Source organism: Garra rufa, chromosome 18 (assembly GCF_049309525.1).
Source record: "Garra rufa chromosome 18, GarRuf1.0, whole genome shotgun sequence".
NCBI lineage: Eukaryota > Metazoa > Chordata > Actinopteri > Cypriniformes > Cyprinidae > Garra > Garra rufa.
The window spans coordinates 3,938,608-4,010,696 of record NC_133378.1 but is presented as its reverse complement, the minus strand read 5'-3'; the positions used below and the strand labels follow the sequence as shown (position 1 = coordinate 4,010,696).

Below are 72,089 nucleotides of genomic sequence, written 5' to 3'. Positions count from 1 at the left end.
GTTATGTAAAATGTTATAGGATTAAATAGAATTTCATGCTGTAGGGCTAATACAATATGTCCCCTATGAACTGCATATGTGAATATTACGTAGACCTGTTGTTTAAATCAATCATAAGCTTTAAAAGTAGGGTAAGGCAGGACGTTTCTTCCATAGTCTGTCTGTTTTAATGTTTGCATTTAAAAAAAAAAATGACTTGCATTCCATTTTTGACATCTAAAGGCACAACAATACATTTTTTCTCTTATTCCATGGATTTTACCCATTTCCCTCCACTTATTACCAGTGTTTTTCTGCCACCACAATGAGCACACAGCTGCAAGTAACCTAACTGTAATATCCACTCCAAATTGGTTTATAAGAGAAACATAAAAGCTCACATGTGCTGTATGCCGCTATTGTACTGTAAAAGACAGAAACTGTTTAAGTTGCAAATGTGAGCGAGATCAAACACGCTGTAACAGGCTGCAAATCAAGCGATCTCTATAATACTGTAATCCTGGGAGATTGTGCAGGTATAAAGCCTCTTCCCCTCATTTCACCTCATGCTTTAAACAACAGCATGTCTGCACAGGATTACCAGGTAGGATCAATACCAGGCTTTTCATCACTGTTCGGAAAGGCTGCTAATAGATAGTAAATTTCACCCTTTCCTGGCTATTTATCCCATACAGACATTAACAACGCCATCACTCAGGAGTCAATAGGAGCTATAAGTCTAAGATATGTTACTGCTGGACTGCTCCTCACATCTATCTTCCTCTGTGCGCATTCGCTTGGAAGATCAAACAACGTGCTGAAAACACACAGGCTGTTCGATACAGGCTTGTACCTCGGAGACAGACCTAATGACTGGAACTTCTGAGGCGTTTCTGGGAAATCATGGTGTGGCCAATTCAGCTGAGAGAGTGTCTTCACTACTGGGACTGATTAATTGATGCTATTTTGAGAACCCAAACGATCCTTTTTATGATTTATCATACAGTAAATCTCGTCACAGTCTCTTCACAAATTACACATTTATGCATTTATTCTTGATTAGTGCTTATGGTCAGTGAAATTGACCTTTAGGTACCTTCATAAGAAAAAAAATAGTGGTACCTGCCTAAGCTTAAACAGTAATATCACTGCAGTTTCCAACAGTAATGTCTTCTAGAGGCAGTAAAACAGTACTTGTAATCATTTTCCTACACAGTTATGATTACAGCTTCATATGTTTCACTTTCCAGACATAACAAGCTTGCTCGGTAGCTCAGCTGGCATGGAATTGGACTTGAGATGTGAAATCCTTGGGTACGAATCCCGTGAAAAACATGACTCACAATGAAAGAGCTGAAAGATGAGAAATAAAAAAACAAGTTAAAACGGCATGCTTGCGATTGTGTTTTTACATCACATTCACTTTTGTTCATACTATAGGGTAGGTTTAAGTGTAGGGCAGACTAAAGTGGTATGTTACTTTAAAACCTCACAGAGCATATGTGACCTTGGACCACAAAACCAGTCTTAAGTCGCTGGGGTATGTTTGTAGCAATAGCCAAAAACACATTGCATGGTTCAAAATTTTGGATTTTTCTTTTATGCCAAAAATCATTAGGAAATTAAGTAAAGTTCATGTTCCATGAAGATTTTTTGTAAAATTCCTACTGTAAATATATCAAAATGTAATTTTTTATTAGTAAAATGCATTGTTAAGAACTTAATTTGGACAACTTTAAAGGTGATTTTCTCAGTATTTTGATTTTTTTGCACCCTTAGATTCCAGATTTTCAAATAGATGTATCTCGGCCAAATATTGTCCTATCCTAACAAACCATACATCAATAGAAAGCTTATTTATTGAGCTTTCATATGATGTATACATCTCAGTTTTGTAAAATTTAACCTTATGACTGGTTTTGTGGTCCAGGGTCACATATAGTTATATCATCACTCAACGGACATTTCAAGTCAGAACTGCAGTGACACATACAAAACCAACAATACATAAAAGGTACCATATGTACGTTCATCTGTTCCAGGGGAAAAAAACGAACACTCTTTTAGCACCAAAACTGCAGTTAAATGTACTTATTGGTACGTATTTCGCATCTCACGCAAACGTTCCCATTTCGTGTTTCGCAGCGACACCAGCAGATAAAGTTACAGTGGGAGTCTGACTCTCTCTTGCCTCCCCTGAGCCCATTGAGTTTTAACAGACACCCTACACTGCAAAAAAGGGTTATCTTACTTAGTGTTTTGTCTTGTTTCTAGTTAAAATATCTAAAAATTCTTAAATTAAGATACATTTACTAGACAAATATTGCATTTTATTCACTTCATCTGTGATAGAGTACCGCGTACTGAGAGCAGAAAGTGTCTGACTTGACCTGTCCATTTTCAACTCCGCCCTGACCGCAACCGGCTGATCTCGTTGACTGCCGCCTGTAGCTGTGGTTCAAGTCGAACACACCTAATGGCAACATGAGAGCTACTTATACCAAACAATGAGGGTAACATGACACAAACCAACCAATGGGAAACAAGACACATGACTAAGACAAACAATAAGAACATGACACATTGAACTAAGGAACCAATGACAGGAATACAAGAGGGCAAGGGAAGCAAGACTAGACAAGGACCATGGCTAAACTTCAAAATAAAAGATATGAAAACATGAACCTGAAACAAAACCCAAAACAAATCCCAAAACCCCACATTACAATTTTTTGTATTTCGCTATAAAACTGACTGATTTTGAACGCTAGGACTTTGTTTTATAATAAAAGTACCAAAAGCACAAAGCTTATTGCTATTATTGGGTGGCTGGCGCACTACAAATAAGCCTAATAAATGCAATCGAAGACGGAAATATTATTTCCAAGCATAGTGTCCCTATGAATACAACACATGGTATGACTTCTGCTAATAATTCCACATACAGTATATTCAAATAAATTTCAGTGGCCTAGCAAATTCTCCATTTGCTTCCAATCCGGGCCATTTGCATGTGCAGGCCATCTCAAAATATTATAACTTTAATTGCTTTGATTTAATTCTCGTAATTTTGACTTTATCTTCGAAACATTTCGACTTTATCCTCAAAACATTTCAACTTTATCCTCAAAAGATTTCAACTTCATCCTCAAAAGGTTTCAACTTCATCCTTGAAAGATTTCGACTTTATTATTTAAAGTAATAAATAATGTTTAGAGAATGTTTAGAGAATAAATCGGAAAACGTTATTCTTAAAACATTTCGACTTTATTCTCAAAACTTTTTGACTTTATTCTCAACATTTTGACTTTATTCTCGAAACATTTCGACTTTATTCTCGAAACATTTTGGCTTTATTCTCAAAACATTTCAAATTTATTCTCAAAACATTCAGACTTTATTTTCGAAACATTCCGATTTTATCCTCAAAACATTTAGTTTTTATCCTCGAAACATTGAGAATAAAGTCAAAATGTTTAGAGAATAAACTTGAAATGTTTAGAGAATAAAGCGGAAAACTTTATTCTTGAAACATTTTGACTTTATTCTCGAAACATTTCGACTTTATTCTTAAAACATTTCGACTTTATTCTCAATGTTTTGGGAACAAAGTCGAAATGTTTCGAGAATAAAGTTGAAAATAAAGCGAAACAAAAATTTCAACTTTATTCTCAAAATTTCAACTTTATTCTTGAAACATTTTAACTTTATTCTTGTAATTTCACCTTAATTCTTTTATATATTTATAGAAATATTTAGAGCAACGTAAGTAATGTTTATATAACCAATAATTTTTTTTATTTGATTAAAAAACTTCAACTTCTAATATAATTAAACTGAAAAATAGTAAACTGAAAAAATAATATACATAAATTTACTGTATGTGTATCATATGTGGTATGTAGAATGAAATTAATTGTTAAAATGGCAGATCAATAAAGCTAAATATAACTATAACTAATAATGTAGCAGCAGTGGTTTTGTGAGAGGCACTGATGGCACTTTAAAAATCACTGGTGAAATGCTCAGATTCGTTCAGTGTCAAGCTGCTCATTCAGATTTCCCTCTGACACACAGAACAGCTCCTCTGTTGCAATGACTCAGCTTCAGATTGGTCCTCAAAGCCTTCTTTAGTGAGCCAGTGAAACATCTGAAATAAAAAATGAAAGGAATAAGAGAACCGAAAGTTGGAAAAAATACCTAAGAGACGAGAGAGAAGACTTAAATTACACATTAAGACTCAAACTGTATTCTCTTTAAATTATTATTATTTTTTTTTTGGTGGAGTGGGAAGCAGATATAAATAAAGGAGATAAATGAGCCTGAAGACAAAAAAAGTCACGCAAATTTGTAGTTAAACCAGAAAAAGATATTAAAAATCTTTTCTGATTCATCCCAAACTAGAATCTTATAAACATGATTATCATCTGCCCTTCTGCTCACGAGCGGCAGGTGTGTCAACACAGATTAGCATATCCAACCGTCACAAGTATTTGTAAATAATGTCTTCTGATTGGATGCTGGAATAGCGGAAGCCAAACACAAACAGCCCAAACTGACACGCCATGACATCTAGCAGAGCACAGCGTGAAGAAACTCAGGGGAGGCATGGAGAGTGCCTGGACGGTAGGCTGACAGGTGAAGAGTCGTGGATCAAAGCCAGGCTTCAGTTTCAATCAGAACTGGTCAGATGGTAGAGCTTCACAATGAGGCCAGTTATAGCAGCAGACTGCTCTCTGATCAGCCAGAACACTATTAAATATTAAAAGCTCAGAGGGAAAGGCCAGAGACACGGATTGAGCTACACCCATCCCACTCTAAAATACATCCCGGTCTTTTAACCTTCATTCAACAACAGGTGTGGCCTCGCTTAGCTTTGTTTACATATTTGATTTTGATCAGTCAATTCAGATTGACTGCACTGACAATTTTCAGCTGTAAGAGGATAAAACTGACAAATATATTATAGATATACACTGAAAGACACAAGTCATATCTAAAAGCCTAATTTACAGTGTTTCTACTAGGTTTACAGCTTTTTTTCAGGTCTTTTTGCATTCTTTCTGTTTAATAACGAAAACGTCTAGGTTACGAAGGTAACCCTTGTTCCCTGAAGGAGGGAACGGAGATGTTACATAAGGGAACTCGCTTAAGAGTCCAATCATCTCTGAGCCTTATTCAAAAGGCCAATGAAAATTTGCGAGTGGCATTTGCATGCCAAGCCACGCCCCGTACGGGTATATAAGATGGCGGCATGCAGCCAGTCATTCAGGTTTTTGCTGAGGAGCAGGACGAGCCGGCGTCAGCGCGACACTAGGGTCGTGGCAGGGGATGTAACGTCTCCGTTCCCTCCTTCAGGGAACGAGGGTTACCTTCGTAACCTAGACGTTCCCCTTCAGTCATTTCACTAGGACGTTACATATGGGAACAGACCCTATGGAACAGGCCACGACCCTGACGCCGTGTTACGCACAACCCCACGTGCTGACAGGCGGACGTGTCAGCAGATGGAAATCGTAACGTAACCTTCCCAACGCCCTGAGGGCCAGTTAAAGGGGGCCCTACAGGGATGCCAGATGTACTAAAACATGTGTTGGGGGGTTGGGGGGGGGAGCACATGCTACTAACTCTACATGTGGAAATGAGAATAATTCAATATATCCATAAGCTTTTAGGGATAAACAAGGGAAACAGCGGTCTTCTCCGCTGGAAATATTGAAAAAATATAACCACAACCTGCGGGGCGAAGGAGACCCAGGCAGGATCACAGTCAGGGACTACTCCGCGTCTAGGCCTGACTGCGGGTCTGTGGGAAGACCCAGGGTTCGCCGGAGGGAACATTCTGGGAAAATGGCGCACGGATCCACGTGGGAATGGTGCAGCAAGCCGACACCAGGCGTTCTCCCGCTCACCTGAAGTCTTTATGTTAAGACACGGGAGGATACGGCCTCTATGCGGAGGTTGTAGAACCTAGCGAAGGTATTAGGTGTCTCCCAGCCCGCAGCTCTACAGATGTCTGCTAGTGAGGCGCCATGAGCCAACGCATAGGATGAGGCAACACTCCTAGTGGAGTGGGCATGAACACCTAAGGGGCATGGCTCTCCCTGATATAAGTAGGACAGGGAGATGGCTTCTATCACCCAATGGGCCAACCTCTGTTTGGAGAGAGCATTCGCTTTCTGCTGACCTCCAAAGCAGACAAAGAGCTGCTCGGTGCGTCTGAAGTGCCAAGTGCGGTCTACGTATATACGCAGAGCACGAACAGGGCATAGCAGCACAGAAGCTGGGTCTGCCTCCTCCGGGGGCAGAGCTTGCAGGTTCACCACCTGATCGCGGAAGGGCGTGGTGGGAACCTTGGGCACATAACCGGGCCGGGGTCTCAGGATAACGTGAGAATCTCCGGGGCCGAACTCAAGGCACGTTTCGTTGATAGAGAAGGCTTGTAGGTCCCCTACCCTCTTGATGGAGGCCAGTGCAGTCAGGAGCGCTGTCTTAAGTGACAAATTTCAGCTCAACTGACGCAAGTGGCTCAAATGGGGCCTCCCATAGGCCACGGAGGGCGACGGAGAGATCCAAAGAGGGTACGAGGTGCGGTCTGGTAGGGTTAATCCTCCTTGCACCTCGCAGGAACCTACGCTGCAATGGCAGCAACGTACACTTTGAGAGTCGAAGAGGACAGCCTGCGCTCCAACTTCTCTTGCAGGAAGGAAAGCACTACTGCAATCGTGCATCTCTGTGGATCCTCTCCTCGAGAGGAACACCAGTCAACGAACAGACCCCACCTCAGTGTGTAAGCCTGCCTCGTAGAGGGGGCTCAGGACTGAGTGATGGGGAAGGCCAGCAAGGTTCCATAGGTCTGTTTAGAGAATAAAGCGGAAAACTTTATTCTTGAAACATTTTGACTTTATTCTCAAAACATTTCGACTCTATTCTCGAAACATTTAGACTTTATTCTTGTCATTTCGCCTTTATTCTCGAAATATTTCGACTTTGATCTCTTTAATTGTTTTATTTAAATTTACCAGAAATAGGAATATATAAACCCCTACATTGTACTGTACAAAAGTAATACAAGATTAATATAGTTCTGTTTTGACATGTTGCAAGGTTGCAGTACTTTTGTTGACATACTTTTGCTGAGAAGTTTCTGTGTGTATACAGTAGTCTATGATATGATGCTAGTTTTCTCAAATGAAACAGTAAAATTCACATGAAGTGACAATCTCAGCAGCTCTGGAGATTGAATTTATCTGTTCATGTGAGATGCAAAGGCTGAAAATTCCCGGGACCGTCACGTGTGCTTCAGTATGTGTGTAGTAAACAAAACCGCGTCTCCGCCAGCATTCATACATACAGAGGCAAACGAACATGCAGGATTCATATTTAAATCATATTTTTGCATTTAGTCCATATTGCAATTCGAAATAAGTGACAGACCAACTTTTGATTTATTCATCCAAAAATTTACGAATTATATTGCATCCCAAGCTATAAAATAAATTCTGTTTTAATGAATGGACACGCGACCATGTAAAGACAGAAATTACATGCCATCATGTAAATAAGATAAATAACATGAGGCTATTTCATTTGTTTAATAAAAGAACAAGGTATAGAGCTGTTCAATAGGAAAGGTCATCTTAAATGATTTCTATTGTGATCTGGCGCTATATAGAAAATATACAGTCAAGCCCGAAATTATTCATACCCCTGGCAAATTCTGACTTAAAGTTACTTTTATTCAACCAGCAAGTTTTTTTTTTTATTAGAAATGATGTAGATGTCTCCCAGTAGATAATAAGATGATGTACAAGAGGCCTTTATTGGCTATTACAGCAATCAAACACATCCTATAATTGCTGACCAGCTTTTTGCATGTCTCCACTGGTATTTTTACCCATTCATTTTTATTTTCATCCATAATCCATTTAATCTTTTCAGTCCGTTGGACTGTCTGCCTCGAGAAGTTGCCACCAGCAGAGTCCAGATTCATCAGGATGGCCTTGGTGGTGATACTTGGATTTATTTTACCTCTCTCACTATCCTCCTGGCCAGCACAGGTGTCACTTTTGGCTTCCGACCACGTCCTCTGAGATTTTTCACAGTGCAGAACATCTTGTATTTTTTAATAATACTTTGAACTGTAGCCACTGGAACTTCAAAATATTTAGATATGGTCTTATAGCCCTTTCCTGACTTGTGAGCAGCCACAATGCACAGCCGCAGGTCCTCAGTGAGCTCCTTTGTCTTAGCCATGACTGTCCACAAACCAACAGCAGAGAGCTTCTGTTTTTCACCTGTTGAGTTGATTAAAACAGCTGTTCCCAATGAATCAGGGTAATTAGGATGCTTTAGAACAGCTTGGACTATTTGGAATGGTATAGAACTTTGGATTTTCCCATAGACTGTGACAGTTTGCAAAGGGTATGAATAAATTTGGACATGCCACTTTTTGTTGTAAATAAAAGTTGGGAAATATATTTTTCCACAATGATGCCTCTTGTACATCGTCTTATTATCTTTTGGGAGAATACTGTGTCATTTCCAGTCCAAAAAAAAAACCTTGCTGGTTGAATAAAGTAACTTTAAGTCAGGATTTGCCAGGGCTATGAATAATTTCAGGCTTGACTGTAATTAACTTGACCTTCAAGGGGGGCGGGGGGTGCCATTGGCAGGTGAAACACTGATGTTTACCATTGCCTATAGTGTCTGTTTTAGTGCCTTCCAATGCGGTATTAAACTGAGACAGTTGAAGAGAAAGACTGATGAGGAGAGAGAAAAGCTCACATTTTAATTGATAAATTAGCACAGTCAAACTGTTTATGTGGTTTTGCATAAACAGGGAAATGTGCTTGTTCATACACACATCAAACAAGCCATTAGCAAAACTACAAAGCAAACATCAAAGCGGGACAGAGAGATGGTGATTTTAGCAGTAATGTGAGCTTTCATCAGCCCCATTCATTTAAATGCCAGTTACCCAAACCCCAAACAAGCAATTCTGAGGCTTTGTGATGGTGGTTTTATGCGTGACTGATGCTGGAATCCTTAATGTATCATCACATCTGCTGTATGAGCAGAAACTACTCTTAAAATACACAAAAGGACTATGCAAGTCTTATTCATTCCTTCACTCCACTCCACTACAAAACACTTAATGCTGCTTGCTGTTTTGTTTCATGCTTTGTTTGGTTTGTTTTTGGTTTATTGTTCTAGTATAGATCTCTCAGCCTTCACGTATTTGTTTTGTTTTGCATAAGTAACTTTATTTAATAGTATCTTAAGGGTACATATTACTACTCTAATGTACAAATATGCAGCTTTTAGAAAAAAAAAGATATGGTACAAAGATGTGTGCTGTTTTAGTGTTTTGTTTGTTTTTGCTGTTGTGTTTTCTTTTTGGTTTGTTTTTGTTTTATTTGTCTGGCTCTTTTTTATTTATTTATTTTTTTTAGTTTTCTCTCTTGTTTTGTTATGGTGTTTTGCTTTGATCTTCTTTTTTGTTTTGTACCAAAAGGAAACTTGAAAGTTTCTAATAATAAATCTAGACTGAAATTAAACCCATTATACCCTATTGATCAGGTCCATATGAAGTTTTCTAGTTGAAGTACACATCTCTCAGCTTTGTTTAAAGGGGTCATCGGATGCCCATTTTCCACAAGTTCATATGATTCTTTAGGATCTTAATGAAAAGTCTATATTCTCCTTTGGTTAAAAATTCTCAATAGTAGTGTAAAACCTTTAACCTTGTCAAAATCAGCTCTGCAAAATATCAGCTCATTTTATTGCATGGGCCCTTTAAATGCAAATGAGCTCTGCTCGCCCCGCCCCTCTCTGCTGTGGGATTATGAGCTGTAATGTTTACTTTAGCTGCATTTAGCTGTTTATCGTCAAAACTTGCCAACAAGCACACTATTAAGAAAGGCCATTTGCAAAGATGCATAAAAACCCTTATACTCACTTCTGCTGTGGGTGAAGCTGCATCACGAATATTCACACGAACATAGATGCATGTGTAGATCGGGATCAGCGCTTTCCTTTTAAAAACGAAAGTAACGTTGTCCTCTGCATCTTCAGCGGCTCAGATGTCGGGGGTAAATAATGACTGCTGTGTTCATTATTACATCCAACAACAGAACACCTCAACCGCACAATTAGAGTCTTCCCCTGCACTTGAGTCGACACAATGGCGATCGGAGTCAGACTGTTTCAGCTCGGTGAGGGCGGGTCTAAGGTAAGGTTAAACGCTCATGTCAATCAACTGTGTTTCATCACACCGACAAGAAGCTGAGAATGACCTGATATTAAAAAAAACCACTGGGTGGATTTTTATCATTGTAGGGTGATTGTGTACACAAACTACCAACACTCATTAATTAATTTAGTTCAAACAACATGTAAAAGTTAGTTTTGCATCCGATGACCCCTTTAACATTTTACACACACTATGTTTAAATTTATTCTACAGAACTGTCAGAATTGTGAGATTTAAACTAGCATTTGCGAGAAAAAAGTACAAATTGCAAGATCTAAACTTGTAATTGCAAGAAAAAAAGTCAGAATTGCAAAAGGTAAACTCGTAATTGCGAGAGAAAAAAGTCAGAAATTCAGAATTACAAGATGTTTACTTGTAATTGCGAGAAAAAAAGTCTAAAGTGCAAGATATAAACTTGTAACTGAAAGAAAAGAAGTAAGAATTGTGGGATATTACCTCATAATTGCGAGAAAAAAAATACAAATTTTGAGATGTAAACTTGCAATTGCAAGAAAAAAATCTGAATTGCGAGATATAAACTCGCAACTGTGAGAAAAAAGTCTGAATTACAAGATATAAACTCAAAATTGTAAGGAAAAAGTCTGAATTGCAAGATGTAAACTCACAATTGCTAAAAATAAGTCCGATTACAAAATACAAACTTGCAATTTCGAGAAAAAAGTCAGAATTACAAAATATCAACTTGCAATTGCGAGAAAAAGTCTGTATTACAAGATATAAACTTGCAATTGCTAGAAATAAGAATTGCAAGATATAAACTCGCAATTGCAATAAAAAAGCCAGAACTGCAAGAATCGCAAGATGTAAACTGAGGAAAAAAGTCTGAACTGCAAGATGTAAACTTGCAATTGCTAGAAATAAGTAAGAATTGCAAGATATAAACTCAAAATTGCAAGAAAAAAGTCTGAATTGCAAGATGTAGATTTACAATTGCAAGAAAAGAGCCAGAATTGCACAATGTAAATGCAATTCTGAGAAAGAAAGTGAAAACTACAATATATAAACTTGCAATTGCGAGAAAAAGTCTGTATTACAAGATATAAACTCGCAATTGCAATAAAAAAAGCCAGAACTGCAAGAATCGCAAGATGTAAACTGAGAAAAAAAAGTCTGAATTGCAAGATGTAAATTCACAAGTGCGAGTAAAAAGCCCAAATTGCAAGATAAAAAACTCGTAATTAAAAGAAAAAAGTCTGAATTGCAAGATGTAAACTCGTAATTGCAAGAAAAAAAGTCTGAACAAGAAAATAGTCAGCATTGCAAGATACATACAGTTGGTGAGAAATAAAGATATAAACAATTCTGGTGTTTTTTTTTGAAGAATTGCATGATATAAACACACAATTGCTAGTTTTAAAGTTTTTTAAAGCTAGTTTTAAAGAAATTGTGAGATATAAACTCGCAATTGTAAGAAAATGGTCTTTTCTTTCCCTCAGAATTGGACCAACTCGCAACTGTGAGTTTATTACAAAAGAGGTCAATATTGCAGAAAAAAAATCTATGCATAGTAGCATTACTATGATCGGATGCCTTCTTAAGGGCTGTTTTGTCACTGCTGTTGTTGTGTGTTTATTTAAAAGCATGTCACATATTGCAGCATGGGTGGTGTCAAGATGTTCGCTCACAGTATACCGCTGCAAAACTATTTACATTTACCACTAAGTGAAGTATTTTATGTTGATTATATCAGGCCCTTCAAGGTACAGTGTACAGTACAAAAATAAAAGTGAAGTCTGCAGCTTCTATCTGGCTCTGCTGGTGGGCAATGCCATCCTAAGTTTACAGGCCAATGCCTGTGTCTTTATTTGCAGTCTTTCAGATAACATTGTGTCCTGTCCTATGTGTGCTGAGCACTGACCTCAACAGCCTGCAATAGACAACAGAGCTGCTGTGCTCGGTTATGTAACAGAGAGTGTGGCAAAACCATGTCTATTCATCAGCAGAAAGCATCAGTGTGTCCTTGATGCCCCTCAAAATTCACACACAGCTGCACTCAAGACGAAAACAAAACAAACGTGCTGCTGTGTTTTCATGTTCACTTGAGGAGGAGTTCAAACTGTGTTTCTCCAAACAATACAAAGCTACTAGTGGTTGGAAGGCACCCAAGAACTTACTTTCATGATGAATTGTTTTTGCAGGCATTCATATTTATAGCTGCTCCAGGTTTAAAGGACAGTTTGTGTGGATCCTACATTCCTGGAGAGATGGATGATGATGTTGTCAGCAATGGACACTGCGTTTACATATCTAGGCCAGAGGCTACAGAGGATTCCTTAAATGGAAGTATATAGAGGTAAACTTCTCTACTATTGTGTTAAGAAGCAAAAAAGAGCACCTCAGTGCCAGGCAGGGCTTGTGTGATGAATTAAACCACTGACTGTCTCTGCACCTGGCCAGTATCACCCAACAGAATCCAAAGGTGTTTAAAGAGACATCATACAGGTACAAGCTGCGGCACAACAGGATAGATGCACAATGCATCTGAAGGCTTATACAGTTCACTTGATCCAGAATGCATTGAACATAGTCACTTTATTAATATTATCCACACATGAATGTATGTTTGTGGGCGTTTGATCAAGCAGGGGTCACTACAGGTCATTAAAGAATGACATTGTTGGTCACGTGGGGGTAGTTAACTTCAATGTATCCAGAATTAAAGCAGAAGGAGTAATAATTGGCTTACAATGGTGGTAAATTATCGTTGGACAGTATATAAAGTACTGCCTTTAGTTGTAAAGCTAATTTAATATGCATCCACTTTAACCTTTTGACACTTGTTTAATGGCAGGTGGCAGACCACTTCAACTTGAAAAAAGAATTAGTGATCAAATAAAAATAAAGTGATGGGCCTTAGTTTATTCTCTACATTTTTATATAGTCTTTTACGGATTATAAATTCGTCATGCTGGTTTATTTTTATTTAAATTAAATGAACTATTTTTCAACCTAATGAACCTAAATGAGACGACTGCTAGCTTAACGAGTTATTGATTAAACAGAAACACTTTAATGCAAATTATTTTAGTACTATTTATATACTATTATAGAATTTATTAATATTTTGAATTATCTTATGTTCAAGTTTTGTCATTTTGTTGTTTTTATTTATAATATTATTTAGCTATATTTTTTATTTGTAGTAATTGTAGTACTTTAACCCAGTTGTTTTATTCCAACATCTCTTATTTTATTTTTAAGCTTTTCCATAATATTTATATTTTATTTTACTTTAACTTCAATTTGGTTAAGAAAAATGATTTTTAAGCTTTGATGTAGCCTTCATTTGTTGTAAAAAAAAGGAGAAGCCTTCAACCCTAAGAACACCATCCCTTACTGTCAAACATGGTGGTGGGAACCTAATGTTTTGGGGGTGTTTTTCAGCCGGTGGACCAGGGAAACTAATCACAGTAAACGGCACCATGAAAAAGGAGCAATTCATCAAAATTCTCAACAACAACATCAGGCAGTCTGTAGAGAAACTTGGCCTTGGGCACCAGTGGACATTTCAACACGACAACAACCCAAAACACACAGCAAAAGTGGTGAAGAAATGGTTAGCAGACAAAAACATTAACGTTTTGCAGTGGCCCAACCAGAGTCCTGACTTAAATTCAATTGAGAATCTGTGGAGGAGCTAAAGATCAGGGTGATGGCAAGGAGACCCTCCAACCTGAAAGAGTTAGAGCTCATCGCTAAAGATGAATGGGCAAAAATACCAGTGGAGACATGCAAAAACTGGTCAGCAATTATAGGAAGCGTTTGATTGCTGTAATAGCCAATAAAGGCTTTTCTATTGATTATTGAGAAGGGTATGAATATTTTTGGACATGACACTTTTTGTTCAAATGTAAATAAAAGATGAGTAATATTTTTTTCCACAATGATGCCTCTTGTACATCGTCTTATTATCTTCTGGGAGACGTCTGTGTCATTTCTAATAAAAAAAAAACTTGCTGGTTGAATAAAAGTAACTTTAAGTCAAGAATTTGCCAGTGGTATGAATAATTTCAGGCTTGACTGTAGCCCAGGGCTGTCGCTGGATGTTTTTTAGGACTTTCCCATGGTTCTGTGCAAAACACCTTCCAGTATAACTAAACGCTAAAACCTACAGCATCCTGAATGCTTCACAGCCAAGAGTCAAAGCCAGGGGTTCCCAAAAAATTTTCTGAGCGGGCCACATAATTTTCTTTTCTTTAATGGGGGGCCGGGTCAGTTTATAAAATAAAATTCCATGGGCTGGACTGACTACTATTATTATTATTATTTTATTATGATTTTACCTGTATTTATTATACCTTTTAATGCTAGAATAGTTTATTATTTTTTATGCACCAGACAGACAAATGATTATTTCTTTTCAAAAGATATACAGGTGCTTCTCAGTAAATTAGAATGTCATGGAAAAGTTCATTTGTTTCAGTAATTCAACTCAAATTGTGAAACTTGTGTATTAAATAAATTGAATGCACACAGAGTGAAGTAGTTTAAGACTTTGGTTCTTTTAATTGTGAGGATTTGGCTCACATTTCACAAAAACCCACCAATTCGCTATCTCAACAAATTAGAATATGGGGTCATGCCAATCAGCTAATCAACTCAAAACACCTGCAAAGGTTTCCTGAACCTTCAAAATGGTCTCTCAGTTTGGTTCACTAGGCTACACAATCATGGGGAAGACTGCTGATCTGACAGTTGTCCAGAAGACAATCATTGACACCCTTCACAAGGAGGGTAAGCCACAAACATTGATTGCCGAAGAAGCATGTTAACAGTAAGTTGAGTTGAAGAAAAAAGTGTGGAAGAAAAAGATGCACAACCAACAGAGAAAAACTTTGGGTAACTGGGAGACGAGTGAAGTTTTGCTTTTGCACTTGTCCCTCAAATGCTACTGAGTCATTTTGTCATCGCTCTTTCTAGCTGGCTCGTGTATCACCTGTTCGATCGCGATGACACATTACGTTGAATGTACCATTCTGTTAGTGAATTTAACAAATAATTATACCTATGTTAATAACTAAGGGAAATTTTTGTTTGAAAGCCAACCTTTATTATCAAATACCGACATGATATAAGTAAAACATATTTAAAATTACATTTTCAAAATATGTCTCTGGCATTGTTCAAATGGGCCGGTCCAAATGTGGGGGCGGGCCGCATTCGGCCCCCGGGCCTTAGTTTGGGGACCCCTGGTCAAAGCTGTCCGAAAAAGCAGAGAAGGAAGAGATGGTGGGTGAGGGCAAAACATTCAGCTGTATTTTTGCTGACCTTGCACTGTATCACTCCAGGGAAGCTCGACTAAAGAGAAAACAAAAGAACAGAAAGAGGGAGGAGAAGACAGCCTGACGGGCCCGTAAGGCTCATGAAACCCATTGTGTCTATAATTAACCCTTCAAGAACCCTTGACGAATCCAGTTCCACCAGCAGGACACTGAGACAATTATGCATCTCATGACAACTCGCTTTAGGCTGTGAGACTGCAGTGATTTCAACGACATCCCATGAAACTTCAAGCAAACGTCTCAACAAAACAAATGGCAATTCATACGGCAATAATCATTAGGTGACATGCTGAAAATGACAGACTGGGATCCGCCTCCTCTTCTCAAACAAGCGGCATCTGAATAGCACACAGACATGGTGACAAGTGACTTGAATAGGAAATCAGATGAGACGAGATTGTTTGCACAGCCATATGGCTCAGCTGACGGCTGCAGACTGTTGTGATAAACAGAGGGTTTAAAAGCCCATATTCAGATCAAATCCATAATGCAGCTTCACAAATGCAGTGTGGGTTGTTGTAAAATGGTTGATGGTGTTGATCTACCAGGCTTTGGTTCTGTCAAGTCATAAATCTCTGAGACAGGTAGTGGTGTACAGGTAGACATTAGTGATGTTCAGTGATGCCGTGAGATAGCTCTCATCTCTGAGTTTTGCCTGTGGCTATTACGTGGCTCATTTGCACAGTCAGAGCTGACATGTTTTACCAAACACTCTCGCAGCACTGAGCTGACAGAGGATGAAATTGCATCAGCGTTTATTAAGCGTTATGACTTTCCCCAGGCTATAACCTAAAGACTAAATGTCACTCCAGTAATGGCACAGTGGCAGATCAAAAAATTGGTTTGTATGTTTTAGAGATGAAAGCTTGTTTTGTTAGTTTGACTAGCATACAAATATACATTTCATATCTTGAAATGTAGCTATGTTCATGCACCGTAATAATTACATTTCTCTAAGGTAGACTACCAGTCAAAAGTTTTTGAACTGTAAGATTTTAATGTTTTTTAAACTCTTCTCCCCACCAAGCGTGCATTAAATGCATTTAAGTGCATTTATTCCTGTGATCATAGCTACATTTTAGCATCATTACTCCAGTCTTCAGTGTCACTTGATCCTTCAAATCATTCTAATATGCTGGTTTGCTGTTCAAGAAACATTTTATTATTATTATTATTATTATTAATATTTAAAACAGTTGAGTACTTTTTTTTCAGGATCTTTGATGAATAGAAAGATCCAAATGGTTAGCATTTATCTAAAATAAAAAGCTTTTGTAACATTCAAAAGCATTGAGTCTTCATTGAGTATTTCAGGAAAGAAACTATTGAAATGAATACTTTTATTTAGCAATACAAAAGATTTCTATGTCAGATAAGTGCTGTTCTTCTAAACTTTCTATTCCTCAAAGAAACCTGAAAAAAACTACTCTGCTCCACGTTGTGGTGGCGGAAAAACACTAACAAGTGGAGGAAAATGGGTCAAATCCATTTAAAAAGAGAAAACATGTATTGTGGTTTTGGATGTCAGAATAGAAATGCAAATCACTTTTATAGAATACTGTCACCAAAGACGTCATTTAAAGCTAAATGGAGATGTTTAAACTGACAGACTATGGATAAAACCTGCTATGATTACTCTACTTTTAAAGCATACATTTGATTTAAACAATAGTTATACATAATATTCACATATGCAGTTTATAGAGGACATGTTGTTGTAGTCCTACAGTTATAGCATTAAAATACTATTTAAACCTGGTTTAAAGGTACTTTTTTTCAATATTTTGATTTTGGCACCCTCAGATTCCAGATTTTAAAGTTGTATCTTGGCCAAATTTTGTTCTATCCAAATAAACCATACATTAATGGAAAGCTTATAATTCTTATTTATACATCTTATACATTTACCCTTACTGGTTTTGTGGTCCAGAGTCACATATTACAAAATTTGAAATGTCATTTATGGCTCCAACAAAATCCATAAGTGTATATAAAATGCCTATTTTAATAATAATAATAATAATAATAATAATAATAATAATAATAATATTAATAATAAAATTAAAATTATTATTTTTATGGAACATATACAGCATTTACTTTAAGGTTCTTTAAGTAACATTACTAGCAACAGTACCCCCCAAAAAAAAATATTTATAAATAAATAAATAATAAATATATAAATAACTCTCAGAATCTCTCTTAATATAAAGAAAAATATGTGACCCTGGACCACAAAACTTTAAGTAGCACGGATATATTGGTAGCAATAGCCAACAGTACATTCAAAATGATCGATTTTTCTTTTGAGTGCCAAAAATACTTGGGATATTAAGTAAAGATCAAGTCCCATGAAGATATGTTGTAAATTTCCTACCATAAATATATCAAAACTTAATTTCTGATTAGTAATATGCATTGCTAAGAACTTCATTTGGACAACTTTAAAGGCAATTTTTTTTCAATATTTAGATTTTTTTGCACCCTCAGATTTCAGATTTTCATATAGTTGTATCTCGGCCAAATTTGGTTCTATCCTAACAAACCAAACATCACTGGAAAGCTAATTATTCTTATTTATAAATCTTATAAATTGACCCTTATGACTGGTTTTGTGGTCCAGGGTCACACATTACAAAATGTGTAATGTTGTTTATGGCTCCAACAAAATCCATAAATGTATTATTATTGGCAAAAGTAAATAAAATGAATAACAAACAAATAAATAAATAATGGTAATTGCTATTATATGCAACATTTACTGCCCAACTGCAGTCAGCCCAAAAGTGAAACATTCTCTGAAGGTCTCCTATGACACTGCATGGGTCTTTCTCTCAGTTTTTCCGCCGGTGTTGTGCTATACCGTCTTGCTCTTTTTCTGTACTGCTGGGCTCAGCAGGGATGGAGGAGCTCGCAGCACAAACGTGTCCTGGTTACCACGGCAACAGCCTGGCATTCTCTAGACAGGCAGGGCAAGAGATCTGATGCATTCGTGAGTGTGCATGTGTGTGTGTGGGTAAGGCAGACAGCGAGTGAGAGAGAGATAGTGAGACAAAGATTTACATTGTTCCTGGCCAAAACAGAGTTCACATCACCTCCAGAATAACAAAACACCAACACAACAGCACAAAGCCCACTCGCTCTAGCTGAGAGTCTGTGAGTGAGCAGAACAACAGAGCTGCGTCCATAAAAGCCATGTAAGGACATGCTGCCACGGGTGAGCTGCTCTAACTATAATCCATCACCAGCCCTGCCGTTTGTTTGACTGAGATAAATGCCGCAGTTTCTAAGAGACTCACGTGTGATATCAAGGATTACCCATAACACAATATCTGCCGACGGCACCTCTGATGGGAATATCTGGTGCGAATGTGTTTTATGCAGACGCTGGAGGGGCCAATAGATGAAAGGTTGATCTGACCTGTGCAAAATGCTCTCGCTTCACACAGGAGGAGAAAAAGAGAGACAGGAAATGGAAATGTAGCATCTGTCATCAAGCATTTCTTCACAGTGTCAGCCCATAATTTTAAACATTGTTATTTCATCCAGTTGGCAGCATTTAAGTTCCATTTCCCTCCCTCTGTCTTCTACCCTGAACCAAACACAAAAGAAAATTCACTTAAGATTAACTTAACTCCAGAGCTGCAGCACCCCCTATCTGTGCCACATGATATGACAGCTCTTCTTTTGTGCTAATTATTGTTCTTTGAAACAAAGCTAAGTGCTTCAGGGAGTTAGTAGTAAGATGTTCACGTCTTTCTTTCTTTAGTCGTAAAGAGACTATGTTTTTTGAGGAAAACATTTCAGGTTTTTTCTCCATATAGTGGACTTCTATAGTGCCCTGAGTTTGAACTTAAAAAATGCAGTTTAAAGGATTAGTTCACTTCCAGAACAAAAAATTACAGACAATTTACTCAGCCCTTTGTCATCCAAGATGCTCATGTCTTTCTTTCTTCAGTCGTAAAGTTATGCTTTTTGAGAAAAACATTTCAGGATTTCTCTCCATATAGTGGACTTCAATGGTGCCCCCAAGTTTGAGTTCCAAAATGCAGTTTAAATCCAACTTCAAATGGCTCTAAACGATCCTACACAAGGAAGAAGGGTCTTATCTAGCGAGGGTCCTATCTAGAGACTGAGATGGGAGTTATTCAACATACCCTTTCTTTAACCGGAAAAAAACAGAGTTCACCCAGACATAGACAAGCGTTTGAGGTTAAAAAGTATATAAATTGTCAGTTTGTTTCGAAAATAAACAATCGTTTTGCTAGATAAGACCCTTCTTCCTCTGCTGGGATCGTTTAGAGCCATTTGAAGCTGCATTTAAACTGCATTTTGGAAGTTCAAACTCACGGGCACCATAGATATCCATTATATGAAGATAAATCCTAAAATGTTTTCCTCAAAAAACATAATTCATTTACGACTGAAGAAAGAAAGACATGGACATCTTGGATGACAAGGGGGTGAGTAAATGATCTGTAAATTTTTGTTCTGGAAGTGAACTTCTCCTTTAAATGCCAATCCCAAATGCGGTTGTAAATGATCCCAGCCAAGGAAGAAGGGTCTTATCTAGCGAAACAATTTATTATTATTTTTTTTTACTTTATATACTTTTTAATAGGGCTGCACGATAAATCGTACGCGATAGTCATTCGCATCTCGTCAGTAAAGTCGGTTCTGAAATTAGTAGTAAATTTCCATCACATGCATTCAGATGGAGCAGCGCTTAATACACAGAGCCGTAGATCACTGTCAAGCTATGCAAAATCGCATTCATAATTGCAGATGAATCGCATTCGATTATGAATGTGATATTGTGTAGCTTGTCAGTGGACTTTTTTCCAGTTAGGGTAGGTCGGAAAACTCCCATCTGATTTTCCCCCTCAACTTCAAAAATCATTTCAAAATCATCCTACATTGCTGCAGAAGTACCGACCAAGTGTTTGCAAAGTGAACAAGCAAAGAAGATAAAACACCCTTAACAAAAAAGGTAAAACAGCGATGTAGGACGATTTCAGAGAAAGACAGGTTCAGGCAGAGTAAGACAAGCATTTGAGGTTAAAAAGTATCTAAATTGTAATTAAAAAAAAATAAACTATCGTTTTGCGTGTATAAGACCCTTCTTCCTCGGCTGGAATCGTTTACAACTGCATTTGGGATCGTTTGAAGCCGCATTTGAACTGCATTTTGAAAGTTCAAACTCTGGGCTACATAGAACTCCATTATATGGACAAAAATCCTCAAATGTTTTACTCAAAAACTTTGCGACTGAAGAAAGAAAGACATGAACACCTTGGATGGCAAGGGGGTGAGTACATTATCTGTACATTTTTATTCTGGAAGCGAACTTCTCCTTTAACCAAACCCAGCACACATGCCTGTTTGTGCGTAACTGGAAAGCCGTTACCTCAGGACTTACATCTGTGCTGCAGACTCTCATACAATTAGCTAATTGCCCAGAAACCCTCGTTTTGCATCCCATAGTGTCAGAAAAACCTTTCAGCTGCAGAATAATTCAGTGTTTCAGAGTGAGAACGGCGATTAAAGGAATACAGATAGGAGACGTGGCAGATCTCATCAACATCTGAGTGCTGTTGGTATGTAAATGAACTTGATTTCATCAAGAACAACTACATGAAGAACAATAAAGAAGTGTAATTACTATTTAACATGTTCTTGTGAGTATTTTCAGTTTTTCCGGCCTACTCACACAGTAAAAATAGCAATACTATGAAATATGATTACAGTTATTACAAATAACAGTTTTCTACTGAAATATTTTTAAATTTTTATTTATTCCTGTGACACAAAGCTGAATTTTCAGCATCATTACTCCAGTCTCCAGTGTCACATAATCCTTCAAAAATCATTCAAATATGCTGTTTCGCTGCTTAAGAAAAAGGCCTTAGTATTATCAATGTTTTGCTGCTTAATGGTTTTGTGAAACCTGTAATACATTTCGTATTTACAAGATTCTTTGATGAAAAGGAAGTTTTAAAGAATATCTGGCTTTACCTTTTCACCTGGCATCAACATGAATGAGAGATGAAGCAGTCTAACCGTTTAAACTACACCCCTTAGAGATCCATTGATCTCCCAGAAATGTAAAGGGATACATTTTAATATTTTATCAATATCTTTGGAACATACTGAGAATTCAGAATCTGTGCAAAACTATGAACACTACAGCTAAGACTTCAGCCAAGTGCTTATTAAATAGGGACCATTTCAAATCCAAGATTCAATCATTCTAGAAACAACAAAACATTAAAGCAAAAGATACAGTGGCATGCAACATGAAAACAGAAATATATGAAAGCAACACAGATTTGCAATTGTGTGAACACATCAAATTCAGGTTTCTTGTCTCAGCACTATTATCAGAATCTGGCAGCCTGACAAACTCAGACCGCAGGCAGATTTCCAAGTGAAGCTAGTTAATGACAGGAGAAATGAGTTGATGGGCATGAAATTGGTGTTTAAAAAGAAACTGATAGAGATATATAAAAGAGATATAAAAATGGACACTGCGGGAACAAAAATTAAATCAGTGTTGATGGCACAGAGAGTGAAAAGGCACCTGGCACAGACACCCTAGCAAAATGTATCTAATAAAATAGGAAAAAGTTAAACTTGACTTTTTAAAGACAAGTTGAACAAACTGCATCTACAGTTGAAGTCAATAGTTTAAATACACCTTGCAGAATCTGCAAAATGTTAATTATTTTACCAAAATAAGTGGGATCATACAAAATGTATGTTATTGTTTATTTAGTGCTGACCTGAATAAGATATTTCACATTAAAGACGTTTATATATTGTCCACGTAAGAAAAAAATAGTTGAATTTATAAAAATGACTCAAAAGTTTACATTCCCTTGATTTCAATAACTGTGTTGTTACTTAAATGATCCACAGCTGTGTTGAAAACTTTTTGAATTTGAAGATCAGGGTAAATTTTACTTATTTTGACTTCCGGGAAACATGCAAGTATCTTCTGTAGCTTCAGAAGGGCAGTACTAAATAAAAATATGATATTTAAGCAAAATAAGAAAAATGTACACATACTCATTCTGTTCAAAAGTTTTCACCCCTGGCTCTTAATGCATAGTTTTTCCTTCTGGAGCATCAGTGAGCGTTTGAACCTTCTGTTATAGTTGCATATCAGTCCCTCAGCTGTCCTCAGTGTGAAAAGATGGATTTTTCTGAAGAACAGCGGTCAGTTTAACTGTTCAGGACAAACAAGGGACTTGTAACTATCACTAAACAAAACAAAACAAAACAAACAACAACAACAACAACAACAACAACAACAAAAAAACAGCTGTGGATCATTCAGGTAACAACACAGTATTAAAAATCAAGGGAATGTAAACTTTTGAGCATGGTCATTTTTATAAATTATTATTTTCTCTTGTGGGCTGTAGGTCTTGCTAAGTGGGTTTTGTTAGTATTTCCAGAGTTTTCAAATATATTTATAATGATATATAATATACATATGGCAATGTATTTGATTTGTCATGTAGAACATTTTTGGAAAAGTAGTTGGGCTGAGAATGGCAACAAGAGTAGGGAAAGAAATTATATGTATAACTGATATATGTGACCCTGGACCACAAAACCAGTCTTAAGTCGCTGGGGTATATTTGTAGCAATAGCCAAAAATACATTTGTATGGGTCAAAATTATTGAGTTTTCTTCTATGCCAAAAATTAATTGGGAATTAAGTAAAGATCATGTTCCATGAAGATTTTTTGTAAAATTCCTACTGTAAACATTTCAAAATGTAATTTTTGATTAGTAATATGCAATGTTAAGAGCTTAATTTGGACAACTTTAAAGGTGATTTTCTCATTATTTAGATTTTTGTGCATCCTCAGATTCCAGATTTTCAAATAGATGTCTCTCGGCCAAATATTGTCGTATCCTAACAAACCATACATCAATAGAAAGCTTATTTATTGAGCTGTCATATGATGTATACATCTCAGTTTTGTAAAATTTAACCTTATGACTGGTTTTGTGGTCCATGGTCACATATATCAAAGCAAAAATAATGATTATTCATCCCATACCGGTTTTGAGACTATGCACATTGATTTTTGACGTGTTTAGTTGTTGATATGCAGACAGTCTACTTCACGCCAGATAAAATTCTGCACTCTTAGTTCTTCTCTTTCAGCAAGAACACCATCCATTATTCATAAACGCTTTTGAGATGCTTGGCTCACCTGAGCCTCAAAGACATCTTTAGTCTTGAACACTCTTTCCAGTCCATTGTCCAATCAAGTCATCCTCTAGAGGTAAATATATGCAAATGTAGATGGCTACAGGCATAACATGCACAAAGACAGTTGTGTAGGTGACATAAAGGCCATGTAATAATCTTCTCTTAATTACTTCTGTCTCACAGGCCCTCTAAAGGGAGCAAACCCAAAGCCTCATACTGCCTCCAGCCAACGTCAACTCCCATTCCTAAAGCACAATGACCTTCACGGTTGGTCACACTTGAGGCCGTGTGGAATTACTGGGACTATCTTGAATATTTAAGATTATTGAAGCATAAGTACAGTACAAATAAACAAAACAAATATGCATGATTGCATAGTATGACTTAGCACAGCAACATTTCAGATTAAGAAATTGTGTCCTGGTTAGTGCACCAGTCATAATTACTCATTTTAATTGGGCGACTGGCTGCAGAGATGATTACACAAACAGGAAGTCAATGTCCAGATAAGAAATATTTCTTGAACAGCAAATCAGCATATTGGAATGATTTCTGAAGGATCATGTGACACTGAAGACTGGAGGAATGGCTTCAAAAAATGATTTTACTAAAGAAATAATAATGAAAATTCAAGTCGCACTAAATCCACTTTAGATGTATTCAATGTTTGCATGTAACAATAATTAAATGCATTTTAATTATCTTTATTTTGCAGGTTTCTCATCAAATACCGATATATATTGCAATTCAATTGCTTTTTAAAATGAATAATTCATTTAATTAGTTTTTATCAGCTGACAATGCTACACTAACAGTTCAGAGGAAAGCGCACTAAAGGCACTATCTCTCTTTCACAGCCTTCAAGCTTTCTGAAACAATTGCCTTGAAACACCAGAGTCTACTAGCCAGGGAATGTCTCTCACAAGCATGGACAACTTCATGGCTGACAGCCGGAGATGTTTCCCATGAGGTAATGAGCCAGGAAGTCAGAATGAAAGGAGATGGATAGGATAAGACAGACCAATGAGAGTAAACAAGAAAGAGATGAAAATAATAGATGTATGGTCCAATAAAATACATTCTTGGAACTGTTTGTAAGAAATCTCTGATGGATATAAATATAGGACTACTCCTGACGGCATTGGGTTTCCATGTCTGTGTCAGTCAGTAGTTCACTTCCAGAGCAAAAATTTGCAGATAATGTACTCACCCCCTTGTCATCCAATACGTTCATGTCTTTCTTTCTTCAGTTGTAAGGGAATTATGTTTTTTGAGGAACATTTCAGGATTTCTCTCCATATAATAGACTTCTATGGTGCCCCCGAGTTTGAACTTCTAAAACGCAGTTTAAATGCAGCTTCAAAGGGCTCTAAATGAGCCCAGCTGAGGAAGAAGGGTAATATCTAGTGAAACCATTTTTTTCTTTAAAAAATGACAATTTTATATACTGTTTAACCACAAATGCCCATCTTGGTCTAGCTCTCCGGGAACTGTGTGTATTCCTGTTTATGACGGGTAAGGTTAGCCGAAAAACTCCCATCCCATTTTGTCCTCCAACTTCAAAATCGTCCGACATTGCTGCAGAAGTCCCGACCCAGTGTTTACAAAGTAGACATGCAAAAAATGTCAAACGTCCTTTAAAAAAAAGATGGCAGATTTTCAACATACCCCAACTGTCATAAACAGAACACACAGTTCACGGAGAGCTAGACCAAGACAAGCGTCTGCGGTTAAAAAGTACATAAATTGTCATTTGTTTTAGAATGAGACTTTTCTTTTTCGACTGGAATTGTTTAGAGCCCTTTGAAGCTGTATTTAAACTGCATTTTGAAAGTTCAAACTCGGAGGCACCATAGAAGTCAATTATATGGAGAGAAATCATGAAATGTTTTTCTCAAAAAACAATTTCTTTACGACTAAAAAAAGAAAGACATTAACATCTTGGATAACAAAGGGGGGGGGGGGGGAGTACATTATCTGTAATTTTTTGTTCTGGAAGTGAACTACTCTAAGGCCCGTTCACACCAAGAAAAATAACTATGAAGATAACTATATTAGCGTTCACACCAGTGGACATGGACAGTGGATATTGTGTTTATTCTAAGTGCAAACGCATCTGCCGCTTCCCATTCTCGAGCTTGTTATAGCAGGATCGACTCTGATTGGCTGTCAATATTTTTATCGTTCATCAGCTGGAAAAAAAAATCATTCTGAGAGTGATTACAATGATATTGTTTCTCTGTGCCTTTATCGTTATAGCTGTGGTGTGGACACTGCTATTCTTTAAAAGGGATAGTTCATCCACAAATTTAAATTCTGTCATTAATTACTTACCCTCATGTCGTTCCAAACCTCTAAGAAATTTTTAATAAAATCCAAGAGCTTTCTGACCCTGCATAGACAGTAGGGGTCCAAACTCGTTTAACGTCCAGAATGGTACCAAGAACATCGACAAAATAGTCATCAGTGGTTCAACCATAGTTTTCAACCAAAAGTGGCATGAAGGAGAAGAATCATTGAATAAAGTTTATTGTTTTGCACACAGAAAGTATTCTCGCAGCTTCATAAAATTACGGTTGAACCACTGATGTCACATGAACTATTTTGTTGATGTTCTTGGTACCTTTCTGGACCTTGAACGTGGTAGGACCCTTGCTGTCTATGGAGGGTCAGAAAACTCTTGGATTTCATTAAAAATATATTAATTTGTGTTCTGAAGACGAACAAAGGTCTTACAATTTTGGAACGATATGAGGGTGAGTAATTCATGACAGAATTTTCATTTTTGGATGAACAAACCCTTTAATATTAGAACTATATCTTTATCGTTGTCTTTATAGTTATCATCCTTGTGTGAACATGCCTTTCGTCTGGGTCTGTAACACTGTATACAGTCACTATAGGTTTAACTAATTGGAAGTCATTCACATCAGCAGAGTTCAATACAGTAAATCAATAATCTGTTTCTATTGATCATCAGTAATGGTGCTTTTACTGTAAATGGTATTGGATACAGATACTGTAATCCTCTTCAATATAGGCACATTCCTGCTTTCTGTCATTACAGATATTTCATGCAAAGAAATAAATAGTAGGTCTACTTTAAAAAAAAGTTTGAATGTTAAACCTCAAGACATTAAACAGCGGAACAAAATAACAGTGTGTTAAACATCATTACTGAGTGCATCTTCAAAAGAAGGTCTTAGAGAAACTAAACTATTACAATTGCAATAACATTATATAAGAACAAGCGGAAATCCTCTGCCTAGCAGGAGATTAAAAAAAATCTTTTTTTTTTCTTTCAGAAAACATACAGAGATTTGCATTTTGCAGGGATGGACTGATGCACATGAGAAGAGAAACAAGTTCAGGCATTCTGTGATCTATTGTCACTGATGCCCAGGCAAGAAAAAGACTATAGAAGAAATTACAGACTATTAAATAGAAGAAAAGCTATGGCTTTGTTTTTTCAACTGACTGTAGCATCTGACTAAAGCCTAGAAGACACCAAACGAGTTTTAAAATCTAGAATAAAAGAGAAACAGAGAAAAAACTGTGCATTAAACACTACACGGCTGAGGATCATTCATACGCTACTTGACTTTCAAAGTGTTCTGAACACAAACTCACGCAGAAACACATTCCTTGTTGCTGGGAGATGCGTGACAAATGAAAGCAATTCACATATCAAAATACCAAAAATGTTTGATATCCTCTGACTGGATAGAAACATAATCTGAAGCCTAAAAAAATTAAAGTCTGTGATCATACCCTACGTGCAAAATACCAAAACTGTTTGATATCCTCTGGCTGGATAGAATCAGAGTCTGTAGATAAAAAAAAAAAAAAATCAAAGTCTTAGATCATCATACGCTACATGCATTATCTATGAAATCTGTCAACTCATATCTGCAGACTGGCTCTCATTTTCAGCAACTAGCCTCAACTTGTCCAGATTATAAATTGGGGCAAAACTCTGCCAAGTTGTGTAATGTATTTCATCCTTAATTGGTTGGTTCCTTTGCAGACACAACAGTTGGGACAACAAATTTTATTCAGCCTTTGCGATTAGTACCTTGATACTCAGCCGTTGTGAGTTCTACACAGCGACTGTGAGATCTTCACAATGGCAGTGAGTTCTACACTTTGTACAAAGAGCTTTCTGACAAGAATCATCTGGGTCATTCCAGCTGGAATCATCAAATGGTCCCCACCTGACCCCCTCAGATTTGTCTGAAAAAAATCTGTGATGAGTAATATGCCCAATAGATCATATACAAAATTTCAGATCTCTACTGTGCATACTTTTTATTTTTTTTTATTTTTTACAAAAAATCTGTAAAAAGTTTGTTTTTTACCCCGTTTTGGCATCACAGTCTGAGTGACCATGTTCAGACTGAAATATATCCAGAACTAGTTGTGCCAGGTCCATGAAATTTTCTGGGCTAAGAGTCCTAGTCCAGAACTGCATGAATTACAACTCACTTTGATAAAATATCAAAAAATTAGGATGGGGTTTTGCCTCATTTTTCTGTAATGGTTTTCTTTAAAAATTATTACAGAAAAATAAGGGCAAAACCCTATCCCAATTTTTTTTATATTTTATCAATAAGAACATTCTCTTTCAAAAAAAAAAGTTTCATGTTCACACCTGGTGTCATTCATGGGAAATATTGCTCTGTACATTGGTGTAAATGAGGTTTTTCAATTTTTGGACCTTAATATCTCAACATCCATAAGACTCTATTGTCTGATATCAAAGGATGTGAAAGACATGGTACATATCAGGCCATTTACCAAGTTTGATGCTTATACATTGAAAATTGAGGTTTCTATGAACATCTGAAAACCCTTAAAGTAATAGTTTTGAAGAAAAGTAGAGGGCCAGCATTCAGGTGTAAATTCAGTAACAATGCTGTGAGTTGTAATTCATGCAGTTCTGGACTAGGACTCTTAGCCCAGAAAATTTCATGGACCTGGCACAACTAGTTCTGGAGATATTTCAGTCTGAACATGGTCACTCAGACTGTGAAGCCGGGGTAAAAAACAAACTTTTTTACAGATTTTTTGTGGAAAAAGTACGCACAGTAGAGATCTGAAATTTGGTATATGATCTATTGGGCATATTACCCATCACATGGATTTTTTCAGACAAATTTGAGGAGGTCAGGTGGGGAACTTTTCCAAAATTTGATGATTCCAGCTGGAATGACCCATCTCTGAAAGACAGTCAAAACTACCACATCTTATAGTTCAGGTGAGGACCCTTCATTTGTGAGTAATTTGCACCCACATGTTAACGAGCAAGTATTGCTTGCCACTTTCCTCCCATTTGGATCAATTGGCTTTGTGCAAGTGTGCAGACACAGAAGAACCAGCTTCTCTCGTGGGTTTTGTTTTGTTATTTTGGCAACCACCAAAATGCAAAAAATGCCCTAAATGCTCTGATGTTTTCTAAACTCACGGGCAAACCAATACGCATCTAAGGGGGAAAGGGGAAGACTACAGTCTTCATATGTCAAACCTGCCGTATGGCCTTTCTCTCTCTCAGATGTGTTTTCAGTGCAAAGGTGATGAAGAACAGCTGGAGACTTTAGACTTTTTTTGTTATCATCTTGATGATGCCTTTATATATCACTGAAGGTCACTTTCTCCCAAGGAAAAAGAAACTCAGAGAACATGCCACTTGCAGCCACAAAATCAAGACCAGGCCATTTCCCTTGTGCAAAAAACCCCTAATACTATCCTATCCCTGGTGTGAAGAAACCCACCCCCAAATATATCAAATAATAACTATAAATTATATCTACATGTATCAATTAAAGGGCCAAGCACTAAGGAAGCAAGCAACCTATCAAGCATCAGACCGACTGCAGCAAAGAGTAATTAAAGCCATTTTAAGATGATTTTAGTCAAAATGGCTGAAAAATATATAGACACCCTGACAAAAGTCTTGTCGCCTACCCAAGTTGTAGGAGCAACAAATAATAACTTGACTTCTAGCTGATCATTACCTTTCTGTCCTAATTAAATAATAAAAATCAAGGCATGCTAAGATTTTATTTTGGTCAAATAAGCATAATCTAGAGGCCTTTGCCTTTCATATAAGCCACTTCTGATCCCAAATGATCAACTAGAAGTCAAGTTATTATTTGTTGCTCCTACAAGTTGGATAGGCGACAAGACTTTTGTCAGGGTGTGTATAAATTAGGGGTGGGCATAGATTAATTTTTTTAATCTAGATTAAAATGGCTAATTTGAATTCTGCTGAAGGCATTCAGAATATGTGTGCTACCCAAATAATGACTAAACATGTTACACCGTACTTTTATTTTGACAGGTTGCCGTGAAGTTTCTGTGTATACAGTATGACATGATGCGAGTTTTCTCAAATGAAACGGTATAAGTGACACTCACAGCAGTTTTGGAGATTGAGTTTATCTGTTCATGTGAGATGCAAATGCCAAAAATTACCGGGAGCGTCACGTGTGTTTCAGTATGCGTGTAGTAAAAGCGCGTCTCCACCATTCATAGTATGAATTTCATACATACAGCTAGGCAAACGGAACATACCGGATTCATATTAAAACGGTCTTTTTGCATTTCAGTTTTCACAGACACTAGTCCATATCGCGATTTGAATTAAGTGACAGACCATATTTGATTTATGAATCCAAAAAACGACGAATTTACGTGGCATTTCGCTATAGTAGATTCGGTTTTTATGAATGGAGGACGACGTGATCCCGTCTGTGTTTTGGCGGAGGAGACATAAACGCGCGACCATATTCTATAGTCTTTGGTATACATCCGCGTTAAAGTATCAAGGTGAAAGTCATCATAGCTTGCGTAGTTTAGACCCAGCTCCCAACCCAATTTTGAGAATAGATTAACGGCGATATTTTTTTTATCGCCCGATAAAAGTCTCACGTTAACGCAGCACGTTAACGCCGATAACGGCCCACCACTAGTATATATATATATATATATAACCACTGGTAATATGATTTAATGGCTTATTACTTTTGACCAGTAGGTGGCGCTGTTATCAAATCGATGTGGTGTGTTCTGTGTGAGGTGGCAATCACAATATATTCTTTTGGTCATGTTGGTTTGATTTTTACCAAAACTGAATCAGATCATCTTCAGACTCAAAATCCATAACTTTTTGTCAGCACAGTCTGATGATGATCTGATTCAATTTTGGTAAAATTCAGACCAACAGTCTGGGAGGAGTTTGAAGGTGGCCTCAGATGCAGTTTGACTCCATGACTCCAACAAATTCATTGATGCATTAAATGATAACCGTGTTGTACATCAACACAAAATCCATAACTTTTTGTCAGCTTAGTCTGAAGATGATCTGATTCAAATTTGGTGGAAAATTGGACCAATAGTCTAGGAGGAGTAAAAAAAAAAAAAAGGTTTTCAACATAAATCAAATTGACGGACAGGAAGTTTGGCTGACTTTTTGTCAGCACAGTCTAAAGATGATCTGATTCAATTTTGGTAAAAATCAGACCAACAGTCTGGGAGGAGTTTGAAGGTGGCGCTGTTACCAAACTGATGTGGCGTGGTCAGTGTAAAATGACAATGGCACATACAACGTTTAGTTGTCAATATATCAACGTTTAGCAGAGATACAGCCCATGATGCAGTTTGGCATGACTCCAACAAATTAATTGATGCGTTAAACAATAACCGTTTTGCACATCGACACAAAATCCATAACTTTTTGTCAGCATGGTCTAAACATGATCCAAGTCAAATTTGGTGAAAATTGGACCAACGGTCGTAGGAGGAGTTCAAAAAAGTAGGTTTTCAACATAAATCAAAATGACGGACAGGAAGATTGGCTGACTTTTTGTCAGCACAGTCTGAAGATGATCTGGGTTAATTTAGGTAAAAATCAGACCAACAGTCTGGGAGGAGTTAGAAGGTGGCGCTGTTACCAAACTGATGTGGCGTGGTCAGTGTAAAGTAACAATGGCAAATACAATGTTTAGTTGTCAATATATCAACGTTTAGCAGAGATACCGCCCATGATGCAGTTTGGCATGACTCCAACAAATTCATTGATGCGTTAAACAATAACCGTGTTGTATATCGACACAAAATCCATAACTTTTTCCTAGCATGGTCTGAAGATGAGTCAAATTTTGTGAAAATTGGACCGATATTCTAGGAGGAGTTCGAAAAAGTAGGTTTTCAACATAAATCAAAATGACGGACAGAACGTTTGGTAAAATTGGTATCTATGTTCTCAGAATGACCCAAGGAATATATTGAGACCAGTTTCAATACAATAGGCTAATAAACTATTAGTTATTAGCATTTTTTCAGTGATTAGCATTTTTGGAAATTTCATTATAAGTTTTGACGGTGATGCTGCCACAAAAATTTTCGAAAACTATCAGGGCATGGTGCTGAAGGGTTAAGGCTAGAAGGGAGACAACTGTAGCTACTGGGAATGTGCACATCAATCTAACATTATTTTTGTCACTCTGTACAACAATAATACTATTTTTGTATTATAGTAAGGGCTGAGTTTTAGGTTGGGGAAGGTGTAGTCGTTAATAATAATAGGTAGAATTTTTTTTTTAATTGTTAGTTTCTGGTCAAAGCTGTATCCCTTCTAGCCACAACCTGGATACACCAATGTGTTAATAAAATACAGCATTTTATGACAAAATTCAAAACGACCGACACCCAAAATGACTGATATGATATAAGTTTGGTCTCAATACGCTGAAGTGTTGCAAAGATATAGCCACAAATTTGTACTTGCTTTCGTCAAATTTGTTCACGCATTATTCATGAACCGTTTGACTAATCAACTTGAATTCCATAACATTTTACCAGCATAGTCTGAAGATGATCTGAGCCAATTTTGCTGAAAAATCAGACAAACAGTCTAGGATGAGTTTGAAAAAAAAAAATTTAGCTACAATTTGACCTTGTGATTTTTTTTAATTTTGGTGTGAATCTGACTAGGCATGAGCCAAGGATTTAGAGCAAGAAAGAATTTTCCTTCTAGACCTTTGTTCTTAAATGTGAATACATAAAAGTTAAGTTGCTGATTCAGGCGATTCAGAGGTAGAGGAACCAGCATGATTTACTGCAGGTAAGTTTGCACAGATGCTGTGTGCTCCTACCCTACTGGATACTCAGCTACAATAAGAGAGGGAGTCCAAAAGACAGTGGGATATTCAGATGCGGGAATAAGCTAACTTTAAAGTCATTATCAAGTTCCTTTTAAGATTTGACAATTTAAGTAATGTAAATCCACAAGTTTAATCATTCTGTGGGATAGTTAAAGGGATAGCTCACCCAAAAGTGAAAATTCTGTCATTAATTACTCACCTTCATGTCGTTTTAAACCCGTAAGATCTTTGTTCGTCTTCAGAACACAAATTAGGATATTTCTGATGAAATCCGAGAGCTTTCCCACCCTGCATAGTGGAAAATGTACATTTTAATGTTTATTCAGGTGCAATGTTTTTGTTCTATTGTATATTCATTACTGTAAATGTGATTTTTGCTTATTTTTATTACGAATGAAGCTCAACCCATTATCATAATCAACAAAACAGTCTACACTGACACTAGAGTTATAGATAATTAATTTAACACGAGGGCTACAGGAGTGAAGTAAATTATCTCTGTTTACATGTCTAAAAGCAGCCATTAAACACCTGCGGTATCAGTTGAGATTAGTGAGCTGGAAGGCCGTCAGTGATGGCAGACATTGAAGTGAACAGTCTGTGCTGTGATTGGGGTTGCAGATATCCAGCTGAGATCACCAGCTGCTCTCATGTGCCGCAGCATACGCACCCCTCTCTCTCCTCTTCTCCCTTTCAACCTTATTTCTCTCTATCAGCCTAATTTTCAGTTTCGCATCCCCTCAGAATCCAACAGAGGGAGAGAAGCAGAGGGGAAACTGAAAGACGTGATGGGTAATGGGGCTTTTCTCTTCATCTTTGAAACTGGGTTTTAAGGTGAATATCATTACTCTTGTTGTCACCCTGTATTGGGAAATTAATGGGAAAGTCCATTGGAGACTTTCTGGGGATTACCTGGATACTGGAAAACAAATGAGATCATTTTAATATCTCCAGTGATTCCAGGCAGTAACAAAACCAAATCGAGAGCAAACTGAAGTTTTTCTCATGAGAAAACGGCTCACATATGTCTACACACAGTCATTTTTTATTCAATTTTTCCATGACAAATTTGTAATAGTTACAATATCCTATTCGAAATGAGTCAACAAGGCCTAGCCATTTTATTTTAAATAATATTATTTTTAATGTATTAATAATATAAACAAATTATTATTTTAATTTATCCTATTCAAAATTAATTTTTTTAAAGCCAGGGTCATTTTACTTTTTTTTTTTTTTTAAATATTATACTATATAAACAAATTATTCTAATTTTTTTTTCTCTGAAAAGCTCATATTTTATAATCATTCTGCTCTTAATCCATCTCTTTTATTCTTAGGATTTTATTCTCACTCTGGCTCTCGCATCCCTCTTGACTCCTTTTGTTCCCTGCCCTGTATCTTTTCGGTCTTTCCATTCTCCCACCTGTCCCAGGCCTGTCTGTATCCTGGAGTGTGACAAGTGTGTGTATAATGAAGGCCCATTAGGAGAAACAACGGCAGCAGCTCTATGCCGCATATGTTCAGTGGTCAAATGCTGATGACAGCTGGGCCAACACACACACACACAGACACACACTCACCCTAGAGACCGCCCTGGGTGTCCCACAGTCTGCCAGACGAAACGATGCAGACAGTTTCAACAGGAGGCTCAACCTGAGGATATAAACGGGGTGTGGGGGGGCGTCCATGAAGCTGACAATGGAATTCACTGTGTGGATACTGAACTAAAAGTAAATCATTAGTCTCAGACTATAAATATTTATATCAGCGCCAGTTATCCAGATCGATCCTTATGCAAGAATTGTGATGGATAGTTGAATTCTTTGAAATGCAGAAATCTATGTTACTATGAAATCTATGTGCCGTATCCTTTATATTACTGAAGGAGGTAGGAAAGTTGATTATTGATTATCATATGTGACCCTGGACCACAAAACCAGTCATAAGGTTAAATTTTACAAAACAGAGATGTTTACATCATACGAAAGCTCAATAAATAAGCTTTCTATTGATATATGGTTTGTTAGAATGGGCCAATATTTGGCCAAGATACATCTATTTGAAAATCTGGAATCTGAGGATGCAAAAAAATCAAAATACTGAGAAAATCACCTTTAAATTTCTCGAAATTAAGTTCTTAACAATGCATATTTCTAATCAAAAATTACATTTTGAAACATTTATATTAGGAATTTTACAAAAAACCTTCTTGGAACATGATCTTTACTTAATTTCCTAATGATTTTTGGCATAAAAGAAAAATCAATAATTTTGACCCATTCTATGTATTTTTGGCTATTGCTAGAAATATACCCCAGCGACTTAAGACTGGTTTTGTGCTCCAGGGTCACATATATGAATCTTATATATTACTATATGACAAATGTTATAATATAAAGACAAATTCTGCTTTCTTTTTTATCTCACAATTGCGGGTTTACATCTTGCAATTCTGAGAAATAAATTCGCAATTCTGACTTTATTTCTCAGAATTGCAACTTCTGACTTTATAAAACACAATTGGAAATTATAAAGTCTAATTTTGAGGAAAAAATTACTATGTTCTCAGAATTGCGAGTTTATATCTCACAATTCTGACTCAACTCAGAAATCAGAAGTTGCAATTCTGAGAAATGAAGTCAGAATTGTGACTTTATTTCTCAGAATTGCAACTTCTGACTTTATAACTCAAAATTGCATGTTTATATCTCACAATTCCGAGAAAAAAAGAATTGTGAGATGTAAACCTGCAACTGCGAAAAATAGAGTACAAATTGTGAGATAAAACCTCACAATTCTGAGTTATAAAGCCCAATTTTGAGGGAAAAAAGACCATGTTCTCAGAATTGCGAGTTTATATCTCACAATTCTGACTTAATAACTCGCAATTCTGTGTTATAAAATCAGAAGTTGCAATTCTGAGAAAAAGTCAGAATTGTGACTTTATTTCTCAGAACTGCAACTTCTGACTTTATAACTCACAATTGCATATTATATCTCACAATTCTGAGAAAATAAGTCAGAATTGTGAGATGTAAACCTGCAATTGCGAAAAATAAAGTAACAATTGTGAGATAAAACCTCACAATTGTGAGTTATAAAGTCCAATTTTGAGGGAAAAAAAACATGTTCTCAGAATTGTGACTTAAAGGTCCCATATTGTCAAAATCGAAATTTCCTGAGGTCTAGGGGCTATGTAACTACCATATGAGTTTCAAAACAGTCAATCCACAGTAAACTGCACACAGCTGACCTTTTTCACGAGCCGCTGTGACTTCAGCAAAGATGTGACGTCCGATCTACTCAGTCACCGCCTTCAGTCACCACCTCGAGCACCAATCACGTCCCACCCTCCTTTTGTCAAACCCAGACAATATCGTGTCCATAACATAGCTAAGCAACAACAACATGAAAACAAGTCGAGAAACCCCTGTTCAGTCGATAGATGTCGAAACTACATCATTGCACAGGCTTCAGAACAACGTGAATATAAGAGACCAGTGGCACGTCAACTTCAGCCTCTTTCACACAGCGATTCCGGTAAATACACGGATAATGTGTCCCACGATTTGTTCCGGAATTGTTTGATTTGGTTCATTCACAGTTGTTTTCCGGAATCTGTGCGTGCTTTACACACAACCCATAAAGACATGTGACATTTGGATGTGAGATGTAATGCGACGCGTACGATTCACTAAACTGAAACTAACCTGAACAAACTGTGCTTCAGCGCTGATAGTGAGGAGCTGGCTCTGTCTGATCGCCGCTTCATTCCACTTTGCATGTAGTTTTTCATCGTGAAGAGTCGCATGATAACGTGCATCATCACGACAACACTGCCTTTATGGTTCTGGCTTTTGTTCACACAGCGCTCGTTCCTGTAATTTTCCAGAATCAGCGCGCATTGTGAAAGGGGCTTTACTAAAGCAACAGTTACGTAGCTTACTGCATTCGGTGTTTGAAAAAGAAAAAAACATTAATGATCATTCTGAAATATCCTGTTGAGTATCAGCAGGCTAGGTTCTCTCTATGGCTCTGGGTTCGGCTAAAGCATACATGACCGTAGTTAACTGTGGTTGGCCTGGCTGTGCGTCACTCAGAAAACAACAGGCCAATCAGAAGAGATGCTCATGAATATTAATTAGATGGGCCAAAATCGACCTGTTTTTGACAGAGCTCCTAAAAAAGGAGCTGTAAAAATATATTGAGATGGATTTTGGCACTTATACCGCAAATATATATTCTTAAGGACATCAACAACTAAAATAAACCTCCAGAAATGTGTACAATATGGGACCTTTAATAACTCGCAATTGTGTGTTATAAAATCAGAAGTTGCAATTCTGAGAAATAAAGACTTCTGACTTTATAACTTGCAGTTGCATGTTAATATCTCACAAAAAAAGTCAGAATTGCGAGATGTAAACCTGCAGTTGCGAGAAAAAAAGTCAGAATTGGGAGATAAAACATTGCAATTACCTTTATTCAGTGGTGGAAATGGACTTTCATACTTACAGCTAAAAGGATGATTTACATATTCATATGTTTATGGTTTTTAAAGCTTAAATCGTTTTATGGACGAATTAGGCATTTAAAATATATATGAATTTGGTACACACATAAACACAAACACTTATGCTCACCAAAGCTGCATTAACTTGATAAAAATACAGTAAAAATAGTAATATTGTAAAATGTTAGCTGTGCTACTAAATACTTTTGTGGAAATCATGATGCATTTTTTGTACCACTTAAAGTTTTTACTGTAACTAACTTTTGATCAATTTAATGCATCCTTGCTGAACGAAAGTATTAATTTCCCCCCCCCCAAAAAATCACAGTAAATATAACTTACTGACCCAAATTTTATATAAATAAAGTAATTAATAAATAAACAACAGGGTTTGCACTTACGTCACGATTTGGTCAGTTATCTAGATGTGCGGCCATATTGGCGATACTCGGATGTAAACAAAAGCATGGATTGCAAGGTGAATGTACTACTGAATACGTTGTTCTGCTAATTTATGCTGTCTAAACCACGGGGAAAAAAGTGTAAAAGCTGCTAAATCATATAGAGAAGGACTTAGTAAGCAGGAAAGGGCACAATATTTTGACAAACTAAAGTTAATAGGTGGTAAAGATACATACCAACAGTATTAATTAAGATATAAGCCTAATATTTCCCCTACCTGACCAGAAATGATAAGAACAAACATGAATGTTGTCAAGATTCTTGCCTTGGAAATCCTGGTTCAATCTGGCCAACCACAAACGCCTTTTGTTTCTCAGACAGTTTTTTGCACTCTTGATTCTTGATTTGTTCTATCTTTTGGCGGTCTATAGTACTTTAAATGTTGTTCCCAGTCTGACGATTAGTACAGCCCAAAACATAACAATAACTGACCATTTTCAGCAAAATATGTGAGTTTTGTTCGGTTCAGTGGCATTGTTTGCATTTATTGCCAATATGGCCGATTGATGACGCCTTGTGAAAACACATACTTAATATATTTACACAATATACACGTGGAATATCTAACTGAACGTGTTTTTAGTCGCTTATGACTGTCAATGAAGTAACATAAGAGGCTTTCTTTTTTATTAAACGCCACCAACAACAAAGAAATAGCCTCAGGTCAAACAGACTGCATGGTGAGCAGTGAACTGTATATTTTCACCTGCCTCTCGTTGCGGTGCAACCCATTACGCACAAACACGAGACCTAACGCCCTTTAGCCATACTGATGCCGTAGAGCTTTCAGACGTACCACAAAGCTCCTGGAGAATATTGAGCTATTATCTGACACAGGGCTTGTTGCCTCCCTTAAGTACCACAGAACAAACATCAATACTGCCTAAAGATGAAAGAACGAGGAGACATGAAGGAAGTAGAAATGAAGTGGTAATAAAAAAAAAAAGAGAAAATAAAATCTGTTGAAGAGGGCAAAAGTGTAAGTGTGTGTAAAAGACTGTTATTATACTGTTGAAATGGTCTGAAATGAAGACAGGGCAGAATTACACACAGCCTGGTGTTATGAAAATCAATAAAATCAACATGGGGTTCATGAAGAGAGTAAAGTCACCTGATGCAGACAAATGTTGTATATTAAATATACTCTAGCTGAATGTAGGAAGAGATACATTAGCTCAGTATCACTCAATCTTATTGTGGCCAAATGTATGGATTCACCTGTAAACTTCAAATAACTACAATGATTATCAAACCATACATTGCTCTATGAATATCACTTCATCATCTCTTATTAAAAATGCATATGTGAGGACAGTAATAATGGTAACTAACATTAATCCACTCCCTACCTTCATATCCACACACATACACAAAGAAAAATGAGTGGACCGCCCTCTGATCCTCACAATCCCCAGACAGCAAAGTGAGCAGTCTGGCATGAATTATTCAATCACTTTCACACGGCTTGAATAACAGATGGTCAGTGGGTTTTTCACCCAGCAAAAGAGAACCAAACATGAACTTAGGGGTTAATTAACTGGACATGTGTGTAGTTCATGCAGAAAAGGGGTTTTATGTAATGGTAAATGAAATTAAACCTACTTGGATGCTTAGTAAAAAGAGAGGACCGTCTCTTTGTCTTCCTGAGGTGAACAGTTTGGAATCACCGCCATCTTGTGGAGGTTTGTTGACTTTACGTGTAGTTGAAACATGGACAAAAGTACGTATTTACATATAGTAATTTGCATATTAAAGTGCAAATCCTTATTTACTCTTACCTTACGTTGTTTCAACCCTGTATGGGATTCTTTCGTCTGTGGAACACAAGTGTGTGAAGATATTTACAGGTAACGTTATTTTTCGTATTACCATTTTTGTGGTCACAGTTGTTAATCTTCAAAAAATGACAAAGAAACATTGGAAATGTACCATAAAGGTTGCCCAGACCTGACGCTGTATTACGATAGTTTTGTGTGAGGAACAGAAAGAAATTTAAGTCATTGTTAACTGATAATCTTTCAGTTACAGACAGTACACGAGGCGTTCATTCGAACACTGCTGTAAACTGATTCAGTGAGTCGAATTTTGTGAATGAATCATTTCGTAGAAGAATGATTCATTAACTGATTCAGTTCAACTCATTCAACGTGCAGTTACAGTTGAGGTAAAAGTTTACATCTATGGCAAGCCGTTTTAGCTTAAAATAGTCTAAGTGTAACTCGTAATTGCATTTTTACTAGTAAGAATTAAATAAGAGAGCTCTCTATTCGGAATTGTTACTAGTAAAAATGTAATTGAAGAGCTCTCTAACTGAAATTATTACTAGTAAAAACTGATTTAAAGAGCTCTTTAATTGGAATTGTTACTAGTAAAAAATTATTTAGAGAGCTCTCTAATTGTAATTCTTACTAGTAAAAATTCAGTTGTAGAGCTCTGTAATTAAAAATGAATGGAAGTCAATGGAGACATATGATTAGTAAAAATTCATTTGTAGAGCTCTCTAATTGGAATTGTTACTAGTAAAAATGCAATTATGACGAGTAACACTTAGACTATTTTAAGCTAAAACGGCTTGCCATATACATCCCCCTTTCAGTCTTCTGGGAAACATGTAAGTATTGTAGCCTCTGAAGGGCAGTACTAAATGAAAAAATATCATATTTAGGCAAAATAATAAAAATATAAACATCTCCATTCTGTTCAAAAGTTTTCGCCCCCCGGCTCTTAATACATCTTGTTTCCTTCTGAAGCATCAGTGAGTGTTTTAACTTTCTGTAATAGTTGCATATGAGTCTCCCCATATGTTTTGCTCAGTGTGAAAAGATGGATCTCTAATTCATACACTGATTGTTGGAAAAGGTTCAAATACACAAGAATTTGTGGCACCTGAAGGATTTTTTTGAAGAAGTACATGACAAAAACTGTTCATGACAAACAAGGGACTCATGAACAACTATAACTAAACAAAAAAATAAAAATAAAAATAATAAAAACTCACAATTCTGAGTTATAAAGTCCAATTTTGAGGAAAAAGAGACTATGCTCTCAAAATTGCAAGTTTATATCACAATTCTGAGTTGATAACTCACAACTGTGTTATAAAGTCGGAAGTTTTAATTCTGGCACTTCTGAGAAAGTCAGATTTGTGACTTCATTTCTCAGAACTGCAACTTCTGACTTTATAACTCGCGATTGCATGTTTATATCTCACAATTCTGAGAAAAAAAGTAAGAATTGCGAGATGCAAACCTGCAATTTGCGAGAAAAAAAGTCTGAATTGTGAGATAACGATTACCTTTTTTTATTTATTTTTTTATTCAGTGGCGGAAACGGACTTACATATTCATATTTTTATGTTTTGTAAAGCTCAAATAATTTTATGGATGAATTATGTGTTTAAAATACATATAGCCTACATATTTTACATACATAAATACATATATGTATATGTTAAATTTATATGTATAAGTTTAACTGTTCAGGACAAACAAGGGACTCATGAACAACTTTAACTAAACAAAAAAAACAAAAAAAAAAAAAACAGCTGTGGATCATTCAGGTAACAACACAGTTTTGAGAATCAAGTGTATATGTAAACTTTTGAACGGGGTCATTTTTATCAATTCAGCTATTATTTTGTCTTTGGATGTGAAATATCTTATTTAGGTCAGTACTAAATAAAAAATAACATGCATTTTGTATGATCCCTCTTATTTTGGTAAAATAATTGACTTCTTGCAGATTCTGAAAGGGGGGTGTAACCTTTTGAATTATATGCATAGCATTTTAACAGCAGCAAAAGTTCAAAGAAAGGCTTGTTTTTGGTGCACAAAATGTTAAATAATATAAAAGAACTACTTTTTTTTTTACTGTATTTCGGAAGAATGTTATTTTAGGTTGGTAAACAAATTGGTTGGGAAGATCAGAAATCTGGAGCACTAGGGTCAGTAGATCTTCTACTGTTTTTGAAAGTCTCTTATATTCATCTTGGCTGCATTTATTTGCCCCAAAATGTAGTAAAAACAAGAATATTTAAAAATATTATTCCAATATAAAATAGCTGTTTTCTGTTTTAATATATTTTAAAATATAATTTATTAATGTGATTGCAAAACTTAATTTTCAGCATCATTACCCAGTCTTTAGTGTCACATGATCCTTCAGAAATCATTCTAATATATTGATTTGCTGCTCAAGAGATATTTCTTATTACTTTTACTTATTTCCTTTGTATAGCAGCAAAATATTATTTTATTAAGTCATTATGGATTTATTTATTAAGAAGCAACTTAAATAAGAAAATAAAAGAAAAAGTAGAAGGGAAGGGCACACGTAAAAAACCATAAACATGAAAAAGGACAAAACCGTTTTAAAATTTCAGCACTTTAATTCACCCAGTTCTGTCTGAGACATTGTTTTGCTCAAATGATTACAAGAAAATGAATGAAAAGGAAAATACGGGGGAAAAAAAACATCTAAAGTTCAAAGATTCAGTCACTCTTCATATAGGCTAGTAAATGTTTAGAGGGTTGAGAAAAGCATTGACAGCTAATACTCATCCACAAAACAGAAATAGTTAATGCCAAGCTGGAAGAAATCAATCTGACAATAGTAACAAATACAGCCCAGAGTTGCAGTACTGGTGCACGAGAGCACCATACACTCATGAAACGACTGGAATTTGATCACTTTTCTCCTGAAAAAGTTTCGAGAAGATGCCTTCACAAATAGATTTGACTTTGAAATATGACTTGATGAATGGAAAGCCCACTGAACAATCTAAGTGTCATCTTCGGTTCAGAGGACTACGACAAGACCACCATAGTGGTCAGAAATGTAATTTACTCCTGTTGAGTGCGTTTACAAATGAACATACAGTCTTTATGCAGTCAACCATAGCTTTCATAACTTTCCTGAAGAAATATATATCAGTTTTCAAACTAACCTTTATCACAAAGTTGCAAACTATTCCATGAATAAAATATACATACTGTAGTTGAGTGTTAACGTTGGAGACACCTGCATGATACCATGTTATTCTGGTAAATATTAATGCATGCCACTTTGGCTTGTATAGAAAGTTCAGAAAGCAGACAGATTCAAAACACAGCGCTATTACACAGTACACAAAAAAATACAGTCTTATTTTCCCATTTTAGTGGTTGAAAAAAAATTATAACCTGTTTTGAGGTTATGTTGGCACACTGAACGCAGGACAGTATAGTCATATGAAGATTAGTAAAATAAACTGAACATGGAGAAAAGAGGAGGAAATCATAAACGGGTAATAAAAATAAACTTTCGGGGGTGAAAACAATGGTTTCTAACATACAAGTGATTCTTGTAAAAAAATGCAATTAAAACTCCAAACCCAAACCTTGGGTTTTCCTAGAGATTTTTTAAAGTTGGCAAATTGCGGTAGGAATTATACATCTCTAAGTTTTTTTTTTTTTTTCATTTTGTCTGCCCACTAGCGTTATCCTTAACTCCATTATAGCTCAGACTCATCCTCTTCCCTCCAGAACTGAAGCTTGAATGGGGGCCAGACATTGGCGGTGTGATGGATGCCCCTGGTGGTCAAACAGCTGTACAGCAGCGGTTCTCAAACAGATGCTCTATGACAGAGCTGTCTGCTAACGTAGACACATCACCTAAATCCCGCTCGTTACACGCAATCTTCCGCAAGACACGGCGCATGATCTTACCTAAGAGAACATAAAAACGCGTAAGTATCATCATAAAACTTTTTTTCGGTGAATAATACAGTAAATAGTTCGATATTAATACCTGATCTGGTTTTTGGAAGGCCGGGTGCATTCTGAATGTAGTCAGGTGTAGCTATGGCACCAATCTTCTCTCTCACTGTTTTGGAAAAAAAGGAAGTAAAAAGAAAGCCTTGAACCTAAAAAATTATTCATCAATGATTTGTCAAGTCATTATTATTTAATCAGGAGTCACAAGCTCAAAACACAAAGGAAAATTTATAAAATAGTGGGGATTAACAGTAAACAAAGCAAAAAGCAAAGCAGAACAAAACAATACAAAAAGCATAACATAAAAAGCATAACACAACAAAACAACATAAACAGCAAAACAAAAGTTTGTCAAGTCATTAGCATTTAATCAGTAGACGAGCTCAAAACACTTAAAGATATCATTTATAAAATAGGAAAATTCAAATAGGAAAATGTTGTAGTAGGGATTAACAGTAAACAAAGCAAAAAGCAAAACAGAACAACAAAACAAAAATCATAACATAACAGTAAAAAGTATAACAAAACAAATATTATAACAAAACAAAAAGCCTAACACAACATAAAAATATAACAACAAAAAGCAAAACAATTTTGTCAAGTCATTATTTAATCAGTAGACAAGCTCAAACACTTCAAGGCATAATTTATAAAATAGGAAAATTAGAACCAAAATAGACAAATTTAGTGGGTATTAAAAATAAACAAAGCAAAAAGCAAAGCAGAACAAAACAATACAAAAAGCATAACATAAAAAGCATAACACAGCAAAACAAAAGTTTGTCAAGTCATTAGCATTTAATCAGTAGACAAGCTCAAAAAACAAAAACAAAGCAAAAAGCAAAGCATAACAAAAAGCAACAAAAAGCAAAACAAAACTAAAATAAAAAACAATAAACAAAACGGAACAAAACAAAAAGCGTACCAACATAAAAATATAACAACAAAAAGCAAAACAAAATTTTGTCGTCATTATTTAATCAGTAGACAAGCTCAAACACTTCAAGGCATAATTCATAAAATAGGAAAATTAGAACTAAAATAGAAAAATTTAGTGGGTATTAACAAGAAACTAAACAAAAAGCAAAACAGAACTAAAAAAAAAAAAAAAAAACAACAAAACAAAAAGCATAACACTACATAACAAAACAAAAAATCAAATAACAAAAAGCCAAACAAAATTGTCAAGTCATTATTTAATCAGTCGACACTAGTTCAATCACTTAAAGGCATAATTTATAAAATAGGAAAATTAGAATTAAAATAGAAAAATGTTGTCATAGGGATTAACAGTAAACAAAGCAAAAAGCAAAGCAGAACAAAAAAAATAATAAGCAAAACAGAACAAAACAGCAAAAAGCATAACACAACATAAAAATAAAATAACAAAAAGCAAAACATAATTGTCAGGTCATTATTTAATCAGTAGACACAAGCTCTAAATATAAAATAAAATAGGAAAATAAAAATTAAAATAGAAAAATTAACAGTAAACAAAGCAAAAAGCAAACCAAAACAACAATATAACAAAGCATAACATAAAACAAACAGCAAAAAAAATGAAATAAAGGAAAGCATAACATAACATTAAGAACAAAAAACATAACATAAAACAAAACATAAAAAAGCAAGGCAAATAAAGCAACAAAACAACAAAAAGCACAACAAAAAACATAAAACAGCAAAACAAAAACAACAACAAAAAGCATAACAACAAATAGCAAAACAAAACATAAAACAAAATGTAGCATAATATAAAACAATGATTCTTCTGGGTGGCTTTTTATCTATTAAAGATTGATGGTTTAAAATCATTTCCGTTGTATTGAGAAAAAAAAAAACATTTCAAACACACTAGACGTGCAAATTCATACATTTTCTATGAACACTACAAGTGCTGTAATATGACATACATACATAAACCCAAAAAAGTAAAAATACTAGGGCTGTCAGTCGCTTAAATTTTTTTAATCTAATTTAAAAACACAACGTTTCGACTAATTAATCTAATTAATCACGAAAAAACTAAATTTGGCTGTGAAAACACCCACTAAATATTATTTAAAGCTATTATTTTGTTAAATGAGAAAGTATCAAGTAGACATAGCAAATAGTAGCTTTAGAAAGACAGCTATAAAAAAAAAATACATAATCTACATCACTTTACTGTAATTCTCCAACCCATCAGATTTAAAGTTTGTGTTCATTTATTTCAGCTGAGAGGCCATGCCCATCTTTGCAGAGCAGCGTTCACCAAACTTGAACTTTGGAATGCAAAATTCCCACATTCGTCCCATATTCGCATGCGTATGAATGGAAGTCAGTAGAACAAAAAAAAAAAATGTAGTGTGACCAGCCTTTTATTTAGCAACTAAAAGAAGACTCGAAATTCTTCTGTTCTCACATACCTTGCTTTTTAAGCTCTGCCTCCAGCTTTTGGTTGTAGTTGATTCCATCATTGAGGGTGACAAAACAGTAGAGACTCTCGCCTTTAACAGGGTGTGGCCTCCCCACAACTGCTGCCTCAGCCACAGCTTCATGCTCCACCAGAGCCGACTCCACCTCTGCAGTGCTCAGTAAGTGCCCTGGAAAAAACAGATCCACCACCAGTATATCAAAGCTTCTGCTCTAATTCAGGCCATTTTGTTGGCTACTTCAATGCTCCCTTCAATGTAAATCTCCAGAGTCATATCAGCAGAGATAGAAAACAGGCAAGAGACAAGTTTGGAATGTGTGGCCTGAATTTCATCATTAGCTTTTTTCGAAACTCGTTCGTTTGCATTATTTCAGCATCTGTAGCTCCAGTCCACACATTTTCTCTATCCACACTGGGGAATTACAAAACAGGAGACATTTTGGTATTGTGTAAATAAATAAAAGGACCAATAAATGTACAAAAGTTCTCATTCTCTACTCACCAGACACATTCAGCATGTCATCTATCCTTCCAGTGATCCAGTAGTACCCGTCCTTATCTCTGCGACAACCTGGACAGATGTATAACACCATTAACTAAAGCATGAACTGTCTCTTGCTTCACACAGTTATATGTGACCCTGGACCACAAAACCAGTCTTAAGTCGCTGGGGTATATTTGTAGCAATAGCCAAAAATACATTGTATGGGTCAAAATTATTGATTTTTCTTTTATGTCAAAAATCATTAGGAAATTAAGTAAAGATCATGTTCCATTAAGATTTTTTGTTAAATTCCTACTGTAAACCTATCAAAATGTGATTTTTGATTAGTAATATGCATTGTTAAGAACTTAATTTGGACAAATTTAAAGGTGATTTTCTCAGTATTTAGATTTTTTTGCACCCTTAGATTCCAGATTTTCAAATAGATGTATCTCGGCCAAATATTGTCCTATCCTAACAAACCATACATCAATAGAAAGCTTATTTATTGAGCTTTCATATGATGTATATATCTCAGTTTTGTAAAATTTAACCTTATGACTGGTTTTGTGGTCCAGGGTCACATATGATGCTCACTTATAGTAAAACTAAAAATGAATCGTAGCACAAATTACCATCTCCAGTCACGTAATATCCAGGGAATTTCTTGAAGTAGGTTGTTTCGAACCTTTCATGGTTCCCGTAAACAGTTCTCATCACACCTGGCCAAGGCTGTTTAAACACCTGAGGAAGACAAGCTCTTTTGTTTCGCTCTGTGAAACTTCATTTTTGTTCATAAAGGTCTGACACGCTCATTCAGTAAAGATTTAAACTTAACACAGACTTTCAGAATGGACTTTTATGCATAAACGGAAATGCTTGTGTGAATTTGTGACGTTTACAGATAAGGATATGACCGTAAACTGAAAGTTTTCATGCTGAGGACGCAAACTTATCTGTAAAAGCGCCTCACGGGGCAAGCCATTACGCTATTAGCTTCAAGTTTAAAATAAGGAGTTCTCATGTTTTGGGCAGCTTGGATCACGTAACTCTCCTGCAGCATCTCAGTCTGTTTCCTCCACTATTTTTAGATGCATTTTGTCTGTAGAAATGCGTCATTCGCATGGGCGTAAATTTCATTTAACAGTAGGGGGGGACAATAAACAATTTCTCATGAGCAATTTTTGAAGGGGACACAAAATAATACAGTCAAATTGTACATATAAAGATACACAACAATTAAAACAAGGAATTAAAAAAAGGTTTAAAACTGAATTTAAAGTGAGGTCAGTTTGGACGTAACACAGTGTTCATTTAGTAATGAAAATAATGGTAACAAAATAACTACAAAAAAGGAACTTTTTTTAAAGGTGCCATAGAATGCATTGAAAGAATATTTTAAATTGTTCTCTGATATCTACATAGAAGGTACCTGGCATAGGAAAGGGCAAAAAATCTCCAGAAATGGTTTTACAGGTCCATTTACAACCTAGGATTTGCCCCTAGAATGAAATGCTCTGTTATTTGGAAGCTTCATGAATATTAATGAGCTCCGCTCTGATTGGCTGTTTCACAGAGCTCAATAGCTCGCACATGGATGAAAATATATATTTAATTAGGAGCTCTAGCCGCTTTTAATATGCGGTTTGTTGAATCTGCTGTTTTGAATCGTGGATATTTTAGTGTGATTACTGTGATCGCATGTGATCTGTGTAAAGTTACAATGCAGAGGGAGTGCTTCCTACCACACAAGTTGAGCTGCTCCTCAGTGATTCTCAAGATAAATTCAGTTTTCCATTCTATGGCACCTTTAAATGAATAATGTATTTATTTTTTTCAAATTTTACTTACCAGATAGCCCTCACTTGGTCCTTCAAGTTCTTCCCCTGACTCATTTAGAATAGCAGGTACAACCCCAAAAAAGGGAAATGTCTACAGAATGAAAAAGAAAAAAACATTAACCATCATAAAATGTTAAATATTTTACCAAAATAAGAGGGATCATACAAAATGCGTGTTGTTTTTTTATTTAGTACTGACCTGAAAATAGATAATTCACATAAAAGATGTTTACACATAGTCCACAAGAGAAAATTATAGGTGAATTTATAAAAATGACCCTGTTCAAAATTTTACATACGCTTGATTCTTAAATGATCCACAGCTGTGTTTTTTTTATTGTTTAGTGATAGTTCATGAGTCTCTTGTTTGCCCTGAACAGTAAAACTGCCCGACGTTCTTCAGGAAAGTCCTTCAGCTCCCACAAATTCTATGATTTTTCAGCATTTTTGTGTATTTAAACCTTTTCCAACAATAACTGTATGATTATTGTTGGAAAAGGTTAAAATGCACAAATTGTCAGCACAACTTTTTTCTTTTATTTAGCAGGAATGCACTAAATCGATAAAAAGGGACAGTAAAGACATTTATAATGTTGAAAAAAGATTTCTATTTCAAATAAACGCCGTTTCAAATTTCCACAGAAATATCTAGCAGCAATACTGATACAATACGTTTCTTAAGCACCAAATCAACATATTAAAATGATTGGTAACAGTTTAGAATAGATAACACACATTCACTATTCACAGAGTTTTCTCCTGAGCAAACTAACAATTTGCTGCTTATTAATAGTTACTAATGGTCATGCAGAATAAGGCATTAATATGTGCTTTATAAGTGCAAATAAACAGCCAACATGCTAATATTACGCATACTAATAAGCAACTAGTTAATAGTGAGAATTGCTCCTTAAAATAAAGTGTGATTTCTCTTAATGAAAGGAGTCTCTTAAGTACATAAGAGACTTCTTTCAAATACAAAAGCATCTTACCATCCCCAAACTTTTTTAAATTTATTTATGTATTCATATCACGTTCACTCACAGCAGAGCCAGGCTTCATGGGAGTAGCAGCTGGCAGAGGGGTCATCACATGTCCACCCTGAGGAAGATACAAACAAAAGTGACCTTACAGTAGACAGTTTCAAAGCTACTTGGATGTTACTGCTTTGGTGTGAGTGAACATAATACGGCTCATACCGTCTCAGTCTGCCAGAAGGTGTCCACCACCGGACATCTCTTCTCTCCCACCACGCTATAGTACCACTGCCAGGCTTCTGGGTTTATGGGCTCCCCTACGGTCCCCAAAATCTTCAGCGAGGTCCGCTTATACCTGACGACAACAAACATGAAAACCATTCTGAATACTAATCAGAAATTAAGATCTGATCCAGTGTTGTTTTTGACAACCATCTTAGATTTAGTCTTAGTCTTAGTCTTTTGGACTAAAATGCTTCTTAGTTTTAGTCAAATTTTAGTCACTTCTATATGTGATAGTTTTAGTCCAATTTTAGTCGACGAAAAGTCAAAAAGGTTTTAGTCTAGTTTTAGTCGACGAAAAATCAAAAAGGTTTTAGTCTAGTTTTAGTCAAAAAAAGGGAAAAAAGTAGCCTTTTAACAAATTAATGTAGGTCATTAAGTATTTTGCTGTTGGGTAGTGTCACTTATAAGTTCTGAAAATAGCAGATCTATAGTTCAACACAATGTGAGCTTCCGGATCGACTATTTTCACCAATAATTACAATAATGAAGGAATGTTTTAGAACATAAAAGACAAACAAGGATGGAATGCTAAAACGGCTTGCCATACTAGTATAGCAAAGAGTATTTAATGCTAAAACGGCTTGCCATAGCGTCAGATACTTTTTAAGTTTTAATCGGCATGCACAATAAGCGGAAATGTCATGCATTTTAAACGTCTGACGGACCACCCACTAACATTTTCGTCTATTCTCGTCTCGTCAACGAAAACTCACACACGTCTCGTCATGTTTTAGTCATCAACGAGCCATTTTTATCTCGTCATCGTTGACGAAAACAACACTGATCTGATCATGACACTTAAGTTTAAATGACTTCAATTAGTCAATTAGTTTAAAAAAAAAAAGTCTACTATTATTGTAAAATGTGGAAAAAGTAATAACAAATAATGAGTAGATGTATCTGATACTGTATCAATGTTGTGTACTGCTGGTTGAGGTCAGAAAGCTGGCGCACACTGACACCGGTTGTATGCAAAAGCACACTGCACACAATGCACAGCGAATGGCCTTATAAACGTTGCTCTGTTTGCAGACTTTGTAAGCAAACAGAGTGCGAGACAGAATACAGAGCAATCACATAACACACAGAGATAAGTACTATCAAATGTTACTATACAGTATCATTGTAGTAGTTATTATCAAATGGGAGAAAGTGACCTAGATGCATAACAGATTACCAAGTAATGGCAAAAACAAATACATATACAGAATACTGTCAATACTTATTCATAAACATTACTCTGTATACTGTAAACACAATACTGTATATACTATATATACACAGTGTTAATAAAATATTATTAATATATATCTACAAGCGAGTTTTAAAGAGGTTTTTTTTGACTGTCAGCCATCTAGTCACTGTTTTTACACTTTGACTAACGAATTTACACTTTTCCAGTTATTCTTGATTATTATATCAGGATTAAGTTGCCACATTGTCACCAAGGCTGCATTTATTCAATTAAAAATATAGAAAAAGCTGTAATATTGTTAAACATTAGTTTAAAATAACTGAATAAATTTTACAGTGTAATTTATTCCTGTGATTCACAGCTGAATTTTCAACATTACTCCAGTCTTCAGTGTCAAACGAACATTCAGAAATCATTCTAATATTTGCTGCTCAAGAAACATTTATTAGCAATGTTGAAAATTGCTGCTAAATGTTTTTTTTTTTTTTTTTATTGAAACCATTGTTATGCTTTTTTAAGAATTATTTGATGAATAGAAAGTTCAAAAGAACAGCATTTATTTCTAATAAAAATCTTTTGTAACAACATAAGTCTACACAGTTACTTTGTCTTCATCCTTGCTAAATAAAGGTATTAATTTCTTAAAATAAAAGTAAAGATACAGTTGGGGTCAAAAGTTTACACCACCCTTTAGAATCTGCAAACTGTTAATCATTTACCAAAATAAGATGCATCATACAAAATGCAGAAAATAATAGTTTTTCGAAAAACCATGCATTATGAGCTCTTGAATTTGAAGATCAGGGTAAATTTTACTTATTGTGTCTTCTGGGAAACATGTAAGTATCTTCTGCAGCCTCTGAAGGGCAGTACTAAATTAAATATTTAGGCAAAATGAGAAAAATGTACACATCTCCATTCTGTTCAAAAGTTTTCACCCCATGGATCTAAAAATCATACACTCATTGTTGGAAAGGGTTCAAATACACAAAAATGCTGAAAAACCAAAACATTTGTGGGACCTGAAGGATTTTTCTGAAGAACAGCAGGCAGTTTAACTGTTTAGGACAAACAACTATTACTAAACAATAGCTGTGGATCATTCAGGTAACAACACATTATTATGAATCAAGGGGGTGTAAACTTTTAAACAAGGTAATTTTTTTAATTCAACAATTATTTTCTCTTGTGGACTATATGTAAACATCTTTTCTGTGAAATATCTTATTCAGGTCAGTACTAAATAAAATTACATGCATTTTGTATGATCCCTCTTATTTTGGTAAAATAACTGACATACACTGTGTGCATAATTATTAGGCACATTGATATTGTGGTCATATTTAATTTCCAAGCACATTTGACCAATTCCAAACTACATCAATCTTAATAACTACTATTCATTTTGTATTTAATTATTTATAAGTGATATATAATTGTCCATGAAGGCTTGAAGTGAAAAACTCCTTATATTCAGGTGTGCAGAATTATTAGGCACATTTTGTTTTACAGAATATCAACGTTAATAGTTAATAGTTATGCACACAGTGTATAGCTGATTCTATAAGTGAGATGTAAACTTTTGACCTCAACTGTGGATAGATAGATCGATAGACAGATAACATACCAAGCAAAAACGTTTAAACAGTAGTGTACATTTCCTATATGAAGTGCCCCCCCCCCCCCCCATGTCATTTTTACATTTTACTCATTTCCATTTCCACTTTTCCAGGTCTGAAAGTCACAATTTTAAAAGAGTCTGATTTCTGCACATTTTTCATGAGTGTGGAAAGCCTCCCTAGTGTACTAAATCTAGAACAGACATCAAACTTACTTCTGAACAGGTTCACTGCCGTACTTCATCAGGAGCCGGATGGCGGTGGGTGCTGTGTAGAACTTGGAGACGTGATATTTATCAACAATTTCCCACATTCGGCTTACATCTGGGTATGTGGGAAGACCCTCAAACTACAAACAGATTAAAAATTAATATTATACAAAAATGCTTACATAGATGAGTCACTATGTTTTTATTAAAGGGACAGTTCACCCAAAAATTAAAATTCTGTCATTAATTACTCACCCTTATGTCGTTCCAAACCCATAAGACATCATCTTCAGAAACACAAATTAAGATATTTTTGATGTTTTTAAGATATTTTCTGACCCTGCATAGACAGCAACGTAACTGACATGTTCAAGGCCCAGAAAATTAGTACAGACATTGTTAAAATAGTCCATGTGACATCAGTAGTTCAACCAATTTCTCATCAAATATGTGACCCTGGACCACAAAACCAGTCTTAAGTCGCTGGGGTATATTTGTAGCAATAGCCAAAAATACAAGGTATGGGTCAAAATTATAGATTTTTCTTTTATGCCAAAAATCATTAGGAAATTAAGTAAAGATCATGTTCCATGAAGATTTTTTGTAAAATTCCTACTGTAAATATATCAAAATGTAATTTTTGATTAGTAATATGCATTGTTAAGAACTTAATTGGACAACTTTAAAGGTGATTTCTCAATATTTTGATTTTTTTTGCACCCTCAGATTCCAGATTTTCAAATAGTTGTATCTCGGTCAAATATTGTCCTATCCTAACAAACCATATATCAATTGAAAGCTTATTTATTGAGCTTTCATATGACGTGTATACATCTCAGTTTTGTAAAATTTAACCTTATGACTGGTTTTGTGGTCCAGGGTCACATATATCCAAATTTGTGTTTTGAAGATGAACAAAGCTCTTGCTGGTTTGGAACGACATGAGGGTGAGTAATTAATGACAACATTTCATTTTTGAGTGATCTATCGATTTAATTGCAAGAAAGTGACAGCACAAGGAACAATGCAAAATCTGACACAAAAAGTGCTTATCAGGTGTTCCCCTCACCAACACACTGGTCGCGCCATTGGCCAGGGGTCCATATGTGATGTACGAGTGACCAGTGATCCAACCAATGTCTGCAGTGCACCAGTACACATCATCAGGGTGATAATCAAACACCATCTTAAAGGTGGCCGCAGTGTAGAGCATATAGCCACTCACTGTATGCAATACACCCTAAAGGAGCGGTAGAAAAATAGGGACAAATAAGAGGCATAAATGAAAAGCAAACACCACACAGTTGAAGGAGAACAGGATTGTTTGAGAGAATCCACCTTAGGTTTCCCAGTAGAGCCGCTGGTGTAAAGGATGAAGAGCGGGTCTTCTGAATCACACCAGACAGGATCACACTCCTCTGATTCTTCACCAATCAGAGAGTGCCAACACATATCAATCTCAGGATTCCAAGGCACCTGCACCAATCACAGCACAGAGAGCATTCATAGTTAACTTGCCTTGTGTTTACTCTTGCTGGTGTCACACTTCAGAAAACAATGCAAAATTTAAGGAACAGGATGTTATCAAATCAGTCTGAGAAGGTCATAAATTGTAAATGATGCTGGGTTGAATCAAACAAATGCTGCTTTTAAGTCAAGTGAAGTTCCTACTTCATTCCAAAATCGTAGACATCATATCAGTGAATTTGATTGTTTTGTAAAACTAGTAAACTCTTGTAGCCAGTCATCTCATAACCTGGCTAAATGAGTAGTATTTTCTGGACAGATTTTTTTTTTTTTTTTTTTTTTTAAATCATGTCACAACCATCTATAAAAAGTACATTATTGTTTACAGGCACCATTTACACAGAGCAAACTTCACCAGCAGGAATTACACAAGTGACACATAACCAGATAAGTGTTTTGTAAATATTGTTTATGTAGTATTACAGTATTTATTACAGTAATATTTTGAATTTGCATTTTTATATTTTGAGTATATTTTCATTTTAGTCTGTTTAAGAAGTGGTTTTGTAATTTTTAGGAATTTGTTTTTAAATTTCTATTTAACTATTTTTGTTCTTTTCTTAGTTGTCATGTTAATTTTAGTTTCAATAACTGTAATAATTGTATTTCAGTTATTTGCAAAGACAAAATCTAATTTTCATTGTTCCATCTAATATTTATTTTTATCACTGCTTTATTTCAATTAACTAACAATTTTACTTTTTTTTTAGTCATAGTTAACAGTAACACTGAACCAGATCCACCAAATAGTCCAGTTGCAAAGAACAATTTCAGGCAATTTTATAGCTAAAATAAACCACTTTTTACTCAGGAATTTATGTACTTTTCAACCTATTTACTATAAAACAAGCTTGTTTTTGTTTTTATATACAGTGCCCTAATTTTTTTTCACATTTTCTTATGTTGCAAAACAATGGCAGATAACTGCCAAATGTTGATGTGCAAATCTTGTTGCATCATACCCCCAAAAAAATTGAGGCTGTAAAGGTGATTCAGCTAATTATTGAATACTTATGCAATGTACTTATTTCCGTTTATTAATTTTTAATAAATTTATGAAGTTGTGACAATTCTGTTTTTGCTTTGTCATTATGGTGCATGGAGTGTAGATTATTGTGGGAAAAAAAGTACTTTACAAACAGTTTAACATAAGGCAGCAAGATAAAGCGTGAAAAAAAACCCAGAAGGGGTATGAATACTTTCACAAGGCAGCGTATTTGAGGTGGTAAAAACGCATTTTTTTAAATACATTTAATCCAGAATGACTTAAAAGCAGCAAAAATAATGTAAAGAGTGTTGTATGCAAATAATGCATATAACATCTTATTTAGAGGCTCAACTTGGTATTTCAGTCAGACTTCTTTGATTCATTCAGTTCAATCTAACCAAAGTGAACGGAGCGCAGAAGTCGGCTTTAGTCAAAGCTGTCAAAACTGAAAGAGAAAGCATCTGAAAAGATCAGGTTGAGTTAATAACACAAAACACAAAAACACTAATGGACAAACAAAAACGAGACATGAACGCAACAGTGAAACTCTACAGATCTAGTTTTTCATGCAGAGACTGAGGGAACACTACGTGAACACTTGAGTTTATTTAAGTGACAAGGGCACTTGCATAGAGCTCACAGGAGAGAGTTAGTGTTTGACTACATAGAGAGAGCCGTCAAACCCATTAGACAGTCTGAGCGGAAATAGTTTCAGCACATACAAACTGCTAACACAAGAGAGAGCAATTAGAGTCTAGTCACTACCATGATATAAGAGCTTTCCAGATACGCTTGTGGTGAAATCGTGCACTAGTGGACCAATAAAGTTTATGTGAGGACATGGACACAAGATGTGACTATCAGTACTTTTACTAGGCACAGTAAAAGGTTTTCAGTGCTAGCCCATGGATCAGACTTGGCGATCAGATCAAATCACAAACGTTATAATGCTGAACTTAACATTTTATATCCACTAAGATGTATTCAGACATTAATGGCTATAAAGATGGCTCACAACTTATGGATGAACGCCAAATCTGATGCATGTGTAAATGGTGTAAATTGCATTTGCAAAAGCAAACACACAGAGACACATTGTGTTCTGAGAGAAGAGTGATAAAGGTCATCCAAAGAGCCCGGTTTAATAAGACAGGAGGAGTTTAAACAAAACAAAAGTTATGCACAAAAGGAGACATGAAATACCTGTGGGGGGGGACGGACCTTCCTTACTCTTTCTTTCTGTTTCTCCTGCTACAGGGGGGTTAATGGAGAGATTACTCACACCGAAAGAGGAAAAGGACACACAGACATGGACCCACACTGAAGGAGGAAATGAAATGCCAAAGATATTTAATATAAAGGGCCAATTTACACGATTAGAATCACTGTTTTAAAACAGGTCATCTTGCGTTGATGAATGCCACACATATTATCTTCAACTGTTGCAAAGGTCTTCAGTACAACAGCTCAGAGAAATCATGCCAGGCCTTTATGGATTTACAACAGTGACAAAACCTTTAATAACCGGGATATATCTGTGACACTCAGGACAATGCAAGATTCAAAACTCCACAGGAGATGTACAGGACAAGTGTTAACATTTGAGAAACCAGAACAAAGGGATACTGCAGGACTTTTTCATCTGAATCTATCCCCTATTTACTTGGACAGCTCTTCGTTGACTCATGGTTTCACGCACAAAGTGTGTGGCTTCTTTTTAGCCTAGAAAGTCAGAAAGCCAACTTACAGGGCTTTGATGATAAAACCCCATCATTTTAGATAAAGCAGCGCAACTTTTGGCATTGATGATATAAAAAAAATGTTCCTTGAGTAGCAAACCAGCATGTTAGACTGATTTCTTTAAGGATCATGTGACACTGAAGACATAATGATGATGAAAATTCAGCTTTGCATCACAGGAATAAATTAGGTTCTAAAATATATTAAAAACAGTTTTTTTAACCATACTACCGTTTTACTGTATTTCTGATCAAAGACTTGGTTAGTTTAAAGACTTTCTACAAAAACACTTGTAGCAATGTGGAAATGTCCAAATAAGTAAGAAATAAATTAAGATGAAAAAAAAAAAAAAACAGTGTGAAGGCTGTGGTGCAGTTATTAGGTTTACCTGCAGATCGGGGCAGGCACGTTTCGCTGGGGGTGAAACCGATCCAGACAAAGCCTCATCTTCCTTTGTGAGGTGTTTCAGCATTATACACTTTTCCACTGTGAAAGACCTGACAACATAAAAGACATTAAAGAATTAAATTAAACGTGAACCCGGAGCACAAAACAAGTCATAAGGGTAAATCTTTTTACATTGAGACTTATCATCTGATCATCAGATGAACAGATGTTTCCACTGATGTGTTGTTAGGATAGGACAATATTTGGCTGAGACACAACTATTTGAAAATCTGGAATCTGAGGGGGCAAAAAAGTATAAATACTAAGAAATCACCTATAAAGTTGTCCAAATGGAGTTCTTAGCAATGCATATTACTATTCAAAAATTACATTTTGATATATTTATGGTAGGAAATTTACTAAATATCTTAATGGAACATGGTCTGATTATTTATGCCATTAAAAAAAGAACTGAATTGGTGAACCAAACATCTAATTTCCAGTCACCTATCATGGTTCTTTACTGCTGTGCTTCCACGTTTAATAAAGTGGTCACTGTGAGTACGTGCACATATGATAAGCACTGCACAACAGTTCGTTTTTACAAGTTAACTAGTGTTTATCATACTTGTCCCTGCATTTCTGTAGCGCCTCGTCAGCTATAAGCTTCAGGTTGATCAGCTTATCACCGCGGTAAAAACCATCTGGGGAAGAAAAGAGAGAGAAACACACCATAAAACAACTTTTATTAACTTTATTTACCTAAAATCTCATTTTCACAGATAATCCCGAACAAAACTAAAACAGTAAACTTTTATTAGGTGATAACAGATACTGGTCTTATCATGGCTGAGATGTGCATTTTATGGTTATAGCTCACAATAAGCTCACAAACTGTCAACCCCAATGCAATGTCAAAGACTTCAGCTTTACCTACAAGTCTAATATCAGAATAATAATTTCAGTGGGATGTCTCTTTTACAATTACAATCAGACTAAGTATATATCCTGAAATTTGGCAACAAGACTGATCAATATAGTCCAGAATAAACCATATTAAAGGAGTAACTCACTTTCAGAACACTCACCCCCTTGTCATCCAAGATGTCCATGTCTTTCTTTCTTCAGTCGTAAAGAAAATGTTTTTTTGAGGTAAACATTACAGGATTTCTCTCCATATAATGGACTTCTATGGTGCCCCGAGTTTGAACTTCCAAAATGCAGCTTCAAAAGGGCTCTAAACGATCACAGCCGAGGAAGAAGGGTCTTATCTAGCGAAACGATCAGTTATTTTCTAAAAACATTTACAACTTATATACTTTTTAAATCTCAAACGCTCGTCTTGCCAAGCTAGACAAGATGAGCATTTGAGGTTAAAAATTATATAAATTGTAATTTTTTTATAATAACCCATTGTTTCGCTAGATAAGCCTCTTCTTTCCTCGGCTGTGATCGTTTAGAGCCCTTTGAAGCTGCATTTTGCAAGTTCAAACTCAGGCCACCATAGAAGTCCATTATATGGAGAGAAATCCTGAAATGTTTTACTCAAAAAAAAAAAAAAAAAACCTTACGATTGAAGAAAGAAAGACTTGAGCATCTTGGATGACAAGGGGGTGAGAGCACATTTTCTGTAAATTTTTGTTCTGAAAGGGAACTACTCCGTTAATTACAGAATTTTCATTTTAGGGTGAACTATCCCTTTAATGACTGATTATGCTACACATCCAAATCAAACTTAAAGGGATGGTTCGGAGTAGAATTGACTTCATTGCTATGCACTCCGAACCATCCCTTTAACCCCAAAACTCCTTCTCCTTTCTAAACTTGCCAAACTGTCAGCATTTAGTTCCCTGTCACTACTCAAAAACCGTAGGCGCAGGCTAAACAGCTTTTGACAGTAATACGATTACACCATTTCTAATCCCTAGACTTGTGAACAAAGTGAAACGCTGTGCTCTTTTGCAGTAGATGGAAATGTAGCTGATTAACTTTGGGATTATCTGCTATAAGATTAAACACTTTGAGTAAATTACATCCGACTTTTTGGCACACTTTCCTTACCTGCCGTTATAAGAATACAGCATTGAGAGTCCATGATCCTTTCACACAACGACTCGGCAGAAAAACCGGCAAACTGGGTGGAGACACACATACAAAAGGAGAGTATATATAGTGTTGCAACAACATATTGTGATATTTCTTATGTATTAAATGTTTGACACAGTGCCAAATCTTTCTGCAAACAATCCAACTGTTAAAAGAAAAAAGTCAGATTGAGATCACAACTTGAAAAACATGTATGGGTGCTTTGCTTTTACGTGTCTCATAAAAAGCTGGTTGGCCAACGCAGCTAAAATCCAAGAGAAGACAAGCTAAGTAATTTGCAAATGACAAAGGACTGACCACGATAGAGTGGACCGCTCCAATCCGAGCACAGGCCAACATGGCCACCACCAGCTCCACCACCATGGGCATGTAAATAGATACACGGTCACCTTTCTTCACGCCTGGATGGTCAGAGAGAGAAAAATAGAATGAAAAGAGTATAAGCTTAATACACAACATCAATGTCAAATTTTTAACCAGCTGCTGGTCACTCTTATACCAAGTTCAACAGCTTTTGTTTTTTTTTACCTTGGGACTTGAGGACATTCGCAAACTTGCAGACTTGCTGAAGCAGTTCTCTGTAGGTCACTGTCTTCTCATCTCCAGGTTCATTACCCTCCCTGTACAAAAAAAATGAGCAAAGAGCAGCAAATCAGCATATTAGAATGATTTCTGAAGGATCATGTGACATTGAAGACATGTGTGACCCTGGACCACAAAACCAGTCATAAGGTTAAATTTGACAAAACTGAGATTTATACATTTATATATATGAAAGCTCAATAAATAAGCTTTCTATTGATGTATGGTTTGTTAGGATAGGACAATATTTGACTGAGATACATCTATTTGAAATCAGAAATCTGAGGATGCAAAAAAATCAAAAAGACTGAGAAAATCACCTTTAAAGTTGTACAAATTAGGTTCTTAATGCATATTACAAATCAAAAAATACATTTTGATATGTTTACAGTAGGAATTTTACAAAAAATCTTCATGGAACATGAACTTTACTTAATTTCTTAATGATTTTTGGCATAAAATAAAAAAAAAAAAAATTTTGACCCATGCAATGTATTTTTGGCTATTGCTACAAATATACCCCAGCGACTTAAGACTGGTTTTGTGGTCCAGGGTCACATATATAGGGCTGTGCTATTAATCGAAATTCAGTTTCGAATTTGGCTTCAAACGATCATGAAAATACAGTAATCGAGATAAACGATTATTGCGCCACATTCTGCCCCCTTTCTAGTGGTTCGCTTTCACTCCTCCATAAAAGCCTAATTTCACATGCAAATCAGCTAAATCATGTAACGTTTTACATTAATGTTTCTTTGATGTTGTGTTTTTAGAAGCGAGAAAGAAAACTTGTGTATTTTGCTCAGAAACAGAGCAGAACTCGAGGTGCACGCCTAAACGGTCAAACACACAAATATTTCAAAAAGAGGCGTTTGGTGATTATTCATGTAAACCCTTATCAGTTATGTCTTAAATGACATAAACAGTTGAGAATGTTTACGTGTGTAACAGTATATTGGATCAGTGTGGCTCTTAAAGCGGCAACAAATAATGTTCCATCTGCCGTCTCTGTGCTTAATATTAATAAAACGTAAAAATACAAAGAGAAAAATCACTCACTGCTCTTGAATGAAGTGAAGAAGCGGTTTTATTTTACATTCAAATAATTACATTCAATTTCTGTAGTATTGTAAGACTACTTTAGACTTGCATAAAAGTATTCAGTTTTTTTTTTTTTAATAAATTTTTACATTTTTTTTTTTTTTTTTTTAATTGTTGGATTGCCATCTTTAAATTAATCACTGATATAAAGTTTTGGGCCCAGTCATAATCGTGTTAAAAAATCGTGATTACAATATTGACCAAAACAATCATGATTATAATTTTTGCCAAAATCCAGCAGTCCTAGACATATATAAACATAGAGAACAGTTATTTTAAATAGTAATAATATTTTACAATATAACAAACCAAAATTTATTTAGACACCATTGATATTTTTTACTAGTGGGTGGAGGGTCTATAGATCAGTTATGTAAGTGAGGATAGCAAAATAAAAATAAAATTCTTCATACAGTGGAACACCAGTAAAATTGATAAAATTTTGAAACCAAAAATTTGATTTGAAACTTGACCATGTTTTGTTACAAACATTTTTATCAAAGTTATCTGAGATCATCAAGATGATTTTTTTCTGACACAGGTTAACTCTTCAGTTCTTGTCATATTTTCTTAACTATAGTAACTAAACTAAAATTTCATGTAAGAAATGTGTCTGAATACATTTTGGTTTGAGTGTATTACTGTATTTTTGACTAAATAAATGCAGCCTTTATGAGCATAACATACCCTAAACTTTCAAACAGAACTTTCAAACATATTTTCTAACAAAGTTAATTCATTACCAGTCATGACACTTGTGTTCAATTATAGCAAGGTATGAACATTAGACCCTGAACAGGTTAATAAAACATGTTTGTGCATCTCCTAGTTTCACCTTAATGTTCAATACTACATTTTAACTCTCAATGTTTGATTCTGATACATTTCAATTACCGTAAACCTCTGATAATGCTTATTTTGGTGCGAGAGGCGTCCTTAAATGTCCCTTCCAGGTTAACAAGTAACTTTTTATTTTGACTTTGTATGTCAGCTGACAATCTTAAAATAGAACGGAAAAGTCTGGCAAAAGACAACGAGTGCAGAAGACGAGATCCATACTTGAGCATTTCAAAATGAATTCTGAAATGATCTGAACTTATGTCGTAACAAGAAACAATTGAAAGCTTCACAATTGCTAAACCAGCATTGCGGAAGCAGAGAACCAGCAACTGCCCCAAGCAACATTTGTTGTATGTAAAGTGTTTGCAGGCTATTTTTGGTCGATCTGAATGCTAATGAACAATGACTGCCAAAAACGTCCTCATGAACTGCATGGCATCCAGCACAGATAAAGTGATCCATTGCAATGCACATTAAGAAATAAACATTATGAAGATGCAACACATGCAGGTGCACGGCTATTGGCTTGAGCTTGTTCAAGCTTCCATGATTTACTTAAATAGCTTGAGAGTCTAAATTTATCTGTCTGTCAGCATTTGCCATATTAATGTATTAATAGCTCAGGCCCAGTAATATTACTGACCTGGAAGGGATCTAAACCATGTAGGTTTGTGGCCAAATATCCAGGTCTCAACCTGAATGCAACTGTGGTTCAATCTTGAGCTTAAAGAACTGGGCTGATTACCGACTGACATCCTGAACCGTGCGCAATCATCATAAACCAATGTTGATTCAGAGGTATTACGTGTACTGTTCTGCATGTTTTATATAATAACATTGGCTAAAATGACAGTTAAAAGGCACATTGAAAATCACAACAGTAACAACTCTCTCAAAATACAAGAAAAGGCTCCTAATGTCACATGCGCAACTTTCAGGCTAAACTGAAACAGTAAACCACATGCTTCACAAATACTAACCAGTAAAAAGCCACTTTGTCACCCAATTTCCTCTCATGGACGTTGCGGTCCAATACATTATAGCTGATGTTGGTTGTGGCACCTTCCATGCACTTCACGAAAATTTCACCCTTGGTCACATCGAAGTTGTAGTCCAGGAACTTCCCGGTGTATTTTGTCTTCCAGAAAAAATCTTTGGCGACATCTCCCCAGAACTCTGGACACAACAGAACATTAATGCACAAAGCAAAACCATAAACAAATTTTCTTAGCTATCAATGGTACTACTAGTATAAAAAAAGAGAAAAGAAAAAGGTACATTTAGTAAGTAAGGATAAAAGTATTTACTAAATAAAAATAACAATAATAAATGCATTAATGAATTAATGACATACTAATATTGTTAAAAACTATATATTTTAATTGTACTAAGACAAATAGTTGTCTTTTAGTATTTAAAAAAATAAAACAACAACAGTACATCAACAGTGTTTATTATTATTATTACAAAATATAACAAAAATACTACAATACTTTAATTGCATTGGTATAAACAGAGGGTGATGTTTTTTAAGCATATCTACAAAGAAAACAGTGCTTTTTCTATGAAGTGCATCTGGGCTAAATATTTTTTAAGTATTTACAAAATAAAAACAACAATAATAAATGCATTAATGAATTAATGACATACTAATATTATTAAAACATTATATTTTAAATGTACTAGCACAAATAGTTATGTATTTTAGTATTTGAAAAATATATAACAATACATCATTAGTGTATTGATATAAACAGAGGGCAATGTTTTTTAAGCATATCTACAAAGACAATACTGCTTTTTCTATGAAGTGCATGTGGGCTAAAAAAAAAAAAAAAAAAATTATATATATATATATATATATTTTTTTTAAGTATTTTAAAAATAACAAAAACAAAAATAAATGCATTGATAAAATACTATTATTCTTAAAGTCATATGTTTAAATTGTACTAACACAAATCGTTTTATGTTTTTTAAAGTATTTTTAAAATAAAACATTAACAATACAACATTAGTGTTTATTATTATTATTACAAACAACAACAAAAACACTACAATATTTTCAGCTGTATTACTATAAACAGTGGGTAATATTTTAAGCATATCTACAAAGAAATGTGGTGTTTTTTTTCTACGAAGTGAATGTGGGCTAAGTAACAATTATTTTTAAAATAACAATAATAAGCATATTAACAACATTATATTATTAAAAGCAAAAATATTATATTTTATTTGAGTTGTACTAGTATAAACAAAGATTAATGATTTAGTAAAGCATATCTACAAGAGAATGTGGTGTTTTATTTCTAGGAAGTGCATGTGGGCTCAGTTTTTTTAACATTTAATAATATTGCTAATAACAATAACACATTAATTATACACGAACAACTAAATGAAGCTATGCTGGTTAGATCCTACAATAACAAAAAAATACACAACTTCATCATAGGTGGGTACTGATGTCTAGAAGTGCTGTCTACCAAGTGCACAATGCTTTGAGATACAGCCAAGTAAAGCTTTTTCCCCTCAAAATAACAGCTCAATGAAACTCACCCTCAGGAGATTCGACAGATTTGATGTAGAGCTCTTTGTATTTCTCAAAGCTGGGGATGTGCGCTTCTTTCTTGATGTCCCCTGAAGCATGTAACACATCCTCGCCTGGTGCCTTGTCAGGAATCATTTTAATAACTAATTCAATGGACAAAACTAATACAAAATCACCTAGAAAAACACAAACGATCACTGGCCTAACGTGTGTAAGTCACTTCCGTGTGGGAGAGTTTCACTCCCATGCAGGCGTTGTGTGCATTGAGAAATGTTGAACAAATGAAAAGTTCAATCTTGCTTTAAATCCAGATGCTTCTATTGTGTTTTGATGAAGCGGCGACGATTCGGAGTCAGTTCGCAAAGGACGAGCTGTCCGAGACGCGTTTAAAGATTGAACTTGCAATTACTAATATTGTTATTATAAAAAAGCTTAAATGTTGCTCCGACGATTGCAGAGGAAATAACAAAATAAGTTTGTCTTTAGAAGAAATCCTACATGCAGAAAATATAAGTAAAAAAATCAAGATGCACTTGAGAGCTGTCAAACAGACAGCAGGTCTCCTCCAGCTTGAGGTTATCTCGTGTAAAATCGATTAAAACTGGAAATAATTCCCGGCAATAGAGAGGAAATGCAGCCTTTGACTGGTTCAAACATGCAATCAAAATAGTCGTGCATGCAGCATGAGATAAATCATTCTTCCACGCGTGGATTGCAAATCCTAAATGTCTGCAAGAGGACAGCCATTGAAGCGTAGAAATAATGTACAAGGCTAGAATGGCAATTATCGTGAAACGTAAACGCGTAGATGGGCGGAGCTTAATCTACCGGATGTTGTTTCGGCTCGATATGACAGCTCGAGCGTAATGACAGCTTCGTTTTTTTAACAAAATTATAGAACGCTGTAATCAACAAAAAGAAGAAATGCCAGTACAAACACACAAATAAATAAAATATAAAAAATTAAATATAAATATAAAATGGGGTATATAACGTTAAGTCTCAGACGGTATTTATCAACGAAGTTAGGGGTTTTATTAGTGAATTTATATTTATTTATTTGAAATCTAATCAAAAGTATACACATGTTAATCTCATTTTGAACAATATATTTAGTGTATTTAGCAAAACTGGAATTTCTTGAATTTCCAGTAGATTTAGTATAGCATGTCTTATTACTATAACTGTATTATTATTTTTGTAATCAAATTGCAATTTGCAAAACTTTTAAGTATGCTAAATGATACAACTTTAAACGATTAATATTCAAAAACTGGCAAAGATCGTAACTTATCTATATCATATTATTTAATATTACAGTTTTTTTTATACAATCGCAAAGACACATTTCTAAAGGTCACTTTTTAAATCTTTTCACACAGCTAGCACAACAGTCTATATATGTGAGCTAAACTGTGGATCATTTATCATTGCTTTGACGCAATATGCATTTATTAACGACATCTATCAAATTACATGAATTATTTTCTCATTTCGACACAAACACCACCCAAACGTATACTATTCAAGCCAATTTGCAAGTTTACACCCGTTTTCATTTCTACAGTAATATCAGAGAAAAATATGTGACTCTGGACCACAAAATCAGTCATAAGGGCTTTTAAATTGAGATGTATACATCATAAACAAGCTGAATAAATAAGCTTTCCATTGATGTATGGTTTGTTAGGATAGGACAATATTTGGCCGAGATACAACTTGAGAATCTGAAATATGAGGTTGCATTTTTTTTTTTTGTAAATATAAAATCGCCTTTAAAGTTGCTCAGAAAAAGTTTTTAGCAATGATATATTTACGGTAGGAAATTTACAAAACAGTTTCATGGAACACGATCTTTACTTAATATTCTAATAATTTTTTGCATAAAAGAAAAATCGATAATTTTGACCCATACGATGTATTGTTGGCTATTGCTACAAATATACCAGTGCTACTTATGACTGGTTTTGTGGTCTAGGGTCACATATGATTGTAAAAAATCAAGTTGCATGTAGTTGAACATCTTCACAAGTTGAATGACTTGATTTAAAACATTAATGAAGTGTTTTGGTAGTTTTAGTGCATTTTGAATGTGAAATGAACTGCTGTATCAAGTTAAAAGCTGGTTAGGAGAACTGTGTGAAGTTTTGAATATGTTACTTTAGTATTGAGAAATGTGTCCTAGCTATTGTACAAAAACCTGTAGTATTAAAAGCCGTTATAATGTTATCAGATTTCAATGCAGCACTATGGCGGTTTCAGGTTTCTTTCTGGGCCACCAAACGCCCTCTAGAGGAAGAACCGTATGCGGCCCATAGAATAGAAGTAATTCGAATCATTGGCACACAATGGCAGCGCGAGGCTTACGGAGCATGTTGGAGCTCAACATGACCTCTACCGGACGGAGGGCAGTCGTTATAACCAAAACATTCAAGCCAAACAGTTTGTGTAGGCTTTTTTTGAATAAAAAAAAAATAGATGGAAAGGAAAGGAAAAATTAAAGGAAAACATAAAACATTTTCCTTTAAAAAATAGACAGTGTGACAACTCAAAACGTACGTTGTGTTCTTATAGCGCATTACTTCGGATGGTTAAAATAATTCGTTTAAACTGAGCACCTCCTTTTAGCGCCCCATCTGGCTATTATCTCTACTGCAGTTGAATCTTATCCCAAAGCTTGCTTTGACACTCAGTGTAGCACATGTAATTCATTTGCCTCTTCTGATACTCATTCACAGATTTTCACAGTGTCAAAACAAAATACAGAACAAATACTCTCATAACACCACGTTTTTTTTTTTTTTTTATCTTTTCCAATAATGGTTAATGAATTTTTCTAATTTACTCTTATAATAATGAAAAAATGGATAAAATTTATAATTGATCATTTTATTTATTAACGTCACTTAAAGTTCTCAGACACTCACAAATTAAAGACTTTACACAAAATGAAAATTCAGTCATTAATTATTTACCCTCACGTTGTTCCAAACTCATAAAACCTTTGCTCATTTTCGGAACACAAATTAAGATATTTTTGATGAAATCCGAGAGCCTTCTGATCCTGCATAGACAGCAATGACACATTCAAGCCCCATAAAGGTAGTAAGGATATCAGTGGTTCAACCATAATTTTACAAAGCTATGGCAAAACTTATGCGCAAAACAAAAATAACTTTATTCAATTCTTCAATTCTGCTTCACCACATCACTGATGTCACATGGACCATTTTAACGATGTCCTTACTGCGTTTCTGTGCCTTGACAGTCTATGGAGGGTCAGAAAGCTCTTGGATTTCATCAAAAATATCTTAATTTGTGTTCCGAAGACGAACAAAGGTATTACTGGTTCGGAACAACGTAAGGGTAAGTAATGACAATTTTAATTTGAGTGAACTATCCCTTTAAATTCTCATGCACTCTCACGCCATATATTAAAAACACAAACACAAGTGTCAATTTTATTTTTTATTTTACAAAGAAACTTCCTTTTTAGGTGTTCCTGCAAAGAGAAAAAACACAATCATTAGAGAGAAGCATAATCAGCATTCACCTGTAACAACAAGTCAGATTTAAATGTCTACAATTACACCACACATTTTATCAACAACTGTAGAAATTCTGTGACAGCTATTAAAATGAAGAAGTTATTAAAGACTCTTGAAAAGTACATTTTACATAAGGACATATGTGACCCTGGACCACAAAACAAGTCATAAGGTTAAATTTGACAAAACTGAGATTTATATATCATATGAAAGCTCAATAAATAAGCTTTCTATTGATGTATGGATTGTTAGGATAGGACAATATTTGGCTGAGATACATCTATTTGAAATCAGAAATCTGAGGATGCAAAAAAATCAAAAAGACTGAGAAAATCACCTTTAAAGATGTCCAAATTAGGTTCTTAACAATGCATATTACAAATCAAAAATTACATTTTGATATGTTTACAGTAGGAATTTTACAAAAAATCTTCATGGAACATGAACTTTACTTAATGATTTTTGGCATAAAAGAAAGATTTTGACCCATGCAATGTATTTTTGGCTATTGCTACAAATATACCCCAGCGACTTAAGACTGGTTTTGTGGTCCAGGGTCACATATTTGCACTGCCACTTTTAAAAGTGCTTACTGATACTAGTTAAAAACAGTTGCTGTTTAGGAAAACTTAATCGCAACACTAATCTTTCAGAAAGCATTTAAAATATGGCAGAAAAAAATCTTGAAGGAGAAGAGGTTTACTTACATTGGCTTACTTTGCCACAACGTTATCGTTCTTTGCGAGCCTCAGGAGGGAGTCATCAGCTTCACCCTGCACATGACAAAGCAGATGTCTTGAGACCACACCAGAACTGAATCTGTGCTTTCACATTTATATGCACACATTGCAAATTTCACAATTTAGTATCCTACATATGATACGGATGATGGGTCTTAAAGGAACAGTTAACCCAAAAACAACTTTGTTTTTGTCCACATGACTCTAATATCTTGAAGGTTTTATCATAAACATGCACCTTTTCACTTTACAAGATGTCAGGTGATATACAGGAGTTATGTGGATTACTGTGATGTTTTAATCAGCTGTTTAAACTCTCATTCTGAGAGCACCCATTCACTACAGAGGATTCATTGGCGAGAAAGTGATATGCTACATTTATTCAAATCTATTTTTATGACGAAAAAACTCATCTACATCTTGCATGGCCTGAGGCTAAATTTTCATATTTGGAGGAACTATTCTTTCAAGCATGTTTGAACATACCATTCTACGGATAGCGCCACAGATGGCATAGGTCTTGAACTGTCCATTGAACCTGCCTGTTACCTTGTCCACCTGTAAAAATCATAAGGAATCTTATTAATAATCACAACGTTGAGGTATTGTTTGTTAGATTACAAAAATAGACTAATTTACCTTTTGGTATCTAACAGGCTTGTAATCACAAATATACATACCAACTGTTTTGTCACTTTTTTTTTTTTTACACATTTCTTAAATTTTTGTAAAATAATTTTATTTCTGTACATTTTATTTGCTATAATTACACTGAATTTTAATGGGAATTGCAGTATTTAGACTTGTATGTCTTAATGTAACGTTAAAGGAGAAGTTCACTTTCAGAACAAAAATGTACAGATAATGTACTCACACCCTTGTCATCCAAGATGCTCATGTCTTTCTTCAGTCATAGAACATTTTTAGGATTTTTTCCCCATATAGTGGACTTCTATGGTCCCCCCCCCCAAGTTTGAACTTCCAAAATGCAGTTTAAATGAGGCTTCAAACGATCCCAGCCGAGGAAGAAGGGTCTTATCTAGCCAAAGTATTGTTTTTTTTTTTTTTTTATATAAGATTACAATTTAGATACTTTTTATCCTCAAATGCTTGTCGTGCTCTGCCTGAACCCTGTTTTTTCTGGTTCAAGACCGTTTGGACACAGGGTATGTTGAATAACTCCCATCTTATTTTCTCCTTCGACTTCAAAAATAATTTCAAAATCATCCTACGTCGCTGCAGAAGTACCGACCCAGAGTTTGCAAAGTGAACATGCAAAGATGATCAAACACCCTTAACAAAAAAGTTAAAAAAGTGATGTTGATGGGATGGGAGTTTTGACATACCCTAACTGTCTTGAACCAGAAAAAAACTGTTCAGGCAGATCAAGACAAGCATTTGAGGATGAGGAGAAAAAAAAAAAAAAAAAAAAAAAAAAAAAGTGTATGAATTGTAATTAAAGAAAGAAAAAAAATCATTTTGCTAGATAAGACCCTTCTTCCTCAGCTAAGATAGTTTGCAACCGCATTTGGGATCGTTTGAAGCTGCATTTTGGAAGTTCAAACTCAGGTACCACAGAAGTCCACTATATGGAGAAAAATCCTGAAATGTTTTCCTCAAAAAACAATTTCTTTACGACTGAATTAAGAAAGACATAAACGTCTTGGATGACAAGCGGATGAGTACATTATCTGTACTGTATTTTTGTTCTGGAAGTGAGTTTCTCCTTTAATGATGTCTTTTACTGAAATATGTATTAGAAAACCCATGAAAGACATGTTATTTAAACAAATACATTGATCATTTACGTTATATTAATACAAGTCTAGTTTTGTACTGGACAAAATAGTGTCAAACCTCAGCAATGTTGATCTGGATGGAGGCATGATCCTTGGCATCAATAATTCTGTTGCTAGCAGAGCTAGAAATTAAAAAAAAAGCGTTTAACATATTACCATATTCTATAAAGATGCGTGTGTGCTCGCAATATATTTAACCTGCAAATGTGCATAGCCAGCTACTGCTATGCGTAGTTTACAATTTTATTGTAACAAATGCAGACATTTAATCAAATCTTTAAAAACAACATTTTATAAAGTAACTAATTTCTCCTCAATATGATGCAAACTCACCATTTACGGGGGACGTACAGGTCCACGAATTCACCAGCGTCGTTCTGCATCTTGATTTTATTTGATGACTGTCAATCAGCTCAGTCTGCATCAAACAAATCAAACCAGTAAATATCCAGCAGAAACTAGAAATATTAACACACCAACACCTTTCTTTAGAAGTCTGAGTCAAAGTTCAATTTTATTTTAATCGGTGATAGTTAACTCAAAGGAAGGCCTGAGAGCGGTTACTATGAGCGCTGCTCTCTCACATGTGTAACGCGACTCTGCTCTGCTGCCACATTTATTCACAATAAAACACGCAGGAAACTCATTATTCGGCGAATATATGATACACGCTGTATAAAACAGTTCCGTGCAGTAATAGTGTAAGAAAAACGTTGTAAATGTTAGCTCTAAACAGTAAAAAATATAATAGTAAACTAGAGCTCATGGTGTGCTTACCGATTATCACAAATGGCCGACGCGGAAAGGAAGGAGAAAGAGTCAGGAAGTGACGTAACACGAAAGACAGAATAAGAGTGCGAGGTTTTTTATTTTAGCAGGAGGAGCATTTGTTTTTATCTCATCAGTTTAGAAAAAAACATCTGTAAATAATTATTGATATACTGCATTATAAATAGCAAAATGAAATAAACCCGTTTTTATGTTACGAAAACTAGGCTATAGAGTCCGGGAACGTGACGTCAGCAACGCAATGCATGTTGGGAGTTTAGGTAACAGAGCTGCGGTGAACACTGTGTTTGATTGTGATCGTGAAGTTTTAGTCTACTTTATTCTGCATAAATAATAATTTTTGGTGAACTATTGTTGTGTTGTTAATTGCCACAGTCTCACCGATTACCAGCATGTACGCCGACTGTCAAATGTTTGATTTTCCAGCTTTCCAGCTTGGACAATCACCTTGGATCCCAAGTGTCCGAGTTAACAAAACGGCGTTGCATGGCGTGGGTACAAGCAGTTAGACGGAAAAGCATTAGTTGACTAATATGTGCCCCAGCGTTGTTATGAAACCATGAATTAAGAAATTAATGCTGTCAAATCAGTTGCTCTCAAGGAATGTCATCCAACATAAACTTTTCTGTGTAAATATGTTCATGTATTGCGTGTATTTATATATGTATATACACATGTACATATATAAAATTTAAATTATTTATAT

At 35.4% G+C, this 72,089-nt stretch overlaps 2 protein-coding genes across 3 annotated transcripts; both read right to left on the bottom strand.

The window, feature by feature from the left end:
• Nucleotides 1-42,293: 42,293 nt before the first annotated feature.
• On the bottom strand, nt 42,294-65,247 carry LOC141290832 (acetyl-coenzyme A synthetase, cytoplasmic-like). Of its 2 annotated transcripts, XM_073822960.1 has the most exons (19): nt 64,516-65,247; nt 62,940-63,135; nt 59,965-60,056; nt 59,734-59,837; nt 59,392-59,464; nt 57,959-58,034; nt 57,332-57,440; nt 56,407-56,454; nt 54,027-54,164; nt 53,758-53,928; nt 52,695-52,828; nt 49,603-49,735; nt 49,448-49,504; nt 48,414-48,494; nt 47,198-47,306; nt 46,581-46,649; nt 46,071-46,247; nt 43,697-43,771; nt 42,294-43,614 (listed from the first exon to the last, which is right to left on the bottom strand). In XM_073822960.1, exons 1-19 carry the CDS (start codon nt 64,640-64,642, stop codon nt 43,487-43,489), a joined length of 2,097 nt encoding a protein of 698 aa, XP_073679061.1. In that variant the 5' UTR covers nt 64,643-65,247; the 3' UTR covers nt 42,294-43,486. The 2 variants fall into 2 exon arrangements, with proteins under 2 accessions (XP_073679061.1, XP_073679062.1); XM_073822961.1 differs by lacking the exon at nt 56,407-56,454.
• Nucleotides 65,248-67,962: 2,715 nt separating this feature from the next.
• On the bottom strand, nt 67,963-71,421 carry LOC141291326 (small ribosomal subunit protein eS21). Its single transcript, XM_073823499.1, has 6 exons — nt 71,372-71,421; nt 70,928-71,012; nt 70,653-70,716; nt 69,282-69,353; nt 68,763-68,828; nt 67,963-68,009 (listed from the first exon to the last, which is right to left on the bottom strand). Exons 2-5 carry the CDS (start codon nt 70,975-70,977, stop codon nt 68,769-68,771), a joined length of 246 nt encoding a protein of 81 aa, XP_073679600.1. The 5' UTR covers nt 70,978-71,012; nt 71,372-71,421; the 3' UTR covers nt 67,963-68,009; nt 68,763-68,768.
• Nucleotides 71,422-72,089: the final 668 nt, after the last annotated feature.

Excerpts from the sequence above, each read along its gene's own strand:
- LOC141290832 (XM_073822960.1), bottom strand. The coding sequence starts at position 64,642 with ATGATTCCTGACAAGGCACCAGGCGAGGATGTGTTACATGCTTCAGGG. Across the intron at positions 60,057-62,939 it reads GACAAAGTGGCTTTTTACTG|GGAGGGTAATGAACCTGGAG; the intron begins GTTAGTATTTGT and ends TTTTTTGTACAG. Across the intron at positions 59,465-59,733 it reads GAGCGGTCCACTCTATCGTG|TTTGCCGGTTTTTCTGCCGA; the intron begins GTCAGTCCTTTG and ends GTCTCCACCCAG.
- LOC141291326 (XM_073823499.1), bottom strand. The coding sequence starts at position 70,977 with ATGCAGAACGACGCTGGTGAATTCGTGGACCTGTACGTCCCCCGTAAA. Across the intron at positions 70,717-70,927 it reads CTGTACGTCCCCCGTAAATG|CTCTGCTAGCAACAGAATTA; the intron begins GTGAGTTTGCAT and ends TTTAATTTCTAG. Across the intron at positions 69,354-70,652 it reads TCCAGATCAACATTGCTGAG|GTGGACAAGGTAACAGGCAG; the intron begins GTTTGACACTAT and ends TGATTTTTACAG.